The sequence below is a fragment of the Entelurus aequoreus genome, linkage group LG01, assembly GCF_033978785.1.
Source record: "Entelurus aequoreus isolate RoL-2023_Sb linkage group LG01, RoL_Eaeq_v1.1, whole genome shotgun sequence".
In the NCBI taxonomy this organism is placed as follows: domain Eukaryota; kingdom Metazoa; phylum Chordata; class Actinopteri; order Syngnathiformes; family Syngnathidae; genus Entelurus; species Entelurus aequoreus.
The window spans coordinates 88,752,681-88,824,769 of record NC_084731.1 but is presented as its reverse complement, the minus strand read 5'-3'; the positions used below and the strand labels follow the sequence as shown (position 1 = coordinate 88,824,769).

At 39.9% G+C, this 72,089-nt stretch overlaps 1 protein-coding gene and 1 long non-coding RNA gene across 2 annotated transcripts; both read right to left on the bottom strand.

Moving 5' to 3' along the window:
* Positions 1-16,811: 16,811 nt before the first annotated feature.
* Positions 16,812-19,719, bottom strand: sox1b (SRY-box transcription factor 1b). Its single transcript, XM_062038339.1, has one exon. The coding sequence runs from the start codon at positions 19,280-19,282 to the stop codon at positions 18,296-18,298; it is 987 nt and encodes a 328-aa protein (XP_061894323.1). The 5' UTR covers positions 19,283-19,719; the 3' UTR covers positions 16,812-18,295.
* A 9,657-nt stretch (positions 19,720-29,376) lies between these two features.
* On the bottom strand, positions 29,377-62,061 carry LOC133643583 (uncharacterized). Its single transcript, XR_009824711.1, has 2 exons — positions 61,584-62,061; positions 29,377-29,476 (listed from the first exon to the last, which is right to left on the bottom strand). It is a non-coding gene; the product is annotated as an uncharacterized LOC133643583 (long non-coding RNA).
* Positions 62,062-72,089: the final 10,028 nt, after the last annotated feature.

Here is a 72,089-nt window from a genome sequence, read left to right as displayed (position 1 = left end):
CTTCTCAGACGACAAGAGAACTTTCCGATGTCAGCTGTGATTCTACTTAGCGAAAAGCTTCGTCCATTTGTCGAAGGAGAGACAACGAGAATGCGTGCTCCCGTGGATGTGATAAAAAAGGTGCCGTGTGCTTTGTCGAGGAAAACGGCGAATGCTTTTGGACTGGCAAAGCAGACTGTATCAGTTATTGTCGCGGACTCAACGTCTAGGTTCAGAATATATAAAGTCACCAAAAACAAAAGGACAATGAAGGTGAAGGCAAAAGAGTGAGGAGTGTCCTGACCAGATATCTAGATCCCTAGTTTGATTGATGTAAAATGTTCTTTATCACATTGTTCACGTGTCTAATAAAGATTTGATTAATTTATGATGGCTCAGGTGTGATTCACTACAATAGGGCCCCACAGCACACTGGATTCCAGTTAATTGAAATACCACGACACTGGATATTGTTCAGATAAGTTACATTCAAGAACTTTAACACAAAGCAACACTGGAGGTGACTATGACGTGCGCATTTTCCTTGCATGCGTACTAGGTCGCGTTGCGTTGGTGGACAGAGGGGGCCGGGGGTCTTAAAAGGTGGCATTGTTGTGTGTGGACACGGATAAGGTTAGGTGTGATTTACCCTGAATAACCTTAGTGTAAACGGGGCCTAAGTCAAGTTTACCATACGTGTAACACAGGCAAAAGAAATAGACCATAAACAAATGTCCACTGCAGATGATGCTGGTTCTTAGGAAGATATTGTACCGATGCTAAATACTTTAGTACCTCAACTTCCAAGCCCACATGGGTCCACAACCGAGCTCATAAGTCAAAACACTTGCATCTCAAACCTGCACCACCCATTGAAATGGATTAAAATGAATTTGATTTAAAACACCACAATTTTAACACGTAACTGTCATGATCTGATACCCAATTCCTCCTGACTTCTTAAGCTCTCCAGTCCTTTCACTCGGCGCCAGTAAATTCCTGATGGTTCACCCTTCCAGTCGTGTCCATCTCCTCTGCCTTGGCTCCACTCACGCTTCTCGTTCATTTCTGTGCTTCCTTAGTTATTTTTCCTCAATCCTTTCTGAGTGCGTTTTTTGTTATTATCCTTATCTTTTCTCCTGCTAAAGCCGATTGTGACAGTTACATGGCTTCACAAAGAAAAACTGACATTTAGATACAACATTTTGAAAAATAATACAATATAATGTTCTGCAAACAATTACCGTCGTTGATCAAATGATGTAATATTAGAGTTGTCCCGATCCCGATCGTCAGAGCATTAATTGACTAACAAGCTAACGATCTTACCGGGTACAGATCACATCTCCAGATGTCCGGCATGACACCACTTTAAATACTCCCACAATATTCATGTAAATGACGTGTTATGGACAAAATGTTCCCATATTCTCCAAGTATTAACCACTTTTTTCTCTTCCTGTAGATGTCGATCACATTGGTTTCCGTTTTGAAAAAAAAACACGAGTGATGACGTCACAAATTAATCTGTCCATGACAAATTTTATTGCCGATTTTTGTCAACAGTGTGGACAAACGCCCAAGGTGAGTCATCCTCTCGCATTTATCTTGTAGAGCGAACTACCAAGGGTGCTCCAAAAAACTGATTAACATCCGAATTGCGATTGTTATTTATCCGATTCTAAATCAAGTCACAATTTTCGAAAAAATCGATTTAAAAAAACAAAAGTTTTTGGGCCATCTTAATGTTTTTTTTTTTGCAGTGCGTAAAAGCAGGTTTTGTAACCTGTAACCGGTTTTGAAAAGGTTTTTTTTAATAATTATTAGAGATGTCGCCGATAAATGCTTTAAAATGTAATATCGGAAATTATTGGTATCGGTTTCAAAAAATAAAATTAATGACTTTTTAAAAACGCCGCTGTAAGGAGCGGTACATATCCGGTAAAACACGGACGTAGGGCATACTTGCCAACCCTCCCGATTTTCCTGGAAGACTCCCGAATTTCAGTGCCCCTCCCGAAAATCTCCCGGGGCAACCATTCTCCCGAATTTCTCCCGATTTCCACCCGGACAACAATATTGGGGGCGTGCCTTAAAGGCACTGCCTTTAGCGTCCTCTACAACCTGTCGTCACGTCCGCTTTTCCTCCATACAAACAGCGTGCCGGCCCAGTCACATAACATATGCGGCTTTTACACACATGCAAGGCATACTTGATCAACAGCCATACAGGTCACACTGAGGGTGGCCGTATAAACAACTTTAACACTGTTACAAATATGCGCCACACTGTGAACCCACACCAAACAAGAATGACAAACACATATCGGGAGAACATCCGCACCGTAACACAACATAAACACAACAGAACAAATACCCAGAACCCCTTGCAGCACTAACCCCCCCCCCATCTCCCAAATTTGGAGGTCTCAAGGTTGGCAAGTATGCTCTAGTATACTCTGGACTGAAGTTGTGTGCCTTCATTGTTTTTGTAGCTGTTGTTTTGAGGCATGTTTAAAAAAAAATCTAAATTATGCAATTTGTGAAAGTCAAAGTATAGTATTTCCCATAGTTGTAATGGGTATCAGGATTATCTCAGGGAGAGCATGTCCCAAATTCCAAGCTGTTTTGAGGCATGTTAAAAAAAAATTATGCACTTTGTGACTTCAATAATAAATATGGCAGTGCCATGTTGGCACTTTTTTCCATAACTGGAGTTAAAGTTATTATCTTATTTTGGAAAACCTTGTTTTTGATTGATTGATTGAAACTTGTATTAGTAGATTGCACAGTACAGTACATATTCCGTACAATTGACCAATAAATGGTAACACCCGAATAAGTTTTTCAACTTGTTTTCATGGTAAAGTTACATTGTTTAATGCATCCAGCGGGGCATCACAACAAAATTAGGCATAATAATGTGTTAATTCCACGACTATATATATCGGTATCGGTTGATATCGGAATCGATAATTAAGAGTTGGACAATATCGGAATATCGGATATCGGCAAAAAAGCCATTATCGGACATCTCTAATAATTATTATATCAAATAATACATTGAGATAATTGGTTTGAATCGAGAATAGTGTTGAATCGATTCTGAATCAAATCGTCATCCCAAGAATTGGAATCGGGTCCAATCGTGAGGTGCCCAAAGATTCCCACCTCCACGTACTACTGCTGGCTGCCTCTCCGTTGTGTAACAATAGGAATTGTTATTGTTGTTTATGTTGCGCACGGATGTCTTTGAGGGGTCAGAGTTGGCAGCAAGCTGTGTCTGTGTACCAAGGAAAACACAAATTGAAACACGTCAAAACACAGCATTGTGGCAGCTTCTCAATATTTTCATGGATAAATGTGCGTCCTTTGGCCTGCACAGTAGCACATGTTTTTCATGGTTTGCTTCTCTGATTTACTGGGTGTCCACTTCTTCTCAGCAGTCTCCTTTGCACTCGCATACTCTGTTGCGGTGGTTGGAGGGCAGGGTGTGAAGAACGTTGCGTCAGACCAGTTCTTCCTCCCAGGGAATCTAAGTTACTGGTCAATCCCAAATTCTTTCGATGACATATATGCTGAGTAAGAAGGACCATCAAGACAGAATAGGAATATTTTCAAGTTTTACTAAAGCTTTAGGAGACATCTTAACCAATACTCTAGATGATCTGACATTCAAACGGAAAAGCCAACTTCTTGCACAAACCCCCCCCCCCCCCACCCCCTCTCCCCTTCGCAACACTGAAAAGGAAGATTTGGGGGTTTGGTTTCACATTCCTGATGGTTTAAGACACTAAACAGACAATCTGAAGACAAAGAGAGACTGGTAGAATATACAAAGCAAAAGTACTAGCCACTCTAAACATGGCTATGTAAAAAGAAAGAACTCTTAAACATATATGCATCCTCCACAAGAACAAAATAAAACTCAATTTAAAAGGGTCATATGATGATTGTTTTCTACATTGAAAACACTTCCTTGTGGTCTACATAACATGTAATGGTTCTTTGGTCAAAATGTTGCAAAAATTATGTTTTACGGACCATCTTCAAGCCGTTTTCTGACCGTCTCTTCAGGATGCGCCGTTTTATAGGCAGTCTTATTTACGTACCTCTACTTTGACTGCGTCGTCTTCTTTTTTTTTCTTTTTTATAAAATGGTTCTATTATCGTTTTTTTAATTGAAAACATGTGTTTATTGATTTTCAGACATACAGTAGGGAAGGAATTCAAATGGCCCCATTCCTGGGTGGATTCCGCATGAGAAGAAGTGGGGGTTGGGGTTGTAATCATTTTGAAATGAAGTCTGCTGAAAAGTATGGAAAGCGCCACTATACATAGCAACCGACTCCTTGGTCAAAGTTGGAATTGCCCCGAAACACATTTTAAGATATTCAACACTCAAAGTTTTCCACCCCCCAATTTTTGTCACGTTTCATGTGTCAGGTATAACCGTGACAAATGGGGCCATATGAATCACCTTCCTACTTTATACAACTTACATGAATTGTCCAACAAACATCAAATACTGTTTTTTTTGTTTTTTTCAAGTAAAATAAAAAAATAAAAAATCCACAACAACAAAAATAATAATAAATAAAGTAAAAAACCACAGAAATATGTCAACATAAAACCACAGACATGCTGCACTCCTGAATGGCCACCCACAAGCACACAAAAGTTGACTGCGTCTTCTACACCGCTTCCATAGCGAGTCTACAGACAGATTAAATTCAAACTATACGCTACTTTGTATTAGAAATGGCAAAAGCGGAGGATGCACCCCCACATACGAGACAGTCTGCCCCCAAGACAAAAGGATAGCGAAAAAGAAGGAGCTTATTGACTACAGCGTGGGACTACAATGGTGGACTCGTGCAAAGCACTTTGGGTAAATCTCTACTAGGTTTGTACGGTATACCAGTATTAGTATAGTACCGCGATACTAATGAATAATTTTCGGTACTATACCGCCTCTGAAAAGTACCGGTCCCCAAACGCCATTGGTGGATCTACACCTAACATCCACTGTAATGATACCAAGTACAGGAGCGATGCTACTATGATTGCATCAATATTTTGTGGCATCACAACATATTCTTCCGTTTTTTTTAAACTTATATTATGTTTATAAACTCAGGAAATATGTCCCTGGACACATGAGGACTTTGAATATGACCAATGTATGATCCTGTAACTACTTGGTATCGGATTGGCACCTAAATTTGTGGTATCATCCAAAACTAATGTAAAGTATCCAAACAACAGAAGAATAAGTGATGATTACATTTTAACAGAATGTAGATAGAACATGTTAAAAGACAAAGTACTATACGATATTAACAGTAAATGAACAAATATATTAATTATTCATTTTCTACCTCTTGTCCTTAATAATTTTGACAAAATAATAGAATGATAAATGACACAATATGTTACTGCATATGTCGGCAGACTAATTAGGAGTCTTTGTTTGCTTACCTACTAATAAAAGACACATTGTCTCGTATGTTCACTATTTTATTTAAGGAAAAACTTGCAATAAGAAACATATGTTTAATGTACCCTTAAATTTTTTGTTAAAATAAAGCCAATAATGCAATTTTTTGTGGTCCCCTTTATTTAGAAAAGTATCAAAAAGTATCGAAATAATTTTAGTACTAGTACCAAAATATTGATATCGGGACAACACTAATCTCTACTAGAGATGTCCGATAATATCGGACTGCCGATATTATCGGACGATAAATGCTTTAGAATGTAATATCGGAAATTATCGGTATCGGTTTCAAAAAGTAAAATGTATGACTTTTTAAAACGCAGCTGTACGGAGTGGTACACGGACGTAGGGAGAAGTACAGAGCAGTTGCGTCTCCCAGCCATACTTGCCAACCCTCCCGATTTTCCCGGTAGACTCACGAATTTCAGTGCCCCTCCCGAAAATCTCCCGGGGCAATCATTCACCCGAATTTCTCCCGATTTCCACCCAGACAACAATATTGGGGGCGTGCCTTAAAGGCACTGCCTTTGCATGTCGGCCCAATCACATAATATCTACGGCTTTTCACACACACAAGTGGATGCAAGGCATACTTGATCAACAGCCATACAGGGCACACTGAGGGTGGCCGTATAAACAACTTTAACACTGTTACAAATATGCGCCACACTGTGAACCCACACCAAACAAGAATGACAAACACATTTCGAGAGAACATCCACACCGTAACACAACCTAAACACAACAGAACAAATACCCAGAACCCATTGCAGCACTAACTCTTCCGGGACCCAGGGTGGACCGCTCGCCTGTGCATCGGTTGGGGACATCTCTGCGCTGCTGACCTGTCTCCGCTCGAGATCGTCTCCTGCTGGCCCCACTATGGACTGGACTCTCACTATTATGTTAGATCCACTATGGACTGGACTTTCACACTATTATGCTAGACCCACTCGATGTCCATTGCATCCGGTCTCCCCAAGAGAGGGGGGGGGGGGGGGGGGGGTGTCACCCACATCTGCGGTCCTCTCCAAGGTTTCTCATAGTCATTCACATTGACATCCCACTGGGTTGTGAGTTTTTCCTTGCCCTTTTGTGTCGTCGTGGCTTGTGCAGCCCTTTGAGACACTTGTGATTTAGGGCTATATAAATAAACATTGATTGATTGATTGATTGATTGATACCAATAGGTAAGAATTAGAGATGTCCGATAATATAAATTATCGGTATCGTTTTTTTAATTATCGGTATCGGTTTAATTATTATTATTATTATTATTATTATTTTTATTTAAATCAACATAAAAAACACTAGATACACTTACAATTAGTGCACCAACCCAAAAAACCTCCCTCCCCCATTTACACTCATTCACACAAAAGGGTTGTTTCTTTCCGTTATTAATAATCTGGTTCCTACATTATATATCAATATATATCAATACAGTCTGCAAGGGATACAGTCCGTAAGCACACATGATTGTGCGTGCTGCTGGTCCACTAATAGTACTAACCTTTAACAGTTAATTTTACTCATTTTCATTCATTACTAGTTTCTATGTTACTGTTTTTATATTGTTTTACTTTCTTTTTTATTCAAGAAAATGTTTTTAATTTATTTATCTTATTTTATTTTATTTATTTTTTAAAAAAAAGGACCTTATCTTCACCATACCTGGTTGTCCAAATTAGGCATAATAATGTGTTAATTCCACGACTGTATACATCGGTTTCGGTTGATATCGGTATCGGTAATTAAGAGTTGGACAATATCAGAATATCGGATATCGGCAAAAAAGCCATTATCGGACATCCCTAGTAAGAATATTTGCTTAATAGGGCACCTTTAATGCTTGCAATTTAAAGGCCTACTGAAATGAATTTTTTTTATTTAAACGGGGATAGCAGATCCATTCTATGTGTCATACTTGATCCATCCATCCATTTTCTACCGCTTATTCCCTTCAGGGTCGCGGGGGGCGCTGGAGCCTATCTCAGCTACAATCGGGCGGAAGGCGGGGTAGACCCTGGTCAAGTCGAGTGTTGCCAATCGACCTATCCCCAGGTGCATGTCTTTGGAGGTGGGAGGAAGCTGGAGTACCCGGAGGGAACCCACGCAGTCACGGGGAGAACATGCAAACTCCACACAGAAAGATCCCGAGTCCGGGATTGAACTCACGACTACTCAGGACCTTCGTATTGTGAGGCAGACGCACTAACCCTTCTGCCACCGCTCACAATATCATTTCACGATATTGCCATATTTTTGCTGAAAGGATTTAGTAGAGAACGACGATAAAGTTCGCAACTTTTGGTCGCTGATAAAAAAAGCCTTGCCGCTACCGGAAGTAGCGTGACGTCACAAGCTGGAGGGCTGCTCACATTTCCCTATTGTTTACAATGCAGCGAGAGAGATTCGGACCGAGAAAGCGACGATTACTCCGTTAATTTGAGCGAGGATGAAAGATTTGTGGATGAGGAACGTGAGAGTGAAGGACTACAGTGCAGTGCAGGACGTATCTTTTTTCGCTCTGACCGTAACTTAGGTACAAGGGTTCATTGGATTCCACACTTTCTCCTTTTTCTATTGTGGATCACGGATTTGTATTCAAACCACCTCGGATACTATATCCTCTTGAAAATGAGAGTCGAGAACGCGAAATGGACATTCACAGTGACTTTTATCTCCACGACAATACATCGGCGAAACACTTTAGCTACGGAGCTAACGTGATAGCATCGGGCTCAAATGCAGATAGAAACAAAATAAATAAACCCCTGACTGGAAGGATAGACAGAAAATCAACAATATTATTAAACCCTGGACATGTAAATACACGGTTAATGCTTCCCAGCTTGGCGAAGCTTAAAAATGCTGTTGCTAACGACGCCATTGAAGCTAACTTAGCAACGGGACCTCACAGAGCTATGATAAAAACATTAGCGCTCCACTTACGCCAGCCAGCCCTCATCTGCTCATCAACACGCGTGCTCACCTGCGTCCAGCGATCGATGGAAGGACGAAGGACTTCACCCGATCATCCGTGCGGTCGGCGGCTAGCGTCGGGTAGCGTCGGCTAGCGCGTCTGCTATCCAAGTCAAAATCCTCATGGTTGTGTTGCTGCAGCCAGCTGCTAATACACCGATCCCACCTACAACTTTCTTCTTTGCAGTCTTCATTGTTCATTAAACACACAGATGTCCAGAATACTGTGGAATTTTGCGATGAAAACAGAGCTTTTTTGTATTGGATTCAATGGGTCCCAATACTTCCGTTTAGCTAGTGACCTCACGCGCATACGTCATCATACATAGACGTTTTCAAGCGGAAGTTTAGCGGGAAATTTAAAATTGCACTTTATAAGTTAACCCGGCCGTATTGGCATGTGTTGCAATGTTAAGATTTCATCATTGATATATAAACTATCAGACTGCGTGGTCGGTAGTAGTGGGTTTCAGTAGGCCTTTAAAGCTTAAAAACAAGCAGAGAGGCAGCTCGTATCTCAAAATACTTGTAAATTAAGGTACCACAGTATTGGCTTGTACTTTAGCAAGGTTTTTTTTTTGTTTTTTTGCTGTTTTAATTTGTATCGTTTATTTCCACACCCCATGTATTTGTAATTACTTAGTCATTTATCACATTGTTGGCCCAACGGTCCTAGTCACTGGGGAGCGGGGCTCCCCATGTAAGCAGATGGTGCGTGATGATTACAGGCCCCCAGGGAGATCTCGGGGGTACTCCCTAATTGATTGTCATGAAAGGCTCTAATTGAATTGAACGACTTGGGGAAAACCACACGCTGTGTGCTCCATTTGATGCTCAGTGACCGGGGCTAAATCCCCGCCAAGGCAGTAGCAACAGGGGAACGGTTTGTTTATCCTGACAGGTCGGTGCGGTGTTACATCCGCAGTGCACAGAACCATGAGGGACTCCGTTTAGTACCCAGACAGAGAGGCGGAAGAACTGCTGAAGTGTGATGTGGAGGAGAAAGTGAGCCATCAGGGTGATGGTGGGAGTCAGCACCGCTAGTTCTCCTTTCGGAAGGTGGAGGGGGTAGCTCTCGGATTAGGAGGCTGGAAGATGGTGAAAACGTGTCAACGTGTAATTGCACGATAAGGCCCCCTTTCGTGAAGAATTTGTCTGCCCCGCTGCTATTTTCAATGGCGTCCCAGCTAATCTCCCCGCGCCACATTCAGTCTTGTGCAATCACACACACACACCCCCCCTTCCCCGTAATCTCCCATGACAGAAGCGGGTCCAACGACGGAGGTGCATGCTTTTATAGGACGAGAGGGAGGGAAAATATGCGCAGGCGTGATAAACTGACGCCGATTAGCCATGTTTAGGACACTGCAGGAAACATGCAGGGTTGAATAGGTGGGCGTAGGAGGGGGTGGCGTGTGAAATACCAGAGGAGCGGCGGCCGTGTGTTTCTCACAATATAGATGACGTCATCACGATCTGATGACGTCACTGAGAACTTCTCATCTTCTTCCCGCCATTTTTGGGAACGCAGAAGAACTTTTAGTTTTGTTGCTTTCACGTCCATCTGAGAACCAGCGTCCTCCGCAGCAGACTGTGAAAATGACTTTAATCAACATTTACTGTAACATTATAACAAATGGGATAGATAGGTCGATAGATAGCTCAGTGGCCTTGTGGTTAGAGCAGTGGTTCTTAACCTGGGTTCGATCGAACCCTAGGGGTTCGGTGAGTTGGGCTCAGGGGTTCCGTGGAGGTCAAGACACCCGACTCATCGTGTAAATAAAAATTTCTCCGTATTGGCGTATTACGGATACGGCAACAGCAGAAGTCAGACTGATTTGCAGGTGTGTAATTTGTTGTGAGTTTATGCACTGTGTTGGTTTTGTTCATGCACGGTTCATTTTGTGCACCAGTAATAAAACATGGTAACACTTTAGTATGGGGAACATATTCACCATTAATTAGTTGCTTATTAACATGCAAATTAGTAACATATTGGCTCTTAACTAGTCATTATTAAGTACTTATTAATGCCTTATTCGGCATGGCCTTATCATAACCCTAACCCTCTAACCCTAACCCTAACCAAATAACTCAATCAATCAATCAATCAATCAATGTTTATTTATATAGCCCTAAATCACAAGTGTCTCAAATGGCTGTACAAGCCACAACGACATCCTCGGTACAGAGCCCACATACGGGCAAGGAAAACTCACCCCAGTGGGACGTCAATGTGAATGACTATGAGAAACCTTGGAGAGGACCGCATATGTGGGTAACCCCCCCCCCCCCCCCCCCACCCCTCTAGGGGAGACCGAAAGCAATGGATGTCGAGTGGGTCTGACATAATATTGTGAAAGTCCAACACATCAGCGAAAGTCCAGTCCATGGTGGGGCCAGCAGGAACCATCCCGAGCGGAGACGGGTCAGCAGCGTAGAGATGTCCCCATCCGATGAACAGGCTAGCGGTCCACGCCGGAGCAGAGTAGAAAAGAAAAGAAAAGAAACGGCTGATCAACTGGTCTAAACAGGGAGTCTATTTAAAGGCTAGAGTATACAAATGAGTTTTAAGATGAGACTTAAATGCTTCTACTGAGGTAGCATCTCTAACTTTTACCGGGAGGGCATTCCATAGTATTGGAGCCCGAATAGAAAACGCTCTATAGCCCGCAGACTTTTTTTGGGCTCTGGGAATCACTAATAAGCCGGAGTTCTTTGAACGCAGATTTCTTGCCGGGACATATGGTACAATACAATCGGCAAGATAGGCAGGAGCTTGACCGTGTAGTATTTTATACGTAAGTAGTAAAACCTTAAAGTCGCATCTTAGGTGCACAGGAAGCCAGTGCAAGTGAGCCAGTATAGGCGTAATATGATCAAACTTTCTTGTTTTTGTCAAAAGTCTAGCAGCCGCATTTTGTACCATCTGTAATCTTTTAATGCTAGACATAGGGAGGCCCGAAAATAAAACGTTACAGTAATCGAGACGAGATGTAACGAACGCATGGATAATGATCTCAGCATCGTTTGTGGACAAAATGGAACGAATTTTAGTGATATTACGGAGATGAAAGAAGGCCGTTTTAGTAACACTCTTAATGTGTGACTCAAACGAGAGAGTTGGGTCGAAGATAATACCTAGATTCTTTACCGAGTTGCCTTGTTTAATTGTTTGGTTGTCAAATGTTAAGGTGGTATTATTAAATAGATGTCGGTGTTGAGCAGGACCGATAATCAGCATTTCCGTTTTCTTAGCGTTGAGTTGCAAAAAGTTAGCGGACATCCATTGTTTAATTTCATTAAGACACGCCTCCAGCTGACTACAATCCGGCGTGTTGGTCAGCTTTAGGGGCATGTAGAGTTGAGTGTCATCAGCATAACCGTGAAAGCTAACACCGTATTTGCGTATGATGTCACCTAGCGGCAGCATGTAAATACTAAAGAGTGCAGGGCCAAGAACCGAACCCTGGGGAACTCCGCACGTTACCTTAACATAGTCCGAGGTCACATTGTTATGGGAGTAGCACTGCATCCTGTCAGTAAGATAGGAGTTAAACCAAGACAAGGCTAAGTCTGACATCCCAATACGCGTTTTGATACGCTCTAATAAAATATTATGATCAACAGTATCGAAAGCGGCGCTAAGATCAAGAAGCAGCAACATAGATGACGCATCAGAATCCATCGTTAGCAATAGATCATTAGTCATTTTTGCGAGGGCTGTCTCCGTAGAGTGATTTGCCCTGAAACCGGATTGAAAAGGTTCACAGAGATTGTTAGACGCTAAGTGTTCATTTAGCTGCTGTGCGACCATTTTTTCGAGGATTTTCGAGATAAACGGAAGGTGGGACACCGGCCGGTAGTTCACCATGAGGTCAGGATCGAGGTTAGGTCTTTTGAGTAGAGGATGAATAACCGCTTTTTTTAATGCTAGGGGAACAGTACCAGAGGAAAGTGATAAGTTTATAATATTTAACACTGATGGACCTAATAAAACAAAAAGCTCCTTGATAAGTTTCCCAGGAATTGGGTCAAGTAAACATGTTGTTTGTTTTTTCCCATTTACACATTTTAACAATTCCTCCAATGTTATTTCATCAAAGAGGGGGAAACTATTTTGGAGGGCAGTGTCCGTCGTATATACAGTCGTATTTGTGTTAATAGAACCCAGTTGTAGCTGAGATGCATTGTCTTTAATCTCTTTTCTAATGACTTCAATTTTCTTATTAAAGAAATTCATAAAGTCATCTGCTGAGTGGATGGAGCTACTGGGAGGAGTCCCTTGTTGGGTTAGCGATGCTACTGTACTAAACAAAAATTTAGGATCATTTTTGTTGAGGTGGATGAGATTTGAGTAATATTTAGCTTTAGCTGAGGTAAGCATGCGTTTATAAGTTATTAAACTATCACTCCATGCTTGATGGAAAACCTCAAGTTTAGTCGCACGCCATTTGCGTTCCAGCTTTCTACATGATAATTTCTGGGCTTTAGTTTCTTCTGTAAACCATGGGGTACGCCTTTTAGGGGCCCTTTTTAGCTTTAGCGGTGCTACACTATCAATGGTGTCGCGCAGGGCGTCGTTAAAGTTGTTAGTGAGGTTATCAATAGAGCCCACATAATTTGGGAATGGTGCCATTACCGAAGGCAGTAGGTCAGTAAGAGTCGTCGTTGTGGCAGCATTAATGTTGCGGCTGCTATAGTAGTTATTATTATTATTATTAGTTTGTTGACAATGAGTCAGAACTTCGAATTTTATAAGGTAATGATCGGACATTACTTTAGTGTACGGGAGTATCGTAACTTTGGAGGTGGTGATACCCCTGACGAGCACTAGATCTATCGTATTACCGTTGCGATGCGTGGGTTCATTTATTATTTGTGTAAGACCACAGCTATCAATTATAGTCTGGAGCGCCACGCATGGAGGGTCCGATGGGGTATTCATATGGATATTAAAGTCCCCCATTATGATTATATTGTCGGCGTGCGTCACTAGATCAGCAACGAACTCTGAAAATTCATTGATAAAGTCCGAATAGGGCCCTGGGGGGCGGTAGATGACAGCCAGGTGTAGAGGCAGCGGTGTGACAAACCTCACAGTAAGCACCTCAAACGAGTTATATTTATTATTTAGGTCCGAGGTAAGGCTAAAGTTTTTGTTGTATATTAGTGCAACACCCCCACCCCTTTTAATGGGACGGGCAATGTGCGTTCCCGTATAGCCAGGAGGAGACGCCTCACCCAGCGCAAAAAATTTGTCTGGTTTGAGCCAGGTCTCGGCTAGACCAACGACATCAAGATTGTTGTCTCTAATGACTTCATTAACTAATAACGTTTTGGAAGACATAAAGCCCATATTATAGGTAGTGGGCTGTTTTGAGGAGTTTTTGTTGAAAGTATCCGTAGTAGCAATATTAATAATGTTACGTTTATTATGCGTAGTGCACTTTAAATAATTTCGACCATATCTAGGAATTGATATGACAGGAATTTTTTAGATTGTTTGCCACCTCAGTAAAATGCATGTCCACCTCTGACGCAGAAAAAACATTATGTGAGTTGTGTATTATTCTAAGAGAATTGCTATGTGTGCAGGGATTATCCAGCCTGGCGCTGGCTAGTTCTATTTTAACAGACTCCTTATTAGCGCTTCTTTGTGGATTAGCATTTAGCTTTTTCGTTAGCCCCGCTAACAACAACGCCTTTAGCTTTGTTGTTAGCCCCGCCCGACACCCCCGCTTCTGCTTCCGAGCGCACCGCTTACGTCTCTTTCGTTGACGGTCTCCGCTGGTAGTGAACGCCGCTGCTTCAAAGGCCACTGCTGGATGTAGCTCGCGAAGAATTCCCAAGCTAGCGAGTAGGTCCACCGTACACGCATCTTTCAGCCCAAAATGGCCCGATCTCTCCACATCCAGAATCGTAAGTCGGTCGTAAGTGATCACGGAGTGAACACGCTGTGAGCCAGCCATGAAATTGACTGAATTGAGGGGTATTTTTGCCAAATCGGTCTACACTTCCAGGAGCGCTCGCAAGAAGCTGCCGCCGTGAAGCGCCGCCATCTTGGAAAAAAAAGACTCTAAATTAAGTCTTTGTTACTTAGAATATGTTCCCCATACTAAAGTGTTACCAAAAACATATAACTTTGTCTTGAATTTGAAAAGATAAAACATTTTATTTTTCACTAAAGAAGGGCTCGGTGAATGCGCATATGAAACTGGTGGGGTTCGGTACTTCCAACAAGGTTAAGAACCACTGGGTTCGAGTGTCCGCCCTAAGATTGGTAGGTCGTGAGTTCAAACCCCGGCCGAGCCATACCAAAGACCTATAAAAATGGGACCCATTACCTCCCTGCTTGGCACTCAGCATCAAGGGTTGGAATTGGGGGTTAAATCACCAAAATGATTCCTGAGCGTGGCCACCGCTGCTGCTCACTGCTCCCCTCACCTCCCAGGGGGCGAAACATGGGGATGGGTCAAATGCAGAGAGTCATTTCACCACACCTAGTGTGTGTGTGACTATCAGTGGTACTTTAACTTTAACTTTTACATTTAACAGCAATTGCCTGTTATTTCAAAGTAAAATACTGTAATCATAGTCATCTGTGAGATCACAACAAATTACTGTCAACACAAACGTATTTGTCTCTGAAGCGATCCCGTAGGCTACATTGCACTCTCTTGGACAGTGAGTAAGTGGTGGTGTGCTGTTAAACCAAGAGGGTAATTGTGACTATAAAAACTAGGGCTGTCAAATCAATAAGATTAATCACATTTCGGAATAATCATGATTAATCACTCACTTTCATAATTCAAATTTGCTCAAGAAAAGACGCCGATATTTGTACACAAATGCAATTTTATTATCAGAATGTCATTTAGGGACTTTTTTGAAACGCTTTACCTGAATGCACGTCATTTCTTTGCACAAAATTTGGGAACAGTTTTAATGTAAAAGTCCTTTCAGGCTGTATTTGGGAGTGAAATTTGCCAGCGAGCACACTCTCCTCTCATTTTTGTACTGACGTACGCATTGATCTGACCACTGACCGTATAGTGGTTAATGTAAAATAAATGCATGATTAATCCGTGTGTACATGATTAATTCACTATTTGTTGTGATTAATCACCAGTTAACTTGTTAATCTTGACAGCCCTAATAAAACACATCTGTCTTGTTCATTTTATTGTAATAAACAATAAATTACAATTGTGAGGTTACGGAATTTAGTAATAACATTATTGTAAATGACCGTATAAAATCACAGCTCTGCAGTTAGAAATCACTGCTCACTCCCCTACCCTAGATGAACTGTACAGTGCCAGGTGCCTCAAAAAGGCCCAAAACATCATAAGGGACCCATTTCACCCTGGACATAAACTTTTTTGAACTGCTGCCCCTTTGGGCAGGAGATACAGGACGATAAAATGTCGGACAAACAGGTTCAAGAACACTATACCCGGGAGCAATAGTGTCGCTGAATACAAGGCATAAAAAAGAATGAGAATGTTTTTTTAATGTATTTATTTGTATCTATTTATCTTAGTACCAATGTTCTTATGTGTTTTTTATGTGTCATTATGCATTTGCACTAAATGAGTTTGCTTGCAATTTTGTTGTACAATGTACAATGACAATAAAGATCTATTCTATTCTTCTATTTTGAAAAATTTATGGAAATGTTACTGTGCCAGTAATGCAATTATTAGCCAGTAATTTGCTGTAAAGTTTTTTACAGTGTTCTTTTTTTTTTTGTCAGAGTCATGCCAAACATAAATGTTTACTTAGAGGACTCTGCATGGTTCTCATGTTATGGATTAATTATGTAGCCTTTTGTAGATGTATCCATATATATATATATTTTTTTTTTACCTCAGTATCCTTTACTGATGACTAAAACATTTTGGTACCAACAAAATGTATTCAATAATCTCATATTTTTTTAAAAGCCTAACCAGGGACAAGGGTTGCAAATTAGCCTATGGCTATAAGTCTTATGTACTTTGACATTAGTTGCTATAAGTAGCAATGTATAATTGTACTGTCCCTATCAAATAAATACATGAATGAATGACTTATCTGAAGCAATGTAAAAAGAAGTGTGATCAGCCATCCTGCATTAAGTATAAATATGCGAAATAATCACATTTGCCAGCAGCCACCTTAAACAAATAAAAAATAAATGACCTTACCTTAATATTTTGACATTAGTTTCCAAGTCTCAATTTTGTATGCATGTAATTCCCCAAAATGGTCCATGGGTCAGTTTCTTGTTGGTGGGGGTTTAATACATGTTATAGCAAAACAACTCCCCCCTTCTCCCTTCTATAGTAGAACTAATCCCCATTTTCCTCAAGACAAAACCCTCCTCCTCACCTTGGCCTCATCCTCCTCTGCTCATTCATCCTACAAACCCACACCGCCTCCCCATCCTGGGACTACAAGTTAAAAGAATGTCTCAATTGAACACAAGGACCCCATAGTGGAAGTGCAGGCTCTAAGTGGACCCAATTGAGGAGGTCTAGCAGATACCGTTGTCGTTGTTGCCGGATTTGATTTACTGAGGCCATGGCCCTGGTGGGTGGTAAATAAACATGGTTTTGCAGTTTTTAACATCCATCCGTCCATTTTTCTACCGCTTGTCCCTTTCGCATGTGAATTGAAAAATGAAAGAGGCCCATAGAGCCAGTGACACTGCAATTATTCAAGCTTTGGAGAAAAATATATAATTTAGCAAAAAGAAAAAATAGGCGTGGGTTACAGCAAAACTTTATGGGAATGCAGTTTAACCTTCAACATGTTATTCTGCATAACACAGAAAAAAAATATTACAATGGGATTTCAAACACCAAATAATGAATTAGATAAAGTAGTCCTGTTTGTATATTGAATCAACAATAAAGGAAAATAATATTGGCAAATATGTGATCAATGATTTTCTTTTTTTTTCGTCTCACAATTATGATCATGGAATCCTTGCACAGATATTAAAAACAATCTTAAAATAGAGTGCACTCATTAAAAAAACAAAACAATTCATATTCAAACTGCACTGTAAATTTTTTTTTTTACCAGGATTTCAAAGCATTTACCAGTATTATTTCACAGTGAAATACTGGAATCAAAATGTACTGTAACCTTACAACAAATGACTGTAAACATTACAATATATTTTCCACAGCATTTAACTTCACAGGAAATGACTGTAAATATAATGCAGTTATTAGCCAGTATTTTACTGTGAATTTACCAGGAAAATGTTTACAGCATAGACATGAGAAATAATGAGCTGAAGCATACAACAAGGATGAAAGAAGCAAATTGATACATGTTTTGTTTGCTGTCATTTTTCAGATCACTTTAAATTAAATGGCAAAAATAAATAATAAGGGGGGGAAAAAAACTAATAATGCATTTGTACAATTGCATAAAGCGTTTCCAGTGGCAATATTTATTCACAATTTACAAGACTTACAACAAAAACAAAACAAAAACAAAAATGAAAAAAAATCACACCGACCGACTGTTTTTACGATTAAAACTGGGAATCAGTTGAAATTGTCTGCCTGCAGTAAAGTAGTTTTAAAAACACATTTTCCACGCCTTCAATTCCACACAAACTTGCAGGATTATCATTTAAATGGTGTGAAAACTTGGAGCGAGTTGAAAGAAATCCGCGTGAGAAGGAGGGGGAAAAAAAAAGTTTGTTCAGGTGATTGCATTTTTACGGCTCTAAAAGCCTTCATTTACATGAGCGCAGCAGCGGCCCAAAAGTATTTGGTTGCGGTTTAGTGCCTTTATTTTTTTATTTTTTTTTGCTGATGATGATTTTTATATGTGCGTCAGAGGAACCGTCCCGTTCACCGCCGTGCTGCTGCCCTGGTAGTGCTGCGGGTGCAAGACGTGCAGGCGGCCGTGCACGGAGGAGTCTCCCGCCACCTCGCCCGTGGGCAAGTACATGCTGATCATGTCCCGGAGGTCCCCCGAGGGGCAGGTGGGGCGCCCCGCGGACACCGGGGGGCTGGCGCTCGGCTCGGACTTCACCAGCGGGCCCAGGGTACCTCCGTGCGCCCCCGACACGGGGGACACGCCGGCGCCCTGGTGCTGGTGCGTGTAGCCGGTGATGCCCCCGTAGCCCGGCGGTGAGGCGCTCATGTAGCTCTGGGAGTTCGAGATGGGGCTGTAACACAAGGCGCTCATGTCGTACCTGTGCGGGTTGTGGTGGTGCGGGTGAGTCCCGGTGCCCGGGTGCTGCTGCGTGTACGCCGCCTCCTGCATCATGGCGTGGGCCGCGGCCGCCGCAGCCGCCACCTGGCCCGGGTAGGCGCTGCTCGGCCAGCCGTTGACGTGCGCGGCGTAGCCCAGGTGCCCGCCTCCGCCGCCGCCGCCGCCGGGACTCTCCAGCCGCTGCCCGCCGCCCATCCCCACACCCGCCGCATGGCCCAGGAGTCCGCCGGCCAGCGAGTACTTGTCCTTCTTCAGCAGGGTCTTGGTCTTCCTCCGCGGGCGGTACTTGTAGTCCGGGTGCTCCTTCATGTGCATGGCCCGGAGCCGCTTGGCCTCGTCGATGAAGGGTCGCTTCTCCGCCTCGGTCATCACCTTCCACTCCGCCCCCAGCCGCTTGCTGATCTCCGAGTTGTGCATCTTCGGGTTCTCCTGGGCCATCTTCCGCCGCTGGCCCCGGGACCACACCATGAAGGCGTTCATGGGTCTCTTGATTCGCTCCTGGGGGACTTTGCCGCTCCCCCCCGGGTTGGACGCGTTGGTCTGCGGCCCCACCGGGGAGTGCAGGTCGGTCTCCATCATGATGCTGTACATTCACCTTATTGTCTCGGAAGAGCCGCTTAGACCCACACAATCATTGAATAGTGCCGGGAAAATAATGACAACTTCTTCCTCACTTCCCCCTTTTTGTCCTTTTCGCTGTCATCCGCCGAGAAGAATAGACCCCCTTTTTTTTTTTTTTTTTGGTTTGGAGCCCACTTTGCTGCGAGCTGTGCGGGTCAAAGTTAGTGGAGCGTGCCCGGGGCCGCGCACACTGACAGCGGCTAAATGAGCCCGGGCGGCCAATGGAGAGGCTCGAGCGTGGACGTGATTTGCATGCGCGGGCTCGAGCTTCTGGTGACGTCACAGCACGGGACTTGTGATTGGCTGCGGCTAAACCAGGGGTGTCCAAACTTTTTCCACTGAGGGCCGCACACGGAAAAATTAAAGCATGTGGGGGCCATTTTGATATGTTTCATTTTCAAACCATAACAAAATATATGGATTTTTTAATTTATTTTACCTTTAGGGGTCCCGGGGACCATAAAGGTTCTCAGTCATTAAAATGTTAAAAATAAGTCAGATTTTTTTTTTTAAATTATTTAACACTTACAGTAAATCTCTACATCAACTTCAAGTTGATATAAAGTAATACAAATTAAAAAAAATGTTTTATGGCTTTCTGTCAAAAACAACTTTTTTTTTTTATAGTAATACTGAAATATGCAGTATTTAGTAATTAGAGCCCTAAAAGATCAATAATGCAGGACACCATTGATTTTAATTATTTCATATTTTTGAGTAATCACAGTGAAAAGATATATAAAAAATCACTAAATATATTTGGGATCCAAAAGGTGCCCCGCTCATAAAGTGATACATTTTCATTAGGTTTTTCTTTTACTTTCAACACTTAAGTTACGAGATCAACTTCAGATATATCTGTCGATTTTATGCTGGAACTATTATTTTGTTTGTTTTATGCGCTTTTGTCAAAGAAAACTTTGATGTTTTTATATGGCTACTACACAATATATGCAATATTTACCACATAAAACATTTTAAAGTGAAATATTTGAAGTAATTGGAGCCCTGAAAATACTTCATTATAACATGGATTTTTTGTCATTGTTTTTTTTTTTTGAGCAATAACAAAATAAGAAAAATGAAGAAAGACAACAACAACAAAAAAAACAGCCTGCATGGCAGCTTTTGTGTCAACATTGCAACTTTTTCTCGTTAGATTTCACCTCATTCAAGTTTTTTTAATGTTCTTTTTATTTTTACAATAGCATTTCCAGAATGTGTGGCGGGCCGGTAAACAATTAGCTGCGGGCCGCAAATGGCCCCCGGGCCGCACTTTGGACACCCCTGGGCTAAACCTTCGGTTGTCAAACTAAATGTTGACACAATTTCAATGCATTTTGTACCCAATAAATAATTCAGCTCATACTGCTTTTAATAATTTCAAATAAAATACAAATTTAAAGGCCTACTGAAACCCACTACTACCGACCACGCAGTCTGATAGTTTAAATATCAATGATAAAATCTTAACATTGCAACACATGCCAATACGGCCGGGTTAGATTACTAAAGTGCAATTTTAAATTTCCCGCGAAATATCCTGCTGAAAACGTCTCGGTATGATGACGTCTGCGCGTGACGTCACGGATTGTAGCAGACATTTTGGGACAGCATTGTGGCCAGCTATTAAGTCGTCTGTTTTCATCGTAAAATTCCACAGTATTCTGGACATCTGTGTTGGTGAATCTTTTGCAATTTGTTCAATGAACAATGGAGGCAGCAAAGAAGAAAGCTGTAGGTGGGAAGCGGTGTATTAGCGGCCGGCTGCAGCAACACAAACACGTAGCCGGTGTTTCATTGTTTACATTCCCGAAAGATGACAGTTAAGCTTTACCATTGGCTTGTGGAGAACTGGGACAACAGAGACTCTTACCAGGAGGACTTTGAGTTGGATACGCAGACGCGGTACTGTGAGTACGCAGCTGCGGCTTCCAAACATTTGATCGCTTGCCCGTACGTGCGTGCCGCTATGTGCATGTCACGTACGTAACTTTGGGGACTTTGGGGAAATATATGTGCTGTATGAACTTTGCGGAGGTGAACGGTACTTTGGGCTGTGGGATTGAGTGTGTTGTGCGGGTGTTTGAGTTGTATTGGTGGGTTATATGGACGGGAGGGGGGAGGTGTTTGTTATGCGGGATTAATTTGTGGCATATTAAATATAAGCCTGGTTGTGTTGTGGCTAATAGAGTATATATATGTCTTGTGTTTATTTACTGTATTAGTCATTCCCAGCTGAATATCAGGTCCCACCCGCCTCTCACAGCATCTTCCCTATCTGAATTGCTTCCACTGCCCTCTAGTCCTTCACTCTCACTTTCCTCATCCACAAATCTTTCATCCTCGCTCAAATTAATGGGGAAATCGTCGCTTTCTCGGTCCGAATCGCTCTCGCTGCTGGTGGCCATGATTGTAAACAATGTGCAGATGTGAGGAGCTCCACAACCTGTGACGTCACGCACATATCGTCTGCTACTTCCGATACAGGCAAGGCTTTTTTATCAGCGACCAAAAGTTGCGAACTTTATCGTCGATGTTCTCTACTAAATCCTTTCAGAAAAAATATGGCAATATCGCGAAATGATCAAGTATGACACATAGAATGGACCTGCTATCCCCGTTTAAATTAGAAAATCACATTTCAGCAGGCCTTTAACACTGATTGTATTCAGGGCCTTTTTTAACATTTTTAATTGTGTAAACAGGCTAAACCCATTCACAAAAAATAGCCTCTATCACAGGCCTGGGCAATTATTTTGACTCGGGGGCCACATTTAGAGAAAAAAATGTGTCTGGGGGCCGGTATATCTATTTTTAGGAACACTAATACAAAACCTCACAATAATGTCTGATTGAATGCTAAAAACGTTATGACAGCCCGCCTTAAAAAACGTAAAGGAATTTTACATTTATCTATGAACGATAAAACACAGAATATTGACAAAATATGAATGTCACACCCCCTTTCGATCGACATATTTTGCAATCAAGTGAAACGCAACAAACAGTGAAATATGAACGCGAAGGATATAAAACAAACACACCAACTATCTGATATATCTGATATATCGGGGGCCACATTTGGAGAGAAAAAATGTGTCTGGGGGCCGGTATATCTATTTTTAGGAACACTAATACAAAACCTCACAATAATGTCTGATTGAATGCTAAAAACGTTATGACAGCCCGCCTTAAAAAACGTAATGGAATTTTACATTTATCTATGAACGATAAAACACAGAATATTGACACAATATGAATGTCACACCCCCTTTCGATCGACATATTTTGCAATCAAGTGAAACGCAACAAACAGTGAAATATGAACGCGAAGGGTACACAATAAAGCCACCAACTATCTGATACATCTGGTATTTGCTGAATTTCCCCCAGGGATCAATAAAATACTTTCTATACTATTCTATATATCACTAGACTTTAGAACTTTGTTGTGAAAATCTCCTTCCGCGTCTGTGGAAACGCTTCCCGCCCACACTGCTTGGTGCCTCGTCTGAGCTGCTGTGACGTAGATGACCATAGTAACTAATTAGATTACCATAGTAACTAATTAGATTACCATAGTAACTGGTATATCATCCATAAGCGCATATTCCAACCATTGAAATACTTTGTATAGTTGAAGACTTACGGTCATTAGAAAACATGACTGCACATCATAATGGCAGCTACACTTTCCATCTTAAAGATCTAAAAAAATTATTTGGGAATGTCCGGCGGGCCAGATTGAAAAACTCAACGGGCCGCATGTGGCCCCGGGCCTTAATTTGCCCAGGTCTGCTCTATCATATTAAATCAACATGTTTGTTGTTTGTTTATCCATCCATTTTCTACCGCCTGTCCCTTTTGGGGTCGCGGGTGATGCTGGAGCCTATAGCTCAGTATTTTTTGAATACAAAAGTTAAAAAGTTAAATTACCAATCATAGGCGGCGATCCCGTGGGTGCTTCGGGGCCCGAGCACCCACGGAGAATACCGAGCACCCACGTGGGATTGATGGCAACTTTCAATCTTTATAATAATTTTTGAAAAATCAATCTTGTTATCAATTTTGTGGCCTGTTTTACATGATATAAAAGTCACAAATCACATAGTCTGTAATTACTAAAGTCTAACCAAGATGTTAACGTGCCCGATTCGGAACAAATGACGCCATCACCTTCACTTTGAACACACTGCACACGGGCGAATGAAGGGCATACTTACTCAACAGCCATACATGTCACATTAAGGGTGGCAGTATGAACAATGCCAACACTGTCATAAACATGTGCCATATAGTGAAACCACACTAAACAACAACGACAAACACATTTTGGAAGAATATTTGCACCGCAACACAACATAAACACTACAGAACAAATTCCCAGAATTCCCTGCAGCACCAACTCTTCCGGGACGCTACAATATAAACAAACGGCATTGGTGGATCTACACCTAACATCCACTGTAATGATACCAAGTACACTAGCGTATCTAGTCGATACTACTATGATTACGTCGATATCTTTTAACATTACTAAATCTTCTTTCATTTTTTTTAAATTCATATTATGTTTATAAACTCAGGAAATACGTCCCTGGAAATATGACCAATGTATGATCCTGTAACTACTTGGTATCGGATTGATACCCAAATTTGTGGTATCATCCAAAACTAATGCAAAGTATCAAACAACAGAAGAATAAGTGATTATTACATTTTAACAGAAGTGTAGATAGAACATGTTAAAAGAGAAAGTAAGCAGATATTAACAGTAAATGAACAAGTAGATTAATAATTCATTTTCTACCACTTGTCCTTAATAATTTTGACAAAATAATAGAATGGAAAATGACACAATATGTTACTGCATATGTCAGCAGACTAATTATGACACTTTGTTTGTTTACTTACTACTAAAAGACAAGTTGTCTTTGTATGTTCACTATTTTATTTAAGGACAAACTTGCAATAAGAAACATATGTTTCATGTACCCTTAGATTTTTTGGTTTAAATAAAGCCAATAATAAAAAATTTTGTGGCCCCCTTTATTTAGAAAAGTACCGAAATCTTGCTATAAAAATTGGACCCATTACCTCACTGCTTGGCACTCAGCATCAAGGGTTGGAATTGGGGGTTAAATCACCAAAATTATTCCCGAGCGCGGCCACCGCTGCTGCTCACTGCTCCCCTCACCTCCCAGGGGGTGGAACAAGGGGATGGGTCAAATGCAGAGAGTAATTTCACCACACCTAGTGTGTGTGTGTGACTGTCAGTGGTACTCTAACTTTAGATACGTAATGTACAGTGAAGTAAAACATAAATAAATGTTACCGGATTACATTCTGACATTAAAATTGCATTTTTGTCAAAATATCGGGGTCTTTTTCAAGTTAATGTACGTGCTAGGGAGTGATTAATCCTGATTAATCCAAATTCAAAAACCTTACTAATGTGATTAAAATAGCACTTTTTTAAAATTGTAAATCCCAAATGCAATATTACCTATAATACTGTAATACTTACAGATGTTAAAAAAAAAGAGCTTTCCCAAACACTAAATTAATTAGGTGACTTTTATGAAGGTTTTTTAAAAAAAAAGGTTCCTGACAAGTTGTAGCTAAACCAGTGGTTTCCAAAGTGCGGCCCGGGGGCCATTTGCGGCCCGTAGCTAATGTCTTACCAGCCACATGCATTCTGAAAAAATACTATTGCAAAAAAGTGCAATAAAAGAGCAATTATGTGTTTTCTTTCAAAAGTATTGGTTGTGAAAGTGAAAAACATCAATATAGTCCCCACAGCTTTTGACTTTCTATAGTCTGAGACCCTCAGTGGAAAAAGTTTGGACACCCCTCATCTAAAAACACACAATTATAGGCTATAGAGATGTGTACATTTTTAAACAATGTGCAAAAAATTGGCTTTTGCCTTTGGATTTTTTAAAATTCCATTTTAATTTTAATTTTAATGTGGTTTATTTTGCATTGCTGCCATTGCTCTACGACGTTGCTGCTCCTGGAACCTTCATCGCCCCGAGAGTGCGTGCGCCCAATGGTTCAGTTCAATTGATACATAATTCATGTGTTTTAAACACACCAAGTTGTGTGTTTTGCATATCTTTGTTTTTCGGCCACCAACAGGTCCCCCATTCAGCGCCACAGGTGCATTTATGCTGCTCTGTTGCTAGGAAACGCTTGACTGACGCGGAGCACGTGCCATTCAAAGCGCCCTTTTGTTTGCTACCAGAGAGCGCCAGAGAGAACGGCATTTAACCCGCACATGCGCGTGCTAATGGGATCTTTTAATAGGTTTTAATAAGTGTATTTTTAAAGAACGCCGCAAGGCCTGTTACATGACTCACACTCCTTCACGTAATCAAAACCTATTTCCCCAAGTCTCTTATGACAGACCACGTATATGATATTTCATATTTTGCTTCCTAATTAGTGACAGTTGATCAACAGTCCTCGCTCTTTCTGTCATGCTGGATTTCTTAATTTCCATATGCATGCGCCCTCGCACATGCTGGTTATTGGCCTCCTGAGTGCTGATATTGGATACTCACTGAGTTGTTCCCTTTTTTTTTTTTGGGGTCTAACTGAATTAGACAAAGGTTATTTTAATCAATGAGCTGAGATTCTGGCTCCTTGTGGGTGTCCTGCAGACTTTTTCTGCCTAATGCCATTTCTGCATGTCTCATAATAGGCGCCGATCTACATTTCTGCCAGTAGGTGCTCGCTGTGTGTGTATTAGTGTTGTCCCGATACCAATATTTTGGTATCAAAAATATTTCGGTACTTTTCGGTACTTTTCCAAATAAAGCGTACCACAAAAAACGTCATTATTGGCTTTATTTTAACAAAAATCTTACGGTACATTAAACATGTTTCTTATTGCAATTTTGTCCTTATAGTGAACATACAAGACAACTTGTCTTTTATTAGTAAGTACACAAACAAAGGCTCCTAATTAGTCTGCTGACGTATGCAGTAACATATTGTGTCATTTTCCATTTTGTTATTTTGTCAACATTATGAGGGACAAGTGGTAGAAAATGAATTATTAATCTACTTGATCATTTACTGTTAATATCTGCTTACTTTCTTTTTTAACATGTTCTATCTACACTTCTGTTAAAATGTAATAATCACTTATTCTTCTGTTGTTTGGATACTTTACATTAGTTTTGGATAATACCACAAATTTGGGTATCAATCCGATACCAAGTAGTTACAGGATCATACATTGGTCATATTTCCAGGGACGTATTTCCTGAGTATATAAACATAATATACATTTTAAAAAAACGAATCAGCTGCTACTGACGGTCCCTGACACAAGGCTGAAGCTTAGAGGTGACAGAGCTTTCGCCGCTGCTGCTCCCAAGCTCTGGAACGGCCTACCTCTGAGTGTTAGACAAGCCTCCTCTCTTCCTGTTTTTAAATCTCTCTTAAAAACATACTTTTATTCCATGGCTTTTAACACTGAGTGATATCCATCCTGCAATGGCGCCCCATAATACACCTGCTGTTAACCTGTTTTTATGTTTTTATGTTTTATTTATTTTATTCATTTATTTTTTATCGTGTTCTGTTTGTGTTGTGTTGTGTTTGCTCGGTTCTCGTATTATCTTTTAACCTGCCCATTGTACAGCACTTTGGCTACCCCTGTGGTAAATTTGAAATGTGCTTTATAAATAAAGTTGATTTGATTTGATTTGATTTGATTTACTGTTAATATCTGCTTACTTTCTCTTTTAACATGTTCTATCTACACTTCTGTTAAAATGTAATAATCACTTATTCTTCTGTTGTTTGGATACTTTACATTAGTTTTGGACGATACCACAAATTTGGGTATTAATGCGATACCAAGTAGTTACAGGATCATACATTGGTCATGTTAAAAGTCCTCATGGGTCCAGGGACATATTTCCTGAGTTTATAAACATAATATAAATTTAAAAAAAACAAAAGAAGATTTTGTGAAGTTAAAAAATATCGATATAATCATAGTAGCATTAGATCAGTGGTTCTTAACCTTGTTGGTGGTACCGAACCCCACCAGTTTCATATGCGCATTCACCGATTGATTGATTTATTGATTGAGACTTTTATTAGTAGGTTGCACAGTGAAGTACACATTCCGTACAATTGACCACTAAATGGTAACACCCGAATAAGTTTTTCAACTTGTTTAAGTCGGGGTCCCTTCTTTAGTGAAAAATAAAATGTTTTTTTTTCAAATTCAAGACATAGTTATATGTTTTTGGTAACACTTTAGTATGGGGAACATATTCTAAGTAACAAATACTTAATTTAGAGTTTTTTGGACACTAGGGGAACATATTCTAAGTAACCAAGACTTAATTTTGAGTTATTTGCTAGGGTTAGAGGGTTAGGGCCAGGGTTAGAGGGTTAGGGTTATAATAAGGCCATGCCGAATAAGGCATGAATAAGTACTTAATAATGATTAGTTAAGAGCCAATATGTTACTAATTTGCATGTTAATAAGCAACTAATTAATGGTGAATATGTTCCCCATACTAAAGTGTTACCATGTTTTTTTACTGGTGCACAAAATGAACCGTGCATGACCATCACCTTGTTCAAAGAACAAAACCAACACAGTGCATACCGTATTTCCTTGAATAGCCGCAGGGGCGCTAATTAATTTAAAACCTCTTCTCACTCCTGCGCTTACCAAAAGCATGCGGGATGGGCAAGCGTGCGCTAATTATTTTAAAACATCTTCTCACTCCGGCGCTTACCTTATCATGAAAAGCACATTTAATAAAAAAAACGATATTATGGTCTTACCTTTACTTATAAATGATGTTCATGTGCAGCTGCTTCTGATCAAAGGCAGTCTTCCTTATCTTTCTTCAGTTTTAAAAGTCTCTGGAGATATTCCTTTAATTATTACCTCCTGCTTCGATTGAAAGTCCAGTTTAGAAAACGGTTTTATTTTAGATATGTAATCCTCCATGGTAAAAGTGCAAGCAAACGATCGCTGCTCATGCTTGCTGCTTGTTGTCTTCTTCTGCAGCACCGGTCTTCTGCAGTACTGCTAGTCGCAAGAAGGATCACTAGCGCCCTCTACCACCAGGAGGCGGGAGTCATTTAATGACTCATATTTGACCCGGCGGAAGTGCCAAGCATGCGCTAATTATTTTGCGAAATGAATTTGACCCGGCTGTGATTCTAGGCAGGCAGATACTATATTCCCCGCGGCAATTCAAGGAAATACGGTAAATTCACAAAAAATTACACACCTGAAAATCAGTGTGACTTCTGCTGTTGCCGTATCCGTAATACGCCGATAGGGAGAAGTTTTTATTTACACGATGAGTCGGGTGTGTCTTGACCTCCGCCGAACCCCTGAGCCAGACTCACCGAACCTCTAGGGTTCGATCGAACCCAGGTTAAGAACCACTGTATTAGATAGATACGCTATTGTACATGGTGGTATCATTACAGTGGATCTCAGGTGTAGATCCACCAATGGCGTTTGCTTATATTGTAGCGTCCCGGAAGAGTTGGTGCTGCAGGGAATTCTGGGAATTTGTTCTGTAGTATTTATGTTGTGTTGCGGTGCAAATATTCTTCCAAAATGTGTTTGTCGTTGTTGTTTAGTGTGGCTTCACTATATGGCACATGTTTATGACAGTGTTGGCATTGTTCATACTGCCACCCTTAGGGCTGTTGAGTAAGTATGGCCTTCATTTGTTAGTGGGCAGTGTGTTCAAAGTCAAGATGAATGTGTCATTAGTTTATTATCGGGCACAATAAAGCCTTGGTTAGATATTGTTAATTGTAGACTAATTGATTCGTGACTCTTTTATTATGTGAAACGGACCAAACACGCCACTAAATTCTCACCAGGATTGTTTTTTTCCAAAATTATGTATAAGAATGACAGTTGCCGTCAATCCCACGTGGGTGCTCGGCCCCGAAGCACCAACAGGATCGGCACCTATGTGTCTCATTATCTAAAACAGACATTATCAAACCAAATAAGAAGTAGTAAATCCATGGAGAGTTGAATGAGAATGCACAAGTTTGTTGTTTATATATTTTAATAGTTGAAGTACACGTGCAAGACAGGAAGTTATAGGTGTGCTGGATTCAGATGGGGGGGAGTCTTGCTCGGTTTACTTTCTGTAATGACAAAAAAACAACATTTTCTGTGAATTAACGACAAAAACGCATATGTAGCTGGATGGTCCTGCATATGGCCACGTTCACAGTACAGGGTCGAATGTTCAATTCGGATTTTATTTTTGTCAAATATGATAAAAAAATTTAAAAAAAAATTAAAAAAAAATTCTAATGTGAATGCAATCGGACCATGACGTCGCACGCACTGCCTTGTTTACGGACGTGAACATGGCTTCCACTCTAGTCGGTCACAGTGCTGGCGCATTTGTGGCAATTTCGAGGATTTTGTGCAATCAAAGTCAACATTTTCTGAATCAAATTTTTGCGTGTAGAAGATTAAGAAGGAAGAGGATAAGTATTTCGCAGTTTTATGGGATAATTTGCTTCGATGTCGGCTTGAAGAGCGTGTCTGTCGGCGAGCGGTCGGAGACAGAAGTGGTAAAACCTTCACGTGAGTTCCTAAAACATTTTAGTTTCACCTCTTTTCTGCACCTGTTTAATTTTTAACCGTCGAGTTTGGCGAATAATTATGACTCTTATGGCTTTCTGATAACGTTCTGGTCGGATGAATGCGACCTGAGGACGCATCGCATATACTGTATTTTTCGGACTGTAAGTCGGCAGTTTTTTTCATAGTTTGGCCGGGGGTGCGACTTATACTCAGGAGCGACTTATGTGTGAAATTATTAACACATTACCGTAAAATATTAAATAATATTATTTAGCTCATAGTAAGAGACTAGACGTATAATATTTTATGGGATTTAGCGATTAGGAGTGACAGATTGTTTGGTAAACGTATAGCATGTTCTATATGTTATACACTACCGTTCAAAAGTTTGGGGTCACATTGAAATGTCCTTATTTTTGAAGGAAAAGCACTTTACTTTTCAATGAAGATAACTTTAAACTAGTCTTAACTTTAAAGAAATACACTCTATACATTGCTAATGTGCTAAATGACTATTCTAGCTGCAAATGTCTGGTTTTTGGTGCAATATCTACATAGGTGTATAGAGGCCCATTTCCAGCAACTATCACTCCAGTGTTCTAATGGTACAATGTGTTTGCTCATTGGCTCAGAAGGCTAATTGATGATTAGAAAACCCTTGTGCAATCATGTTCACACATCTGAAAACAATTTAGCTCGTTACAGAAGCTACAAAACTGACCTTCCTTTGAGCAGATTGAGTTTCTGGAGCATCACATTTGTGGGGTCAATTAAACGCTCAAAATGGCCAGAAAAAGAGAACTTTCATCTGAAACTCGACAGTCTATTCTTGTTCTTAGAAATGAAGGCTATTCCACAAAATTGTTTGGGTGACCCCAAACTTTTGAACGGTAGTGTAGTTATTTGAATGACTCTTACCATAATATGTTACGTTAACATACCAGGCACGTTCTCAGTTGGTTATTTATGCGTCATATAACGTACACTTATTCAGCCTGTTGTTCACTATTTTTTATTTATTTTAAATTGCCTTTAAAATGCCTATTCTTGGTGTTGGGTTTTATCAAATAAATTTCCCCCAAAAATGCGACTTATACTCCGTGCGACTTATATATGTTTTTTTCCTTCTTTATTTTGCATTTTCGGCCGGTGCGACTTATACTCCGGAGCGACTTATAGTCCGAAAAATACGGTATATCCGATTCATTTCCACATACAAAATATGAAAAATTCATAATTGCACTGTTCACACTGACATGAAAAAATACAATACAGGTCGCATATGAGCCCAAAAATGAATTGATCTGTAATGTGAACAAGGCCTATGTGTCACCCCCACACACACACACACACTAGGATGCATTTATAGCACATGTGTTCAGAGTTCCAAACTTGATTTATCAGATGTTATTTAATCCCACGCTTCAAAGGCATTTCTCCTGTGCATTATGGCACAGCGAGTTGTTGTTGTTTTTTTTACTCTCTTGTCATAGCAAGCTGTCAACTCCACTGGAGCTCAGAGGCACTGACAGAGCAAACATGCACATATACGCCTAAAAAAGTCTTGCCGTTTCAATGCCGGCAGAGTGCAAACGAACCATTTACTGTCATTTTATGATGCAATTTCAATGAAAAGGTTTCTAGAATTAGAGGTTCTTGCATGTGTGGTCGCTGATACCTGACATGGGATGGATTCTTGTTGGTCTCAGTGTATAAGTTTGGTAACACTTAAGTATGGGGAACATATTCTAAGTAAAAAAGACTTAATTTAGAGTTATTTGGACACTAGGGGAACATATAAGGGTGAGGGTTAGGGTTACTAATAAGCAATAATTCTGAGGTGATTGAGGGAAGACTCTTAGTTAATGGCTTACTGGTTGTATAATAAGGCCATGCAGAAGAAGGCATTAATAAGTACTTAATAATGACTAATTAAGAGCCAATATGTTACTAATTTGCATGTTAATACGCAACTAATTAATGGTAAATATGTTCCCCATACTAAAGTGTTGCCAAAAGTTTATATGGCCTGTACATCAAATTTGATTTTTTTGCCCTCAAGTGACACAAATCAGACTTTTTTTTTTTGCCAGTCTAAATGCTCCAAAGTCCTTCAAACCTGATCTTTTCCCATTAAATTCAGGCCACATCAGGAGGTAGTCCGAATCCGAATGATCTTTTCAAATGTGTGCACAAACAATATGGGGTATATTATAAATATATATGAATATATATTTTTATTCATAAGAAATAGAGGTAACACTTTAGTATGGGGAACATATTCTAAGTAAAAAAGACTTAATTTAGAGTTATTTGGACAGTAGGGGAACATATAAGGGTTAGAGTTAGGGTTAGGGTTACTAATAAGCAATAATTCTGAGGTGATTGAGGGAAGACTCTTAGTTAATGGCTTACTGGTTGTATAATAAGGCCATGCAGAAGAAGGCATTAATAAGTACTTAATAATGACTAGTTAAGAGCCAATATGTTACTAATTTGCATGTTAATACGCAACTAATTAATGGTAAATATGTTCCCCATACTAAAGTGTTACCAAAAGTTTATATGGCCTGCACATCAAATTTGATTTTTTGGCCCTCAAGTGACACAAATCAGACTTTTTTTTTGCCAGTCTAAATGCTCCAAAGTCCTTCAAACCTGATCTTTTCCCATTAAATTCAGGCCACATCAGGAGGTAGTCCGAATCCGAATGTAATATGTAATATATTTAATATATGAATATATATTTTTATTCATAATAAATAGCGGTAACACTTTAGTATGGGGAACATATTCTAAGTAACAAAGACTTAATTTAGAGTTATTTGGACAGTAGGGGAACATATAAGGGTTAGGGTTAGGGTTACTAATAAGCAATAATTCTGTGGTTATTGAGGGAAGACTCTTAGTTAATGGCTTACTGGTTGTATAATAAGGCCATGCTGAATAAGGCATTAATAAGTACTTAATAATGACTAATTAAGCGGCAATATGTTACTAATTTGCGTGTTAATAAGCAACTAATTAATGGTGAATATGTTCCCCATACTAAAGTGTTACCAAAAGTTTATATGGCCTGCACATCAAATTTGATTTTTTTGCCCTCAAGTGACACAAATCAAACTTTTTTTTTGCCAGTCTAAATGCTCCAAAGTCCTTCAAATCTGATTTTTTCCCATTAAATTCAGGCCACATCAGGAGGTAGTCCGAATCCAAATGTAATATGTAATATATTTAATATATGAATATATATTTTTATTCATAATAAATAGCGGTAACACTTTAGTATGGGGAACATATTCTAAGTAAAAAAGACTTAATTTAGAGTTATTTGGACAGTAGGGGAACATATAAGGGTGAGGGTTAGGGTTACTAATAAGCAATAATTCTGAGGTTATTGAGGGAAGACTCTTAGTTAATGGCTTACTGGTTGTATAATAAGGCCATGCAGAAGAAAGCATTAATAAGTACTTAATAATGACTAATTAAGCGGCAATATGTTACTAATTTGCATGTTAATAAGCAACTAATTAATGGTGAATATGTTCCCCATACTAAAGTGGTACCAAAAGTTTATATGCCTTGCACATCAAATTAAATTTTTTTGCCCTCAAGTGACACAAATCAGACTTTTTTTTTTGCCAGTCTAAATGCTCCAAAGTCCTTCAAATCTGATCTTTTCCCATTAAATTCAGGCCACATCAGGAGGTAGTCCGAATCCTGAATGTAATATATTTAATATATGAATATATATTTTTATTCATAATAAATAGCGGTAACACTTTAGTATGGGGAACATATTCTAAGTAAAAAAAGACTTAATTTAGAGTTATTTGGACAGTAGGGGAACATATAAGGGTTAGAGTTAGGGTTACTAATAAGCAATAATTCTGAGGTTATTGAGGGAAGACTCTTAGTTAATGGCTTACTGGTTGTATAATAAGGCCATGCAGAAGAAAGCATTAATAAGTACTTAATAATGACTAATTAAGCGGCAATATTTTACTAATTTGCATGCTAATAAGAAACTAATTAATGGTGAATATGTTCCCCATACTAAAGTGGTACCAAAAGTTTATATGCCTTGCACATCAAATTAAATTTTTTTGCCCTCAAGTGACACAAATCAGACTTTTTTTTTTGCCAGTCTAAATGCTCCAAAGTCCTTCAAATCTGATCTTTTCCCATTAAATTCAGGCCACATCAGGAGGTAGTCCGAATCCTGAATGTAATATATTTAATATATGAATATATATTTTTATTCATAATAAATAGCGGTAACACTTTAGTATGGGGAACATATTCTAAGTAAAAAAAGACTTAATTTAGAGTTATTTGGACAGTAGGGGAACATATAAGGGTTAGAGTTAGGGTTACTAATAAGCAATAATTCTGAGGTTATTGAGGGAAGTCTCTTAGTTAATGGCTTACTGGTTGTATAATAAGGCCATGCAGAAGAAAGCATTAATAAGTACTTAATAATGACTAATTAAGCGGCAATATGTTACTAATTTGCATGCTAATAAGAAACTAATTAATGGTGAATATGTTCCCCATACTAAAGTGTTACCAAAATAGCAATTGTTGAAAAACCGGAAATGACACAGTGGCGTATTTGCTTACATGTTACGTGCATTGCGTAAGTTGTTTACTATACATTTTTTTATTTGCAAAAAAAAAAAAAAAAAAAAAAAAAGTCAGATGCATATAATTCTTTCAAAACCGCACATTCTTCAAGCAATGCTCCTGTCTTTCAAAATGTTTTATGGGAAATGACATAAAGGTCGGATAAAAGCTGGAAAGGTTTTAACAGCGGGGGCTCTATTGATTGTCCCTTTTGGAACACTATTTCGATGTCATGTGATGTGACATCATCCGCAGTCTCTACAATTTTCCACGTCAGATGGAATGCCTAAATTGCATGGACTCAACAAAATGTAACTTGTCAATCATTTTAGGACTCACACTGTTCTTATGAATCAATGATTTGTGGCAGCGCTGGTGATTGTGTGCAGAGATGACAAACTTTTTTTGAGTTCAGTAATGACTACTCCGACTTTAAGGGGAACTGCACTTTTTTGGAGTTTTGCCTATCGTTCACAATCATTATGAAAAAAAGACAAGATGTATATATTTTTTTAACATATTCTAAATTTTAAATAAATGCGATCAAAAGCTTACAATGGAGTCTATAGAAGTTGCTCTATTCTGGCAATAAAAACCCTTCAAAACATCCAAACACCTCCATTAAGGATTTATTTACATGATCTAAATACAAACCCCAATACCAGTGAAGTTGGCACGTTGTGTAAATCGTAAATAAAAACATATCAAATGATTTGCAAATCCTTTTCAACCTATATTCAATTGAATAGACTGCGAAGACAAGCTACTTAACGTTCGAACTGGAAAACTTTGTTATTTTTTGCAAATATTAGCTCATTTGGAATTTGATGCCTGCAACAAGTGGCAAAAAAGACTGAGAAAGTTGAGGAATGCTCATCAAACACTTATTTGGAACATCCCACAGGTGAACAGGCTAATTGGGAACAGGTGGGTGCCATGATTGGGTATAAAAGCAGCTTCCATGAAATGCCCAGTCATTCACAAACAAGGATGGGGCGAGGGTCACCAATTTGTGAAAAAATGCGTGAGCAAATTGTCCAACAGCTTAAGAACAGCATTTCTCAAACAGCTATTGCAAGGAATTCAGGGATTTCACCCTCTACGGTCCGTAATATCATCAAAAGGTTCAGAGAATCTGGAGAAATCACTGCACGTAAGCGATGATGTTACGGACCTTCGATCCCTCAGGCGGTACTGCATCAAAAAGCGACATCAGTGTGTAAAGGATATCACCACATTGGCTCAGGAACACTTCAGAAAACCACTGTCAGTAACTACAGTTGGTTGCTACATGTGTAAGTGCAAGTTAAAACTCTACTATGCAAAACGAAAGCCATTTATCAACAACACCCAGAAACGCTGCCGGCTTCGCTGGGCCCGAGCTCATCTAAGATGGACTGATGCAAAGTGTAAAAGTCTTCTGTGGTCTGACAAGTCCACATTTCAAAAAGTTTTTGGAAACTGTGGACGTCGTGTCCTCCGGACCAAAGAAGAAAAGAACCATCCAGATTGTTATAGGCGCAAAGTTCAAAAGCCAGCATCTGTGATGGTATGGGGGTGTTTTAGTTCCCAAAACATGGGTAACTTACACATCTGTGGAGGCACCATTAATGCTGAAAGGTACATACAGGTTTTGAAGCAACATGCTGTATATTGCCATCCAAGCAACATTATCATGGACGCCCCTGCTTATTTCAGCAAGACAATGCCAAGCCACGTGTTACAACAGCGTGGCTTCATAGTAAAAGAGTGCGGGTACTAGACTGGCCTGCCTGTGGTCCAGACCTGTCTCCCATTGAAAATGTGTGGCGCAATACGAAGCCTAAAATACCACAACGGAGAATGTACTGTACACACTGTGAACCCACACCAAACAAGAATGACAAACACATTTCGGGAGAACACCCGCACCGTAACACAACATAAACACAACAGAACAAATACTCAGAACCCCTTGAAGCACTAACTCTTCCAGCACTAACCTCAACCCCGCCCCCCTCAACCTCCTCATACTCTCTCAGGGAGAGCATAACCCAAATTCCAAGCTGCTGTTTTGAGGCATGTTAAAACAAATAATGCACTTTGTGACTTCAATAATAAATATGGCAGTGCCATGTTGGCATTTTTTTCCATAACTTCAATCAATCAATCAATCAATCAATCAATCAATCAATCAATCAATCAATGTTTATTTATATAGCCCTAAATCACAAGTGTCTCAAAGGGCTGTACAAGCCACAACGACATCCTCGGTACAGAGCCCACATACGGGCAAGGAAAACTCACCCCAGTGGGACGTCAATGTGAATGACTATGAGAAACCTTGGAGAGGACCGCATATGTGGGTAATCCCCCCCCTCTAGGGGCGATTGAAAGCAATGGATGTCGAGTGGGTCTGACATAATATTGTGAAAGTCCAACACATCAGCGAAAGTCCAGTCCATAGTGGAGCCAGTAGGAACCATCCCGAGTGGAGACGGGTCAGCAGCGTAGAGATGTCCCCATCCGATGAACAGGCTAGCGGTCCACCCCGGGTTGGGAGCAGAGTAGAAAAGAAAAGAAAAGAAAAGAAACGGCAGATCAACTGGTCTAAAAAGGGAGTCTATTTAAAGGCTAGAGTATACAAATGAGTTTTAGGGACTGGCAGGCCTTGGAGGGAACTCTAAGCCAGGACATGGAGACTTTAGTGGCTTACCTCCATAACTGGAGATTGAAGCTCAGCGAATCCAAGACAGTGACACAAGCTTTCCACCTATACAATTGGGAAGCGGATCGTGAGATCAGGTTCGAGGTGCGGAAGCTGGATGGGGCTTCCCTTACCCTATGCCGGCCTCGTCCTACACCTGAAGACCCTCGTCCTGACCCTAAATACCTTGGGGTCACCCTGGACAGGTCGCTCACTTTCCGTAAACACCTCTTGGCAACACGCAAGAAACTCAACACCCGCGTCTCACTGCTGAGACGGTTGGTCGGGTCCGGTTGGGGTGCCGGGGCAAGAACTCTGCGAACAGCAGCACTTGCCCTGGTCTACTCAACTGCTGAGTACTGCGCACCTGTCTGGGCGCGCAGTGCTCACTCTAAACAACTTGATGTCCCGATCAACGAAGCCTTGCGTGTTATCACTGGATGCCTGTGCCCCACCCCTGTGGAGCTACTGCCCATCTTAGCAGGCATCCAACCCGCTGAGCTTCGTCGCCAAGGTGCTGTAGCAACTCTGGCGGGCCGGGCAAACATGGATGAGAACCACCTGCTCCATGAAAGGCTCACACTCTCCTCAGAGCCAACGCCCCGCCTCCCCTCCAGAGACCCACTGGTACCAGCCGCCCTGAAGCTCCTGCAGCAATGCAGTGACAACAACATCAGGGCGGCTCACTGGGCGAATCACAAATGGAGCACGGACCTGGAGCATACCATCTCCTCCAGACTCCGTGACTTCATACCTGACACCGGCTCAATACCAGGCCTCTCACTACCACGAGTGGCCTGGGTGAGGCTTAACCGCCTCCGAACTGGTGTCGGTCGCTTTCGCTCAAACATGTTCCAGTGGGGCTTAGCACCTAACGCGACGTGTGAGTGTGGCGCGGAGGAGCAGACTGCCGACCACGTGATCCTGCGTTGCCCGATTTATCGTGCTCCTAATGGTTTGCGTGGCCTGGCGGACCTGGATGACTGCTCGGTGACCTGGCTCACTTCTGTGTGTCCTGACATATGAACGGGAGGGCCCCCCGGGCCTGGGGTGGTAAAAGGCATAGACCCTCGGCCTCAGGTCCGGGTGCCGGAAAACAGCTGCCCATACGATGAAGATGAGTTTTAAGATGAGACTTAAATGCTTCTACTGAGGTAGCATCTCTAACTTTTACCGGGAGGGCATTCCATAATATTGGAGCCCGAATAGAAAACGCTCTATAGCCCGCAGACTTTTTTTGGGCTCTGGGAATCACTAATAAGCCGGAGTTCTTTGAACGCAGATTTCTTGTCGGGACATATGGTACAATACAATCAGCTAGATAGGCAGGAGCTTGACCGTGTAGTATTTTATACGTAAGTAGTAAAACCTTAAAGTCGCATCTTAGGTGCACAGGAAGCCAGTGCAAGTGAGCCAGTATAGGCGTAATATGATCAAACTTTCTTGTTTTTGTCAAAAGTCTAGCAGCCGCATTTTGTACCATCTGTAATCTTTTAATGCTAGACATAGGGAGGCCCGAAAATAAAACGTTACAGTAATCGAGACGAGATGTAACGAACGCATGGATAATGATCTCAGCATCGCTTGTGGACAAAATGGAACAAATTTTAGCGATATTACGGAGATGAAAGAAGGCCGTTTTAGTAACACTCTTAATGTGTGACTCAAACGAGAGAGTTGGGTGGAAGATAATACCCAGATTCTTTACCGAGTCTCCTTGTTTAATTGTTTGGTTGTCAAATGTTAAGGTGGTATTATTAAATAGATGTTGGTGTCTAGCAGAACCGATAATCAGCATTTCCGTTTTCTTAGCGTTGAGTTGCAAAAAGTTAGCGGACATCCATTGTTTAATTTCATTAAGACACGCCTCCAGCTGACTACAATCCGGCGTGTTGGTCAGCTTTAGGGGCATGTAGAGTTGAGTGTCATCAGCATAACAGTGAAAGCTAACACCGTACTTGCGTATGATGTCACCCAGCGGCAGCATGTAAATACTAAAGAGTGCAGGGCCAAGAACCGAACCCTGGGGAACTCCGCACGTTACCTTAACATAGTCCGAGGTCACATTGTTATGGGAGACGCACTGCATCCTGTCAGTAAGATAAGAGTTAAACCAAGACAAGGCTGAGTCTGTCATCCCAATACGCGTTTTGATACGCTCTTGAGTTGATTTATTTTGGAAATGTATCCAGCGGGGCATCACAACAAAATTAAGCATAATAATGTGTTAATTCCACGACTGTATATATCGGTATCGGTTGATATCGGAATCGGTAATTAAGAGTTGGACAATATCGGAATATCGGATATCGGCAAAAAAGCCATTATCGGACATCTCTAGTTGTAATGGGTATCAGGATTAACTCAGGGAGAGCATGTCCCAAAGTCCAAGCTGTTTTGAGGCATTTTTTTAAAAAAAAAAGCACTTTGTGACTTCAATAATAAATATGGCAGTGCCATGTTGGCACTTTTTTCCATAACTGGAGTTGAAGTTGTTCTCTTATTTTGGAAAACCTTGTTTTTGATTGATTGATTGAAACTTTTATTAGTAGATTGCACAGTGAAGTACATATTCCGTACAATTGACCACTAAGTGGTAACACCCGAATACGTTTTTTCAACTTGTTTTCATGGTAAAGTTACATTGTTTAATGCATCCAGCGGGACATCACAACAAAATTAGGCATAATAATGTGTTAATTCCACGACTGTATACATCGGTATCGGTTGATATCGGAATGGGTAATTAAGAGTTGGACAATATCGGAATATCGGCAAAAAAGCCATTATCGGACATCCATTTTCTACCGCTTATTCCCTTCGGGGTCGCGGGGGGCGCTGGAGCCTATCTCAGCTACAATCGGGCGGAAGGCGGGGTACACCCTGGACAAGTCGCCACCTCATTTTCGGACATCTTTAGTTTATATACGAGTTAGAATGCATTAAAAAAAAAAATACATCCGTCGTCATGTCTTTCATAATGATTGTGAACGATGAGCAAAAAAAAAAAAGAAAAAAAAAAGTGCAGTTCCTCTTTAAACACACTTTGTTTAATCACCACCATGATCACGGTTGTTCAATCTAAGTGGACATGTCAGCTTGAAGTAGCCACGTGCGCTCAACACATTTAATCATCATACCTTGTGCTCTGATTGACGCCTAATGAATCGCCGGGTCTTGCTTTTGCTAATGGAATCTTGTCAGACCGCCGATTGATGCTCCAATTAAAAGTACTTTTCCTGCTTGTGTAAGTGAGGAAACACCTTGTGGATTTAGTCGTATTGTTTCCGGGACTGTCGGAGCTTGTGCGGGGAAAAATGTGACATTTCGGTCCTTTTTGGGATTGCGCTCATTTCAATTTGCAGCAAAAGTTGCGATGTTTTGAGGTAGGCCTGCACGATTTTGAGACAAAGCCTAATTGCGATTTTTTTTCCCTCCAAAATTACGATTTTTTTATATTTCATACATAAAAATGCATACAACTGTGAAAATAACAAGGAAGACATGTTACTTTTAGACTGTCAATCAACATATTTTTGTTTCTAGGTGCCACACATAGGAACAATATGCAATAATTTACTTTTAAAAATATTTGGTTTCATGCAGACAGAGTCAGGGGCCGTACTTATCAAGCTTCTTAGAGAGCCATTTTACACTTAAGTCCTGAGAATTTGCGAAATTTAGTCCTGCTCTCAAACTTAAGAATAAAAGCTTTTTATCAACGTTCTTAAGTCTAAGAATCACTCCTACTCTCCACGATATTTAAGAGACCTTCAGAGGTGTCTTAAGTGGTTAGGAGTTGCCAGCAGGGGATGGCACTGAGGCGAGAGAGACGTGCGCGAACGTTCAGGGAACGGAACAATGTTGTTGTTTTTTTTATGACGAGCAGCTGATCAAACGGTGTCGTTTAGACAGAGCGGATATTATTTTTGTCACAGATTTAATACTTTTCGATTCCTTGTTGATTTCTGCATGTGTCTGCAGTGGGCTAGTATATATAGAGCCACCCACACCAGTTTCAAATTAGTTGCCTAATGAATGAATTGGAAAGAAAATGTTATGAGAGTAGCGTATGTGTGTGGCCGTGAGGTGAGTGACGTCAGTGAGTGTGTGGGCGAGAGAAGAGAGGGAGCGGTAGCGTGAGTGCCGGCGGGGACTAGTTTGTTTTGTATTATTTTGTAGTTTATTGTCAAAATATACACTCCCATTGTACACTTAAATATTTCCAAGATATTTTTTTATTCTTAGACAACGGATTCCTTTCCGTGATTGGTCATTTCTATGGACACAGAAATGACGTCACCTAAAATTCCGTTTACGGCACATAGTAATGTCGTAATTCAGCTCTGAGTGTGACACTTAAGATTCAGTCCTACACTTCGCTGAAAGTGTGAGTAAGACGCTTGATAACTAACTTTTAAGTGAAGCTTTCAGCGAAGAATTTATTTACTCTTAAGTCAACTCTTAGCAGACTTCTTAGGAGTAATTCTAAGAAGCTTGATAAGTACGGCCCCAGAGCTTCTGTTTACATCTTAAACTGAAGAAATAATCAATACAACTATACTCGTCCTTTGAGGCATTTTTATTAAGAGCTACATAAATAAACTCTGATTGATTGATATACAGTGATTATGATGTAATGTAATTAGAGATGTTCGATAATGGCTTTTTCGCAGATATCCGATATTCCGATATTGTCCAACTCTTAATTACCGATTCCGATATCAACAGATACCGATATGTACAGTCGTGGAATTAACACATTATTATGCCTAATTTTGTTGTGATGCCCCGCTGGATGCATTAAACAATGTAACTTTACCATGAATTGATTAACGTGGACCCCGACTTAAACAAGTTGAAAAACTTATTCGGGTGTTACCATTTAGTGGTCAATTGTACGGAATATGTACTGTGGTACCAGGGATGTATATTGTAGCGTCCCGGAAGAGTTAGTGCTGCAAGGGGTTCTGGGTATTTGTTCTGTTGTGTTTATGTTGTGTTACGGTGCGGATGTTCTCCCGAAATGTGTTTGTCATTCTTGTTTGGTGTGGGTTCACAGTGTGGCGCATATTTGCAACAGTGTTAAAGTTGTTTATACGTCCGCCCTCAGTGTGACCTGTATGGCTGTTGACCAAGTATGCATTGCATTCACTTGTGTGAGTGAAAAGCCATAGATATTGTGTGAATGGGCCGGCACGCAAAGGTTTATTGGCGTTCTGTCCTTCTCCCTACGTCCGTGTACGCAGCGGCATTTTAAAAAGTCATGAATTTTACTTTTTGAAACCGATACCGATAATTTTGAAACCGATTCCGATAATTTCCGATATCACATTTTAAAGCATTTATCGGCCGATAATATCGGCCAAATGTAATCATAACATATACTATTAATGCAAGTAACCATTTAAAAGGAAATACACTTTTATTTGTCATTACTGTAGAATTGTTTACCCTTGTAATGCAATTGGAATGTTAAGAATCCTATCACAAATAAATGAACAAAAAAATAAAATGAACTCATTTCTGTAAGCAAAAATGTAACTTGAATAAATATTGAACATTTTAAAGGATAACCGCACTTTTGGGGGGGCATTTTGCTCATTGTTGTCAATACTTATGAGAGACAAGACGACCGAGGGTTTTATTTTTTTTTGCATTCTAATTTGTAATAATCGGCTCGTTGGAGGTGGCTAGTAATGCAGCTAATGGGATCTTTACATTCTGCCTCTAAATGACTTTAAAATTGCATCCAAAAACCGCCGTTCCGTAACCTGTATTATAACCAAGCTGTAGCAACATTGTTATCGTAAGAGCTATAAAACTAACACTTTGTATACCAGCTGTACACTGACTACTCTTGACACATACAAACTATTATGCTAATGTTAACATGCAAACTTTTTCCTGCAAATTTTGCACTTTTTTAGCTCATTTTGTAGGTGTACACCTATGTCATATAACCTAATCAGAGTCATACAACTGGGTAATTTATACTTGTAACTGCTAGCTAACTTTTCTCGAAATGTTTCACTTATTAAGCTAATTTTGCATGTTTACACCTCAGAGTCATAACATGGTACTTGATGCATGCTAACTGTTAGCATGCTAACTTTGTATTGCACTTTTTAGATACTTTTGCAGGTGTACATCTTAGCCATACAACTTGGTACTTGACACAAACTGTTAGCATGCTAAAGTTAACATGCTATTTATTTATTTTTTTTTTTACAAATGTTGCACTTTTATTTAGCTAATTTTGCAGGTGTGCACCTCAGAGTCATACAACCTGGTACTTGACATGTGCTAACTGTTAGCATGTTAACTTTTTTTTAGCTAATTTTGAATGTGTACACCTCAGAGTCATATAACTTGGTACTTTATACTTGTAACTGCTAGCATGCTAATGTTAACATGCTAACTTATTTTTGTAAAATGTTTCATTCATTTAGCAAATTTTGCAGGTGTACATGTCAGCCATAAAACTTGGTAATTGACACATACAAACTGTTAGCATGCTAAAGTTAACATGCTAACTTTTTTCACAAATGGCACACTTTTTTAAAATTAATTTAGCAGGTGTACAACTCTGAGTCATATAACCTGGTACTCGACACATGCTAACTGTTGGCATGTTAACTTTTTTAGCTAATTTTGAAGGTGTACACCTAAGAGTCATATAACTCGATAATTTATACTTGTAACTGCTGGCATGCTAATGTTAACATGCTAACTTATTTTTCGAAATGTTTCATTCATTTAGCAAATGTTGCAAGTGTACATCTCAGCCATATAACTTGGTACTTGACACATACAAACTGTTAGCATGCTAAAGTTAACATGATAACTTTTTTCACAAATGTTGCACTTTTTTAAAACTAATTTTGCAGGTGTACAACTCGGAGTCATATAACCTGGTACTCGACACATGCTAACTGTTGGCATGTTAACTTTTTTAGCTAATTTTGAAGGTGTACACCTAAGAGTCATATAACTCGATAATTTATACTTGTAACTGCTGGCATGCTAATGTTAACATGCTAACTTATTTTTCGAAATGTTTCATTCATTTAGCAAATTTTGCAGGTGTACATCTCAGTCATATAACTTGGTATTTGTCACATACAAACTGTTAGCATGCTAAAGTTAACATGCTAACTTTTTTCACAAATGTTGCACTTTTTTTAAACTAATTTTGCAGGTGTACACCTCAGAATCATATAACTTGGTACTTGACACGTGCTAACTGTTAGCATGTTAACTTTTTTTTTTTTAGCTAATTTTGAAGGTGTACACCTCAGAGTCATACAACTCGGTACTTTATACTTGTAACTGCTAGCATGCTAATGTTAACGTGCTAACTTATTTTCGAAACGTTTCACTTATTTAGGTAATTTTGCAAGTGCACATCTCAGTCATATAACTTGGTACTTGACCCATACAAACTGTTAGCATGCTAAAGTTAACATGCTAACTTTTTTTTTTTTACAAATGTCGCACTTTTTTTTTTAAAACTAATTTTGCAGATGTACACCTCAGAGTCATATAACTTGGTACTTGATGCATGCTAACTGTTAGCGTGCTAACTTTTGTTGCACTTTTTAGATAATTTTGCAGGTGTACATCTCAGTCATATAACTTGGTACTTGACACATAAAAACTTTTAGCATGTTAAAGTTAACATGCTTTTTTTTAACATGCTAACTTCTTTCGCAAATTTTGGACAATTTTTTTTAGCAAATTTTCAGGTGTACACCTCAGTCATATAAGCTGGTACTTGACATGTGCTTTACTGTGAGTATATTACCTTATTTTGGCTAATTTTGAAGGTGTACACCTTAGAGTCATATAACTTGGTACTTTATAGATGCCAACTGCTGGCATGCTGATGTTAACATGCTATTTGTTTTTCAAATTTTTTCTCTTCAAAACCATATAACTTTGTATTTGATGCATGCTAAAGTCACCATTTCATTTCGGCTTTGGCATGTCAGCATTTTTACCCAATTTTTCCCAAATTCACAAAATGGACAAAATTGCGAGGCCACACATAATTCGCGAAAATGGTGGAATTTGCGTGAATTGAGGCGATCGCAACATGCGTTTTTCTTACACCTTAATTTAATTAGTGCATATGGGTAAAAGAGGAGTGGGTAATTGAGGAAACATGCACATTTAAATGCAGACCATCCAAAAAATGTGTTTGGAAATAAAGCAAAGGGATTAAGGTCATTGATGTATCAATATTAACAAAAAAAAAAAAAGTTAATTTTTTTTTTTTTTTAATGGGCGTCAGGTAAACACAGATAATATTAGCTAATTTCAAGGGGCAAAATGAAGACATAACCTTGATGGAATGAGGTAAGTGGAGCAGGAGGAGAACCTGAACATGAGTAGTGAATAGAGGGAGGGGGTGATGATGCAGGGTGGGTGTAGTAAGTAACCCCAGCGAAAACAGATTAGTCGACCATGAAGAGGATTACCAACAATGATAGTCCCTCCGAGGGACCCGCGAGTTGGTCGGAGCCAATGCAAACACACACACACACACACACACACACACCTACACACACACACACCCGTACATACATACAAATGCTGTGTTTAACCCACCGCTGCTTTATAGTTGCTTTTTGGAGGTCACTTTACAAACCATTACATTTACACATGCAGTGTTATCTTTACAGGGAACTTCTTGTTTTATTATTATTAATAACTTGAACTAATAACCCAGAATATTATTTAGGGGTGTAATGGTATGCTGCAATCATGGTTCGGTTCATTTTCGATACATTATGGGAACAAAATGCGAAACATGAAAAGTTTTGATGATTTTTTAAAATGAAACAGCTAATTTTTTAATAAATGCAAATATAGATGTGGCATAGAGAAAAATTGATGGATGTTTAAGACACTTTGTGCAGTAAAAGAGTTGTACGTATACCGGTATTAGTACAGTACCTCGATACTAATTAGTCATATTCGGTACTATACCGCCTCTGAAAAGTTTGTTTATTTTGATTTTTTGGTATCACAACATCTTCTTTCTTTTTAAAAAAAAAAAAAGTATATTATGTTTATAAACTCAGGAAATATGTCCCAGGACACATGAGGACTATCAATATGACCAATGTATGATCCTGTAACGACCCAAATTTGTGGTATCATCCAAAACTAATGTAAAGTATCAAACAACAGAAGAATAAGTGATTATTACATTTTAACAGAAGTGTAGATAGAACATGTTAAAAGAGAAAGTAAGCAGATATTAACAGTAAATGAAGAAGTAGATTAATAATTCATTTTCTACCACTTGTCCTTAATAATGTTGACAAAATAATAGAATGATAAATGACACAATATGTTACTGCATATGTCAGCAGACTAAATTAGGAGTCTTTGTTTGCTTACCTACTAATAAAAGACAAGTTGTCTTGTATGTTCACTATTTTATTTAAGGACAAACTTGCGATAAGAAACATATGTTTAGTGTACACTAAGATTTTTTTTGTTAATATAAAGCAATTTTTTGTGGTCCCCTTTATTTAGAAAAGTACCGAAAAGTGCCAAAAAGTATCGAAATAATTTTGGGACCGATACCAGTACCAAAATATTGGTATCGGGACAACACTAGTTCATATACTGTATTAAAAGCTATACCGTATACAGTAAGCCTTGTTTTATAGGTGACAAAGCCAATTAATGTATAATATATATTAATTAGGGCTGTCAAACAAAAACAACAAGTTGACTCATGTGATTAATCAAAAAAAATATTCAAATATTTATGTATAAACGCAAATTTATCACAATTGTTTTTGACCGCACATTACTTTAACCGTGGATAGTCAATGGTCAAATCAGTGCATATACGTCAGTGCAAAAATAATTGAGGAGACTGACTGGTGTGCTTGCTCATTCAACAATAAACAGGACATTAGATAAAACTGTCTCAAAGTTTTGTGCAAATAAGTGTGAGTAAGTACAAACCCCAAAACCAGTGAAGTTGGCACATTGTGTAAATCGTAAATAATAACAGAATACAATGATTTGTAAATCCTTTTCAACCTATATTCAATTGAATAGACTGCAAAGACAAGATATTTAGCGTTCGAACTGGAAAACGTAATTTTTTTTAGCTCATTTGGAATTTAAAGCCTGCAACATGTTTCAAAAAAGCTGGCACAAGTGGCAAAAAAGACTGAGAAAGTTGAGGAATGCTCATCAAACACTTATTTGGAACATCCCACAGGTTTTGCGACCTGTAGGTTATCATGGACGCCCCTGCTTATTTCAGCAAGACAATGCCAAGCCACGTGTTACAACAGCGTGGCTTCATAGTAAAAGAGTGCGGGTACTAGACTGGCCTGCCTGTAGTCCAGACCTGTCTCCCCATTGAAAATGTGTGGCGCATTATGAAGCCTAAACGGAGACCCCCCGACTGTTGAACAACTTAAGCTGTACATCAAGCAAGAATGGGAAATAATTCCACCTGAAAAGCTACAAAAATGTGTCTCCTCAGTTCCCAAACCTTTACTGAGTGTTGTTAAAAGGAAAGGCCATGTAACACAGTGGTAAAAATGCCCCTGTGCCAACTTTTTTGCAATGTGTTGCTGCCATTAAATTCTAAGTGAATGATTATTTGTAGGGATGTCCGATAATGGCTTTTTGCCGATATCCGATATTCCGATATTGTCCAACTCTTTAATTACCGATACCGATATCAACCGATACCGATATCAACAGATATATGCAGTCGTGGAATTAACACATTATTATGCCTAATCTGGACAACCAGGTATGGTGAAGATAAGGTACTTTTTAAAAAAATTAGTAAAATAAGATAAATAAATTTAAAAAAGTTTCTTGAATAAAAAAGAAAGTACAACAATATAAAAACAGTTACATAGAAACTAGTAATGAATGAAAATGAGTAAAATTAACTGTTAAAGGTTAGTACTATTAGTGGAGCAGCAGCACGCACAATCATGTGTGCTTACGGACTGTATCCCTTGCAGACTGTATTGATATATATTGATATATAATGTAGGAACCAGAATATTAATAACAGAAAGAAACAACCCTTTTGTGTGAATGAGTGTGAATGGGGGAGGGAGGTTTTTTGGGTTGGTGCACTAATTGTAAGTGTATCTTGTGTTTTTTATGTTGATTTAATAAAAAAAACAACCAAAAAATGTTACTGATAATAAAAAAAACGATACAGATAATTTCCGATATTACATTTTAACGCATATATCGGCAGGCCGATATTATCGGAAATCTGTAATTATTTGCACAAAAAAAAATTACGTTTCTCAGTTCGAACATTAAATATCTTGTATTTGCAGTCTATTCAATTGAATATAAGTTGAAAAAGATTTGTAAATGTTTGTATTTACGAATTACACAACGTGCCAACTTCACTGATTTTGGGTTTTGTAAAAGATGAAAAAAAAACGTTCCTACATCACATTCCAACAATAAAATTGTATTTGTGTCCAATTATTGGGGTCTTTAGTTCAACTAAAATACGCAAGCGAGTAGTAACCCGTGATTAATCATGATTAATCCAATTTCAAGTGTGATTTGTCTGAACAATTCAATCATTTAACAGCACTAATAATAATACAACTTATTATTAACTACAAAAGCACTCAGAGAACGCTTGCATACCTCCGCCAAGTCCTATTTCCCAATCGCAAAAAAATCCTTTAAAAAAATCCTGGATCCTAATCACCTGCTCCTTATCCCATTTGTGACATTTTTTGAAAGTTTAATCAAAATCCCCACATGCATTTTTGAGTTATGTTGCTAACTAACTAATACAAACCTCAGCAAAATACATAACAAACTTTCTAGCGGACATAATGGACCTATTTTATTTTAGATTATGCTGGTGGCTAATTAAAACAAGGTGGTTAACAGTTATTATTTGTTCCTAAAGTGCGAAAAACAGTTTTAGTTTCTTTTTTTGTTCAGATAATTAGTTCCAGTTTGTACAATATCAAAAGGAATCAGAAATACTTTTAACATTTTGTGGAAAGGGTTTGATCAAGTGAAATGACTCCAATAGAAAACAATGATAGGTATGAAAAATACTAACCTATTTATTAACTGGAATTGACTTCAATTATATTGAAGTGGAGTGGTAATTTGTTTTTACGACAAAAATTAACTTAAGTGAATGACTCTGACACAGGAATTTGAAAAGATGCGGACACATTTGTTACTGAATACTTTCTCATACACTTCGGCCTTGGAGACTTTGTATCTAACACGCAACCCATGATTATAAGATACTTGTTTATCATATAAACAAATGTGGTGTTTTAGACTGCAATATTGTTATTCGTGACTTATTCGACACGGCTAGCTTGTGTGCTATTGTGCGCTTAGCTTTGGTGTAGCTGCTAGCTCCTAGTAGACTACAGCCTACCATGTTTACCTTTTTGTAAATGACTTCACTAAAATAGAAGAAAATACCAACCTTGTGTACTTATTAGGGGGGCATTTACAGTAGGGATGGGATTCATATGGCTCCATTCCTGGATGGGGGTTAATCATTTTGCAATGCAGTCTGCTGAAAATGATGGAAAGCGCCACTTTACGTAGCAACTTTCTTTTCTTTTCCCTTAATGATTGTCACACACACACACTAGGTGTGGTGAGATTATCCTCTGCATTTGACCCACCACCCTCACCCCCTGGGAGGTGAGGGGAGCAGTGAGCAGCAGCGGTGGCCGCGCCCGGGAATCATTTTGGTGACACTGTGGTCAAAGTTGGAATTGCCACAAAACACATTTTAAGATATTCAGCACTCTACTGCCGTCTGGCAGCTGAAGTGGATCGCGCATCCCCACAATTCGTCACGATTCATGTGTCAGGTAAAACGTCACAAATGAGGCCGTATGAATCCCCTTCCTACTGTAGATGTTAACTGGCTTTGCAGAAGTAAACACGCTGCAGGACTGCAAGTATCGGAGCTCATATCAGACATTTTTTTAAAATGCAAGCTAATTGTTTGTTTGTTTTTGTTGCTGATATCTGACCGATATCGGATATCAATATCTAAATCAGTACACCCCTAAAAGAATCCCACGTGTTGGTGACTCAGTCTCTGCGCTTTTTGTATTGAGTTCGACTGCAAAATAAGGGGTCAAAGGAAGTTGCGAGTGACAGCACGTTTGAATTCAAGACAGAACTCGTAGAAAAGTACGAAAGTGGCGTCCCTATTTACCAAAAGATGGTAAATAGGGATGTCCGATAATATCGGCAGTCCGATAAATGCTTTAAAATGTAATATCGGAAATGACCGTACTTGGTCAACAGCCATACAGGTCACACTGAGGGTGGCGTATAAACAACTTTAACACACTGTTACAAATATGCGCCACACTGTGAACCCACACCAAACAAGAATGACAAACACATTTCGGGAGAACATCCGCACCGTAACACAACATAAACACAACGGAACAAATACCCAGAACCCCTTGCAGCACTAACTCTTCCGGGACGCTGCAATATATTTTGGAACAGATTGCTGTTACACTGTATTGGCTTTCTGTGACTGGCCACCAGTGCCTCCATGGAAATGCCCCCCTCTACCTCAAAGAACTACTCAACCCCCAAATCCTCCACACGACACCTCCACTCCGGACAGGCTAACCTCCTCCAACCTCCGAGGAAAAAGCTACGAACAATGGGAGACCGGGCTTTCTGCTCCGCCGCTCCCAGTCTGTGGAACGCTCTCCCTGACCACCTGAGGGCACCACAGACTGTGGATGCTTTTAAATAGACTCCCTTTTTAGACCAGTTGATCTGCCGTTTCTTTTCTTTTCTTTTCTTTTCTACTCTGCTCCGGGGTGGACCGCTAGCCTGTCCATCGGATGGGGACATCTCTACGCTGCTGACCCGTCTCCGCTCGGGATGGTTCCCGCTGGCCCCACCATGGACTGGACTTTCGCTGATGTGTTGGACTTTCACAATATTATGTCAGACCCACTCGACATCCATTGCTTTCGGTCTCCCCTAGAGGGGGGGGTTACCCACATATGCGGTCCTCTCCAAGGTTTCTCATAGTCATTCACATTGACGTCCCACTGGGGTGAGTTTTCCTTGCCCGTATGTGGGCTCTGTACCGAGGATGTCGTTGTGGCTTGTACAGCCCTTTGAGACACTTGTGATTTAGGGCTATATAAATAAACATTGATTGATTGATTGATTGAGACTTTTATTAGTAGGTTGCACAGTGAAGTACATATTCCGTACAATTGACCACTAAATGGTAACACCCGAATAAGTTTTTCAACTTGTTTAAGTCGGGGTCCACTTAAATTGATTCATGATACAGATATATACTATCATATATACTATCATCATAATACAGTCATCACACAAGATAATCACATTGAATTATTTACATTATTTACAATCAGGAGTGTGGAGGGGGGGTGGGGTGGGGGGGGTGGGGATATGGACATCAAGTAGTGGACATAGAGAGAGAGAGAGAGAGAGAGAGAGAGAGAGAGAGAGAGAGAGAGAGAGAGAGAGAGATCAGAAGGCATAAGAAAAAGAATCTGCATTTGATTGTTTACATTTGATTATTAGCAATCCGGGGAGGGTGTTAGTTTAGGGTTGTAGCTGCCTGGAGGTGAACTTTTATAGCGGTTTTGAAGGAGGATAGAGATGCCCTTTCTTTTATACCTGTTGGGAGCGCATTCCACATTGATGTGGCATAGAAAGAGAATGAGTTAAGACCTTTGTTAGTTCGGAATCTGGGTTTAACGTGGTTAGTGGAGCACCCCCTGGTGTTGTGGTTATGGCGGTCATTTACGTTAAGGAAGTAGTTTGACATGTACTTCGGTATCAGGGAGGTGTAGCGGATTTTATAGACTAGGCTCAGTGCAAGTTGTTTAACTCTGTCCTCCACCTTGAGCCAGCCCACTTTAGAGAAGTGGGTAGGAGTGAGGTGTGATCTGGGGTGGAGGTCTAGAAGTAACCTGACTAGCTTGTTCTGAGATGTTTGGAGTTTAGATTTGAGGGTTTTGGAGGTGCTAGGGTACCAGGAGGTGCATGCGTAATCGAAAAAGGGTTGAACGAGAGTTCCCGCCAGAATCCTCAAGGTGCTTTTGTTGACCAGAGAGGAAATTCTGTAGAGAAATCTCGTTCGTTGGTTAACCTTTTTGATTACCTTGGTTGCCATTTTATCACAGGAAAGGTTATGATTGATTGATTGATTGATTAAAAAAGGCTTAAAAACCCTTCTTTATTTTATTTTTTATTTTTTTAGATACATGCATACTAGTTTTAGCTATTTGGCTGTTCTAGTTTTTATTTTTATTTATTTATTCATTTATTTATTTGTATTATTATTATTATTATTATTTATTTTGTATTATTTATTTATTTTATTTTTTTTAAATCTTTTTTTTCTTTTCTAATACACTGTAGCACTTTGAGGTTGTTTACTAAATGTAAAGTGCATTTTAAAAATAAAATATATTATTATTATTATTATTATTATTATTATTATTATTCTTTAGAGGCGTTAACAGGGGCTGCGAACATTTGTTGCATCTAATCGTGTCTCTTTTCTTTTTAAACACGGAAATCTCACAAAATCGTGTGGATTGCAAGGTTTGTGTGCACAAATAATTAGCAGATAAACTGCTGCTTATACTGTCCCTGACATTTCCCCGGGATTAACAACACACACTCCCACTCCACACCTCACAGAGAAGAGGAGGACGGGGTCTCTCCCTCCCTCCCTCGGTCGCAAATTAGGCTTTTTTGTTGCGGCTGCCGCTGCTGTGGAGAAGAATGAGGACTTCCTGCAGAGGACCTTTAAGTGCAGGTCTGAGGAGTCTCTCTCTCTCTCTCCCCCCTCTTCAGAGCGCTCTCGCTCATCCTAAATGGGGTCAAGCTCCCAGTCAGGACCTGCTGCTTTCAATGATCCCAAAGAACGACACCCCTCCACCTGGCCTTTCCTCCCTCCCATCAGTAACCTTTTTTCTCTTCCCTCTCCCCGCATCACTCAGCCTATCCCGCTTCCTTCAGTCTTGTGTCTGATTTTCCGCAGCTTTGTGTGATTGCATCCGAGTTGCACATCGGCAAAAGTGCCAGTGGAGTCCTGATCGAACAATAGCGCTCTTCCCCACATGGTCAATTAAAAAGAGTCAACGGAAAAGTCGACAACCCGTATATGTCAATAAACTCATCGAGTCTCGCTCCACCGTGTTCTTTGTATTGCTAAAAATGTTGATGTTCATGAAGTTTGGTTCTTTTATGAATTTACTATGGGTCAACTGAAAATGTGACCAAATCTGCTGGGTCAAAAGTATACATACAGCAATGTTAATATTTGGTTACATGTCCCTTGGCAAGTTTCACTGCAATAAGTGTCACGAGGGGGGTTTGCGGCTCACTGCGGGGTCGTTCTCCCGGGAATGCAGAACGGATAACTCCGGACGACAGCGTGAGGTAGGAGATGATTTTAATCTCCTCAAGAAATCTTGGCAGGGCATGAGGTAAACAAACATAAACTATGGCGTGGAACAAACACGAGAATGTGGCATGAAACAAACAGCATACACTATGGCGTGGAACAAACACGAAACTGGCATGAAACAAACAGCATAAACTATGGCGTGGAACAAACACGAAACTGTGGCATGAAACAAATGGCATAAACTATGGCGTGCAACAAACACGAAACTGTGGCATGAAACAAACAGCATAAACTATGGCGTGGAACAAACACGAGACTGTGGCATGAAACAAACAGCATAAACTATGGCGTGGAACAAACACGAAACTGTGGCATGAAACAAACAGCATAAACTATGGCGTGGAACAAACACGAGACTGTGGCATGAAACAAACAGCATAAACTATGGCGTGGAACAAACACGAAACTGTGGCATGAAACAAACAGCATAAACTATGGCGTGGAACAAACACGAAACTGTGGCATGAAACAAACGGCATAAACTATGGCGTGGAACAAACACGAAACTGTGGCATGAAACAAACAGCATAAACTATGGCGTGGAACAAACACGAAACTGTGGCATGAAACAAACAGCATAAACTATGGCGTGGAACAAACACGAAACTGTGGCATGAAACAAACAGCATAAACTATGGCGTGGAACAAACACGAAACTGTGGCATGAAACAAACGGCATAAACTATGGCGTGGAACAAACACGAAACTGTGGCATGAAACAAACGGCATAAACTATGGCGTGGAACAAACACGAAACTGTGGCATGAAACAAACGGCATAAACTATGGCGTGGAACAAACACGAAACTGTGGCATGAAACAAACGGCATAAACTATGGCGTGGAACAAACACGAAACTGTGGCATGAAACAAACGGCATAAACTATGGCGTGGAACAAACACGAAACTGTGGCATGAAAGAAACGGCATAAACTATGGCGTGCAACAAACACGAAACTGTGGCATGAAACAAACAGCATAAACTATGGCGTGGAACAAACACGAGACTGTGGCATGAAACAAACAGCATAAACTATGGCGTGGAACAAACACGGAACTGTGGCATGAAACAAACAGCATAAACTGGCGTGGAACAAACACGAAACTGTGGCATGAAACAAAGCATAAACTATGGCGTGGAACAAACACGAAACTGTGGCATGAAACAAACAGCATAAACTATGGCGCGGAAAAAACACGAAACTGTGGCATGAAACAAACAGCATAAACTATGGCGTGGAACAAACACGAAACTGTGGCATGAAATAAACACGACTTACGTGGACACGGCATGAATCAAACAATGACGCCAGGCCGACTGACTGGCAAAGGCAGGCTTAAATGATGCCTCTGATTAGTGCTCGCGAAGCAGGTGAGCGGGCGAACACTAATCAGAGCCAGGTGGAAATAATAAGTAACCATGGTAACCAAACCAAACTCAGAGATGTCACAAACAGGAACTAAGAGAGTCCAAAGCTAACAGAAAATAACAAAAACATGATGCGGACCACGGATCATGACAATAAGGCGCTTTTGGTAGCCATCCACAAGCTTCTGGATGAATTTTGGACCACTCCTCTTGACAAAATTGGTGCAGTTCAGCTAAATGTGTTGGTTTTCTGACATGGACTTGTTTCTTCAGCATTGTCCACACGTTTAAGTCAGGGCTTTGGGAAGGCCATTCTAAAACCTTCATTCTAGCCTGATTTAGCCATTCCTTACCACTTTTGATGTGTGTTTGGGTCATTGTCCCGTTGGAACACCCAACTGCGCCCAAGACCCAACCTCCGGGCTGATGATTTTAGGTTGTCCTGAAGAATTTGGAGGTAATCATCCTTTTTTTCATTGTCCCATTTAAAGCACCAGTTCCATTGGCAGCAAAACAGGCCCAGATCATAATACTACCACCACCATGATTAAAGGTAGGATTGGTGTTCCCTGGATTAAAGACCTCACTTTTTCTCCTCCAAACATATTGCTGGGTATTGTGGCCAAACAGCTCAATTTTTGTTTCATCTGACACCACATGGACAAAGATAAAACCTTCTGGAGGAAAGTTCTGTGGTCAGATGAAAAAAAAAAAAAAAAAAAATTTATAATTGGTTCTTGAACAGGGTTTGTAAATCGAAAAGTTAGTATATTGAAGCAAATTTCTCCATCAAAAACAATGTAAACATGAACAATGAGTTCCAGCCCTGACAAAAGTCCATGTTTTAGTGAAGGTTTGTACATAATATACAGTAAAGTGTTATATAGTATTGTATAGCAAAATAAACATCACAAAGAATTTGTTAAAAACGACAACAACAAGAAGCTGGACTGTTTCGTATGGCCAACACACGCATGTTCACTCAAAAGTCCCTTTGGTGCCCTCACAAACAATCAAAAATCACAAAAACTTTAACAACCATATTGTTTCAATTACAAACATTTTAAAAAGTAAAATGCACTTTTACTTTTGTAAAGGTTTCAAATAATAATTTAAAAGAGGAAAACTATACTGGGCAGGAAGGCAAAAGGGCTTAAAGAAACTGGAATGGAAAAGAAGAATCCCGAGCATGAATCCAAAGTTCTTTGTCCATGTGGAGTAATCAGCCAGTCTCAACAAACAAACAACCAATGTCCCGACAAAGAATGGTGGCTCACACTCAACGTAAATAGTCTTAATCACCAACAGAAAACAGGTGAGAGGAAAAGTGCTTCAAGTTTGTGTAAAGCAGTTATAAAAAAAAAACACAAGCACAACAGGAAGTGCCACCAAAATAGGAGCACAGGACAGGAACAAGCACTAAACACAGAAGAACACTAACAAAAGCCAGAGAGATTTGTTTCACTATATAAACTTTTTAATTTACAAACTGTCAAGACGTGGACTATGGGGGGTTTGTTTTCCCGAGTTGCAAGGAAAGTTGGATCGGACATGGCGTGAAGGTATGTACATGATTTATTTTAACACTAACAAAAGGAACAAACAAAAGGCGGGCACAAGGCGTAGAACAAATTTGGCTATGAACAAAAACGTACACTTGACGTAGACTAATGACATGAAACAAAAGAACTGTTAAACGTAACATGAATAAACAAAACTTACTCGGTCAAGCATGGAAAGATCATGGAACTATGGCATGGAACGCGTAATCATGGGAGTAACAGGGGTAATGTCGCCAGGCCGACTGCTTGGCAACTGCAAGCTTAAATAATGGTGACATGATTAGTGACAACAGGTGCGTGACTCAAAATGTGAAACAGGTGAAACTAATGGTTGCTATGGTGACAAAACAATGGAGTGAAAACAGGAACCAAAAAGAGTCCAAAAACCAAACTGGACATAACTTAAACAAAACATGATCACAGACATGACACACACCCTGCTCAAGAACCAATTAAGTTCCTAAATCGAGGTTCCACTGTATTTAAATGTATTAAAAACAACAACAACAAGAAGCTGGACTGTTCTGTATGACCAACACATGCGTATTCACTCAAAAAGTCCCTTTGGTGCCCTCACAAACGATCAAAAATAAAAAAAAACCTTAAACAACCGTATTGTTACGATCATAAACATTTAAAAAAGTAAAAACCCACTTTTAATTTTGTAAAGGTTTCAAATAATCATTTAAAAGAGGAAAATCCACTTACATTCAAAGGTCCTCTTGGCAGCTGCTTTCTTCCCAAAGGAAAGAAAGGAGAAAAGGGAGGGGGCGAGGGTGAAGGGCCGTGTGTGCGTGCTCTTGGAAGAATGAGAGGTAGCCCTCTCCTCCTCTGTGAAATAAGTTTGCTTTGGCTTCTTTTTCCAGAAAACGTTGTTCTCATCACAATTAAAAAACGTGCTGTGGTACAGCAAGCAAGCACAAAATGGCGGCCAGCGGGATACAAAATGAATGAAGGAAGTGTTCGTACACCGAGGCATACATGGACTGTATGTGGCCCAATCTAAAAAATTGTAAACTGAAAAGTTTGCAAATAGAAGAGTTCCTAAATTCAGGTTCCTCTGTAGGGTGTACCGGTACCCTCTAAGGTGCGCGCCTGTGCAATTGCGCACTGCTCAAGCGTCCTCTGCGCACGGCAAATCTATGCCACGCACAAAATCAAATAAAAAAAATAAGCGCATAACAATTTGGGACAGAGAAAACAGTTTTCGTCATCATTGTTCAAATATTGTAACGTCTGTCGAGACGCTTCGAGGACATGAATTCCATCCATCACTTTACTGAGCAAAACTCTTTATTGTCGGCCATAAACACATCACCAAAACATTAGTAAAAAAAATGATATCTAGCAAAAACTGTAATTTTCTGCAGTACAAACCAGACCAAAAGCAACTTTGTTATATCAACAGCGGCCGCTCGCTCTTTCTCACTTGCGCCAACACATGCACATATGGCACTTAGCCAGTGATGCGTTTACAGCCACATAAAAAGTCAGACAACTCCAACACCACGCATAAAGTGTCATTCCAGGTCGTTGCACTATGATTTACCAATCAAATGTGTGCTTATTCTAGTGTCATTTATTGGGAATCTTAATTTATAAATATTAATCATGAAATGCTGTTAGTATATTAAATAAATACTAATACAAATATATTTTTTACAAACAGGAAGTTGCAGGAATGTACACATGATCCCCTGCTTACATCTCATTGTGCAACATGTGAATGTTTTAATGGGAACTAAATGCAATGTCTGAAAGGGGTACAAACTATTTCCAAAGCAGGACCTCCACCCAGACAAACAATACAAGTACACAGTTCACGAAAACAATATTTGTTGTTATTGTCATTGTAAGTGGGCCTAAACACTTATATTAGAAAATAACCTCATGGAAATGACTGCTGTCATTTGATTATAATAATAAGAGAATGTTGTCTGTCTATCTGTGTTGGCCCTGCGATGAGGTGGGGACTTGTCCAGGGTGTACCCCGCCTTCCGCCCGAATGCAGCTGAGATAGGCTCCAGCGACCCCGAAAGGTACAAGCGGTAGAAAATGGATGGATGGATGGAGATGTAACTTGTTATTTAGCCAGGTTTGGGACAGGTGTGCTGCTGGTGTAGCCACAGTGTGTACGTCTGATGGGCTCCACTGAATGCTCAGGGAGTTTTTGCGTTTGCTCACACACATGAACAATTAGAGGGAACATTGCTCACGAGTCGTCATTAATACCACCGTTCGGTTAATCTTTGATACGGTGAGGCACAGGTGTCAAACTCAAGGCCTGGGGGCCACATCATTTTACGTGGCCCACGAAAGCCTGTGTCAATAAGGCATCTTTCTTGATAAACCTACGGTTGAACTTAAATTCACGGACACCTCAATTTGCAAACTTTTAGATGTACAAGATTTTTGATCGAGCCAAATATGCCTCCGCGTTCAAACCAAGGGGTTCTGGGTATTTTTTCTGTTGTGTTTATGTTGTGTTACGGTGCTGATGTTCTCCCGAAATGTGTTTGTCATTCTTGTTTGGTGTGGGTTCCCAGTGTGACAGTGTTAAAGTTGTTTATACGGCCACTCTCAGTGTGACCTGTATGGCTGTTGATCAAGTATGCTTTGCATTCACTCATGTGTGTGCAAAACTCGCATATATTATGTGAATGGACCGGCACGCTGCTTGTATGGAGGAAAGGCGGACGTGACGACAGGTTGTAGAGGACGCTAAAGGCAGTACCTTTAAGGCACGCCCCCAATATTGTTGTCCGGGTGGAAATCGGGAGAAATTCGGGAGAATGGTTTCCCCGGGAGATTTTCGGGAGGGGTACTGAAATTCGGGAGTCTCCCGGGAAAATCGGGAGGGTTGGCAAGTATGGCGTATGTGCCTTTTTTTTTTTATCCTTTGGACAGGTTTTGTCCTTTTTGCTAACTCGAGTCCCAAAAAGACAATAGACCAGCACGGAAAGAAGAAGGGAATTGCTATGGAGTAAAAAAAAAAGAAAAAAAGAAAAGTATTTGTACATTAATGGCGCTCACAAGTATGGAATTCAAGTTTTAATTGTGATGAGACCGGACTTTTCTGGAAAAATATGCCAAAGCAGACTTATTTCACAGCGTAAGAGAAGAGTTCAGCTGTGCCTCTTTCAAAGCCGACACACACAGACGCACACACGGCCCCTCCCCCCGATCCCTTCTTTCTTTCAATCTGTCTGTCTGCTCCTTTCTCGTCAGCTTTTTGCCAATGCTAATGTAAGAGGTTTTTACTTTTACAAATGTTTATTATCGTAGCAATATGAATTTTGCCTATCGTTCACACTCATTATGAGAGACAGGATTTTACATCAAGTGGCACTGGGGAGGCTCGTAATCTCAATTTTTGCTCGCAACATAAAGCATGACAATTAGCCGAGTGACAGCTCGTATCCCCAAAAATTGGTAAGCTGGGGCAGTCCTATCCCAAGGACATTTCGCCGTTTTTATGCTTGAAAATGCCTAATTTCAATCAATCAATCAATCAATGTTTATTTATATAGCCCTAAATCACAAGTGTCTCAAAGGGCTGTACAAGCCACAACGACATCCTCGGTACAGAGCCCACATAATTTGAGACCACAAATGGTAGAATATGCTTTAAAAAAGTAAAATATCAAAAAGAAATCTGCAAAGTGGTAAAGTCACAATAATGGTGGTAAGGGACGACTGTATTGTGAATGTAAACGGGACATGCGACTCTGTGAGATAAAAGTCTAAAACATCATTAGTAGGGATGTCCGATAATATCGGACTGCCGATATTCTGGGCCGATAAATGCTTTAAAATGTAATATCGGAAATTATCGGTATCGGTTTCAAAAAGTAACATTTATGACTTTTTAAAACGCCGCCGTGTACACGGAAGTAGAGAGAAGGACAGAGCGCCAATAAACCTTTGCGTGCCGGCCCAGTCACATAATATATGCGGCTTTTACACACACACAAGTGAATGCAAGGCATACTTGGTCAACAGCCATACAGGTCACACTGAGGGTGACCGTGTAAACAACTTCAACACTGTTACAAATATGCGCCACACTGTGAACCCACACCAAACAAGAATGACAAACACATTTCGGGAGAACATCCGCACCGTAACACAACATAAACACGACAGAACAAATACCCGGAACCCCTTGCAGCACTAACTCTTCCGGGACGCTACAATATACACCACCACCCCCCCCCCCACATCAACCCCGCCCACCTCAACCTTCTCATGCTTTCTCAGGGAGAGCATGCCCCAAATTCCAAGCTGCTGTTTTGAGGCATGTTAAAAAAAATAATGCACTTTGTGACTTCAATAATAAATATGGCAGTTTTTCCCATAACTTGAGTTGATTTATTTTGGTAAAACCTTGTTACATTGTTTAATGCATCCAGCGGGGCATCACAAGAAAATTAGGCATAATAATGTGTTAATTCCACGACTGTATACGGTATATCGGTATCGGTTGATATCGGAATTGGTAACTAAGAGTTGGACAATATCGGAATATCGGGACATCTCTAATCATTTAAAAACAGTACAATAAAGACATGCAAACTCCTTTAACCGTTCTATTGAGGTCTCTAGTCAAGGTCAGGAGTTAATGTGCATGCAATGGCTAATTTTGCTCAGGCGGTGACCCAGAATTAGCGTCATGACTACAGTACGGCCTGCTGAAAGGTATGAACCACACCTACTCAAACATTTACTCTACATTTGAGGCCCTTTTTTTGGTCCCGGTGTGGGTTCTTCGCAAACAACAACCGTGCAAACAGTCCAAATTTGAATACAGCCGATCGTCAACTCAGCCGTGTCTGACACGCACGCACGCACGCAGACGCACGCCCGGCTGAGAAAGGCCTGTCAGGACTGGAGTAGTGACATACCTTCCCTCCTCTCACCAGGCCTCAGGCGTCAGTTTGCAGGACAAGCAGAAAAAGGACTCAACAAAGTCGCCTCGCATCTTTTGGTTCAGGTGGCGTCCACCGTCATCGAGGGTGTTCTCGGCGCTTCCCTCTCCTCTCGCTCCACCGAGCTCCTCCCGGGCCGGAGCGCCACTGTCGGTGGTCAGCGGCGCTCTCAGCCCTCCTCCGTGCCCATACTGGCTTTTATTTAATTTCTCTGTATAATGGATGTGAATGAAGCCAAGGGAGGGGCAGGCCTCTCAGCCAAAGAGTAACAATAAGTGCCATTATTTTTGATTGGCTTCCCCACTTTTTGAAAATGACTTTCAAAGTGTGATTTCCCATTGTCGGGGCACAATAATGGCGAACAATGCGGCCGTGGGGGCGAGGCGGGGTAGGTTTAGTCTTATACACGCAAGCTTATATTGAAGGGGGCTTTGGCAGCGGCGGCCGGTGTGCACTGGGTAACCCTGCAGGGCCGCGACTGGGCCCGGGGTTAGTCTCATAATGGGAGGCCTTTAGCTGCCATTGTGGCGGCTGTGTCAACAGAGAGGCCGCTGGGAGTTTCCTGGCATGGCGGGGGTGGGGAAGAATCCTTTTAGGCCAGGGGTGTCAAACTCATTTTAGATCGGTGGGCCACATGGAGAAAAATCTACTCCCAAGTGGGCCGGACTGGTAAAATCACGGCACGATAACTTAAAAATAAAGACAACTTCAGATTGTTTTCCTTGTTTAAAAATAGAACAAGCACATTCTGAAAATGTACAAATCATAATGTTGTTGGTTTTTTTTTCACACTTACATGTTGCGGTTAACGGTATTCTATCTTTATTTGTCATTATTTATACTTTCTGAATGAATTATATGGTAATGTTCATCAGTCAACTCATTGGGGTTCATTTTCAATCTATCAAGTAGAGATGGCTTTTTTGCCGATATCTGATATTCCGAATTACCGATTCCGATATCAACCGATACCGATATATACAGTCGTGGAATTGACACATTATTATGCTTAATTTTGTTGTGATGCCCCGCTGGATGCATTAAACAATGTAACAAGGTTTTCCAAAATAAATCAACTCAAGTTATGGAAAAAAATGCCAACATGGCACTGCCGTATTTATTATTGAAGTCACAAAGTGCATTATTTTTTTTAACATGCCTCAAAACAGCAGCTTGGAATTTGGGACATGCTCTCCCTGAGAGAGCATGAGGAGGTTGAGGTGGGCGGGGTTGGGGGGGGGGGCGTGGTTGAGGTGGGGGGGAAGGGTAGCGGGGGTGTATAATGTAGCGTCCCGGAAGAGTTAGTGCTGCAAGGGGTTCTGGGTATTTGTTCTGTTATGTTCATGTTGTGTTACGGTGCGGATGTTCTCCCGAAATGTGTTTGTCATTCTTGTTTGGTGTGGGTTCACAGTGTGGCGCATATTTGTAACAGTCTTAAAGTTGTTTATACGGTCACCCTCAGTGTGACCTGTATGTGTGTTGATCAAGAGTGCTTGCATTCACTTGTGTGTGTGTCAAAAGCCTTTTATATTATGTACGTGGACCGGCACGCAAATGCAGTGCGAAGTTGGTAGAGTGGCCGTGCCAGCAATCGGAGGGTTGCTGGTTACTGGGGTTCAATCCCCACCTTCTACCATCCTAGTCACGTCCGTTGTGTCCTTGGGCAAGACACTTCACCCTTGCTCCTGATGGGTGCTGGTAGCGCCTTGCATGGCAGCTCCCTCCATCAGTGTGTGAATGTGTGTGTGAACGGGTGAATGTGGAAATACTGTCAAAGCGCTTTGAGTACCTTGAAGGTAGAAAAGTGCTATACAAGTATAACCCATTTATCATTTAATTTAAGGATTATTGGCGCTCTGTATTACACCCTCCGTCCGTGTACACAGCGGCGTTTTTAAAAGTCATAAATTTTACTCTTTGAAAAAAAAAAGTCTGCGGGCTATAGAGCGTTTTCTATTCGGGCTCCAGTACTCTGGAATGCCCTCCCGGTAACAGTTAGAGATGCTACCTCAGTAGAAGCATTTAAGTCCCATCTTAAAACTCATTTGTATAATCTAGCCTTTAAATAGACCCCCCCTTTTTTAGACCAGTTGATCTGCCGTTTCTTTTCTTCTCTCCTCTTCTCCCCTGTCCCTTGCGAGGGGGAGTTGCATAGGTCCGGTGGCCATGGATGAAGTGCTGGCTGTCCAGAGCCGGGACCCCGGGTGGACCACTAGCCTGTGCATCGGTTGGGGACATCTCTGCGCTGCTGACCCGTCTCCGCTCGGGATGGTTTCCTGTTGGCCCCGCTGTGGACTGGACTCCCGCTGATGTGTTGGATCCACTGTGGACTGGACTTTCACAATGTTATGTCAGACCCACTCGACATCCATTGCTTTCGGTCTCCCCTAGAGGGGGGGGTTACCCACATATGCGGTCCTCTCCAAGGTTTCTCATAGTCATTCACCGACGTCCCACTGGGGTGAGTTTTTCCTTGCCCGTATGTGGGCTCTGTACCGAGGATGTCGTTGTGGCTTGTACAGCCCTTTGAGACACTTGTGATTTAGGGCTATATAAATAAACATTGATTGATTGATTGATTGAAACCGATACCGATAATTTCCGATATTATATTTTAAAGCATTTATCGGCCGATAATATCGGCAGGCCGATATTATCGGACATCCCTAGTATATATATATTTATTTATTTATATATGTACCTTATTGCTTTTTTTTATCCTGCACTACCATGAGCTTATGTAACGAAATTTCGTTCTTATCTGTGCTGTAAAGTTCAAATTTGAATGACAATAAAAAGGAAGTCTACGTCTAAGTCTAAAAAAAATATATATATATATATATATATATATATATATATAAATTTTGTGGAATAGCCTTCATTTCTAAGAACAAGAATAGACTGTCGAGTTTCAGATGAAAGTTCTCTTTTTCTGGCCATTTTGAGCATTTAATTGACCCCACAAATGTGATGCTCCAGAAACTCAATCTGCTCAAAGGAAGGTCAGTTTTGTAGCTTCTGTAATGAGCTAAACTGTTTTCAGATGTGTGAACATGATTGCACAAGGGTTTTCTAATCATCAATTAGCCTTCTGAGCCAATGAGCAAACACATTGTACCATTAGAACACTGGAGTGATAGTTGCTGGAAATGGGCCTCTATACACCTATGTAGATATTGCACCAAAAACCAGACATTTGCAGCAAGAATAGTCATTTACCACATTAGCAATGTATAGAGTGTATTTCTTTAAAGTTAAGACTAGTTTAAAGTTATCTTCATTGAAAAGTACAGTGCTTTTCCTTCAAAAATAAAGACATTTCAATGTGACCCCAAACTTTTGAACGGTAGTGTATATATATATATATATATATACTGTATATATAAATATATATACACTACCGTTCAGTTTAGCTCGTTACAGAAGCTACAAAACTGACCTTCCTTTGAGCAGATTGAGTTTCTGGAGCATCACATTTGTGGGGGTCAATTAAACGCTCAAAATGGCCAGAAAAAGAGAACTTTCATCTGAAACTCGACAGTCTATTCTTGTTCTTAGAAATGAAGGCTATTCCACAACATTGTTTGGGTGACCCCAAACTTTTGAACGGTAGTGTATATATAGTGATATGAGTTTAATTGGTTTCTGTGATGGAGCTCTTTACTCAAAAGTACTTGTATCTCAAATCAATTAAAGACAAAATATTATGCTAAACCAACTTTTCTTACCTATTGGTACCTCTTTTTGTGTATTTGGGATCTGCATAAATCCGGAAAATTTGAAATCAAGCCATGGAGACAAGATTATAGCGGATATATTTAGAAAACAGTCTGTCCTTCCTTCATACTTTCTTTCCTTTTGCCCCATTAGCGATGTTTTTTCCTAACTGTCACGTTAGCTGATATCTCCATATATGCTAGAGATTTATCCAAGGTGCTTTTGCGCGAGTTCGCCATTATAGTCCGCGCTGTAGTCAATATGCTCCTTTTTCGCTATCCTCTTGTTGTGGGGCAGACTGGCTCGTACATGCACATGCATCCTCCACTGTTGCTATTTCTAATACAAAGTAGTGTATAGTTTAAAATTGAATCTGTCAGTCCACTCTAAACGCTAAAAACTACAACATGATTGACAGGGAGAAGACACAGTCGAAGTGGAGGCACGTAAATAAGACCGCCCACAAAACAGCGCATCATGAAAGGACAGTCAGAAAGCAGCTTGAAGACGGTCCGTAAAACAAAAACCCCACCATTACGTGTTATGTAGACCACAAAGAAGTGTTGTAAATGTTGAAAAAAACCCATCATATTTTTTGGGCCTCCCAAAATCACCACCAACATGTAACATGCTTTTAAAACAATTTAATTTTGCTTATTAGTTGGTCTGGAACTCCAAGATGCAAAGACAGCAGCTAAAAATTAGCTTAACTACAAAAAACCAAGATTGTGCAGCTGGGAAGTGCACAGGAAACACAGAAAACGATCCAGCATAAAAAGCATCCTGATTGGCGATCAGAGACAGGTGTGCCCTAATTGCCAATCAGGGACAGGTGAGGGAGCCAGCGCTCAGACAAGAAAAGTGGTGGAGGCAAACAGGAAGTGGAAAGCAAAAATAAGAGTGCTAGACAGGCAATGAATACAGAAACTTAGGAAACTAATAATAACTAAACTATTATGACATTACTCGTACATATTGTGTATTGCAGGGGTCACCAACGCGGTGCCCGCGGGCACCAGGTAGCCCGTAAGGACCAGATGAGTAGCCCGCTGGCCTGTTCTAAAAATAGCTCAAATAGCAGCACATACCAGTGAGCTGCCTATATTTTTAAAATTGTATTTATTTACTAGCAAGCTGGTCTCGCTTTACCTGACATTTTTAATTCTAAGAGAGACAAAACTCAAATAGAATTTGAAAATCCAAGAAAATATTTTAAAGACTTGGTTTTCACTTATTTAAATAAATTCATTAATTTTTTTTACTTTGCTTCTTATAACTTTCTGAAAGACAATTTTAGAGAAAAAATACAACCTTAAAAATGATTTTAGGATTTTTAAACACATATACCTTTTTACCTTTTAAATTCCTTCCTCTTCTTTCCTGACAATTCAAATCAATGTTCAAGTAATTTATTTTTTTTATTGTAAAGAATAATAAATACATTTTAATTTAATTCTTCATTTTAGCTTCTGTTTTTTCGACGAAGAATATTTGTGAAATATTTCTTCAAACTTATTATGATTAAAATTCAAAAAAAATATTCTGGAAAATCTAGAAAATCTGTAGAATCAAATTTAAATCTTATTTCAAAGTCTTTTAAATTTCTGTTTAAAATTTTGTTCTGGAAAATCTAGAAGAAATGATGATTTGTCTTGGTTAGAAATATAGCTTGGTCCAATTTGTTATATATTCTAACAAAGTGTAGATTGGATTTTAACCTATTTAAAACATGTCATCAAAATTCTAAAATTAATCTTAATCAGGAAAAATGACTAATGATGTTCCATAAATCCTTTTTTTAATTTTTTCAAAAAGATTCAAATTAGTTAGTTTTTCTCTTCTTTTTTTCGGTAGAATTTTGAATTTTAAAGAGTCGAAATTGAAGATAAACTATGTTTCAAAATTTAATTGTCATTTGTTTCGTGTTTTTCTCCTCTTTTAAACCGTTCAATTAAGTGTAAATATCATTCATTATTAATCATAACATAGAGTTAAAGGTAAATTGAGCAAATTGGCAATTTCTGGCAATTTATTTAAGTGTGTATCAAACTGGTAGCCCTTCGCATTAATCAGTACCCAAGAAGTAGCTCTTGGTTTCAAAAAGGTTGGTGACCCCTGGTGTATTGTATCAAAGACAACACAATACAATATACTACAAACATGTGGAGCAGTTTTATTAAAACACTTCCTTGATAATACATGTTGGATATGCTTTTTCTATGCATTTTATGTAAATGTTGCTCCACTATTACTTTTATAACCCACTTTTTGAGTCTGTCTGCAAAATGACTGTTAGTGAAGGTGTTCCCAGATTGCAAATGAAACCACACCCCACCCTCTCCAAAAGTATTATAATTCATCTTTTGAAAATATACACTTTTTAAAATATATCTTGAAGACGAATGTAACTGCATTTTTTTCCCCCCCAGATATGTTCGAAAATAAACATAAACATTATATAGATTCACCCGGTCACTACATTAGGTACACCCGCAAACTCATCCATCGATTCAGTTGCACGTCGGTGTTATTATGCTCCTGCTGCGATTACATTAAAATAATACTTTATTGTGCCTATTTGTGTGTTTCTTCACGCTCAGCTGGCCTTGTACAGGACCCTCCTGCCCACCCCCCCCCCCCCCGCCCACACCCCCTGGCTGATTGCTTTACTTAAAAGGAATGTTTGCAACTTGCTAACAGTCCCGTTTTTCAAACCCAAAAATATGTTACCGTGACATATATTTTTTAAAAGTGTGTAGTTTTTTTGTTGTTTTTTTTGCAATTTCTAATTATCGTATTTTTCGGAGTATAAGTCGCTCCGGAGTATAAGTCGCACCAGCCGAAAATGCATTAAAAAAAAGGAAAAAAACATATATAAGTCGCACTGGAGTGTTAGTCACATTTTTTGGGGAAATGTATTTGATAAAACCCAACACCAAGAATAGACATTTGAAAGGCAATTTAAAATAAATAAAGAATAGTGAACAACAGGCTGAATAAGTGTATGTTATATGAGGCATAAATAACCAACTGAGAACGTGCCTGGTATGTTAACGTAACATATTATGGTAAGAGTCATTCAAATAACTATAACATATAGAACATGCTATACGTTTACCAAACAATCTGTCACTCCTAATCGCTAAATCCCATGAAATCTTATACGTCTAGTCCAGGGGTCGGCAACCCAAAATGTTGAAAGAGCCATATTGGACCAAAAATACAAAAACAAATCTGTCTGGAGCCGCAAAAAATTAAAAGCCATATTACATGTGTCATGAGATATAAATGTAATTAAGATGACTTAAAGGAAACTAAATGAGCTCAAATATAGCTACAAATGAGGCATAATGATGCAATATGTACACATCGCTAGCCTAAATAGCATGTTAGCATCGATTAGCTTGCAGTTATGCAGTGACCAAATATGTCTGATTAGCACTCCACACAAGTCAATAACATCAACAAAACTCACCTTTGTGCATTCATGCACAACGTTAAAAGTGTGGTGGACAAAATGAGACAGAAAAAGTGGCATAAAACACGTCGTAGAAAGTCGGAGAAAGTTATACCAGTTATATCAATCAATACATGTAAACAAACTATACGGTGAGTTCAAGGACCGCCAAAATAAGTAGGACAAAACGGCGCTCGCCAAATACTCGAATCAGTGAAGCATGTTTAATATAAACAGTGGGATTTATAACAATTAGGGAGGTTTGTGTCATGTTTGTCCTCCTACAGAAACCATACTAAAACAAAAAAATAGATTTTTTTTCCCCCTCATCTTTTTCCATTCTTCATACATTTTTGAAAAATCTCCAGAGAGCCACTAGGGCGGCGCTAAAGAGCCGCATGCGGCTCTAGAGCCGCGGGTTGCCGACCCCCGGTCTAGTCTCTTACGTGAATGAGCTAAACAATATTATTTGATATTTTATGGTAATGTGTTAATAATTTCACACATAAGTCGCTCCTGAGTATAAGCTAAACTATGAAAAAAACTGCGACTTATAGTCCAAAAAATACGGTATACGAAATAGATAAATTGCTCATTAGCACAAGGAATTTGTTTGTATTTCACCCTGCCACTCCCCCTGTCTCCTCACACGTACGCGCAGGAAGCACGTGAACACAAACAAAAGCAGTCCTTGAGAAGCAGCTAACAATTTGCAGTCATGTTGTTGTTATGATAGAATGTACATTCAATGATAGCTAACCTTAGCTATACAAATCACTGTCATTGGCTGACAACACACAAAGCCACTGCGCATGCACATGTACATACGAGCGTAGTTATTTCATTATGCTAAAATGCAAAAAATTGTAATGCTTAAAATACAATGGAACATTAGCAAACATCTCATCATTCGGTTTTCAGATAAGTAGGTGCACCTCACTGTGACGTCACAATGTAGCCAGGATGCAAAACACCAGATGAATCCAAAACTGCGTGAAAGCTCGCCCCCAAACGCATGAACCTTGTTATCTGAGACATTGTCAAACACGACTATCCAACATTAGAACATTTATAAATCAGAAAAGACTAAATTCATCATAAGTCCACTTAAAGCAGGGGTGTCCAAACTTTTTCCACTGAGGGCCGCACACGGAAAAATTAATGCATGTGGGGGCCATTTTGATATTTTTCATTTTCAAACCATAACAAAATATATGGATTTTTTATTTATTTTACTTTTAGGGGTCCCGGAGACCATAAAGGGTCTCAGTCATTAAAATGTTAAAAATAAGTCAGATTATTATTATTTTTAAATTATTTAACGCTTACAGTAAATCTCTACATCAACTTCAAGTTGATATAAAGTGATACAAATTAAAAAAAAATGTTTTATGGCTTTTCTGTCAAAAACAACTTAGTTTTTTTTTTTAATAGTAAAACTGAAATATGCAGTATTTAGTAATTAGAGCCCTAAAAGATCAATAATGCAGGACACCATTGATTTTAATTTTTTCATATTTTTGAGTAATCACAGTGAAAAGATAAATAAAAAATCACTAAATATATTTGGGATCCAAAAGGTGCCCCGCTCATAAAGTGATACATTTTTATTAGGTTTTTCTTTTACTTTCAACACTTAAGTTACGAGATCAACTTCAGATATATCTGTCGATTTTATGCTGGAACAATTCTTTTGTTTGTTTTATGCGCTTTTGTCAAATAAAACTTTGATGTTTTTATATGGCTGCTACACAATATATGCAATATTTACCACATAAAACATTTTAAAGTGAAATATTTGAAGTAATTGGAGCCCTGAAAATAATTCATTATAACATGGATTTTTTTGTCATTATTTTTTTTTTTGAGCAATGGCAAAAAAAAGAAAAATAAAGAAAGACAAAAGAAAAAAAACAGCCTGCATGGCAGCTTTTGTGTCAACATTGCAACCTTTTCTCGTTAGATTTCACCTCATTCCACTTTTTTTAATGTTCTTTTTTATTTTTACAATAGTATTTCCAGAATGTGTGGCGGGCCGGTACACAATCAGCTGCGGGCCGCAAATGGCCCCCGGGCCGCACTTTGGACACCCCTGACTTAAAGCATTGTAATAATGTACAGTAAGTAACATTCGAGAACGGACTTCTACGGTCTTTCCTCTGAGCAGCTTCCCGATATTTTCATGGATACATGTCTGCCAAAAAAATCGGATCGGTATCGTAGGCCGAAAATGTCGACGAGGACATCTCTCACATGAATGTTAGCTATTTTACTTGCTGTGCTGGGCTGTGGTCTTTCCCAAGGGAGTCTTTGCTTGCCTAATGACCGCAGTGTGCGGGTACGTTTACTTCAATAAATCTGCAGCGAGGTGTTCACGTTCCCCACCCGCAGTGGTACATTTGCAGCTTCAATCCGTCAACCTATTCCACTCAAACATGAGATCATGTGGATTCAGTTTCTTCGAGCAAGCACACATTCACTCGAGTTTTTGTCGATACGGAAACCTTGAGAAAGCAGTGGAAGCTGAACAAATAGCCGCATACACAACACACACACACACACACAACACACACAACACACACACACACACACACACACACACACACACACACACACACACACACACACACACACACACACACACACACACGCCTACTCTTAATGTAAATATACATGTTTAGGTCACCAACCCCTAAACAAAGAGGCCCAGCACAAGTGGCTCTCATTACTTTAAGCAAGCATACGCAGCAGGGATGTGCGGTCAGGGTAGACGGGTAAGGTAAAGCCTCACTTGTCATGATGAAAAAAATAAATAAAACCATAAAATACATGTAAATATGTATCCAATAAACTGTTGTTATTGTATTTTCTGTATTATTAACATTTCTTTCTAACATGCACTTAAGTAAAAATCACTCAATCTGCACACAAACCAATCATGAGGCCTCATGATCAGCACAATTTCGCCCAAAATAATGTTTGCCGATACATTTTCACACCACGACTAGAGTTTTGTACGCTGTAGAATCTACAGTTTGTTCATCAAATCAAGCTTTATTGTCATTTAGCTGTTACGAGTCACGACTGAATGAGAAAGTGTTTCTCGAGGGACTGAGAGGACACAATCCCAGCAGGCACAAGGCATTAAAACAACGTTGAGAACTTGTTGGATTAGGTCATGACGTTGACCAACTCAAACACAACGTTGAAACAACATGCTTTTTGACAACGTTTGTTCAATGTTGAGTTCTGACGTTGATTTGACCATTGAAATGTGGTCATTTTCCAACCAATATTCTACAACAGTG

What these genes read in the sequence shown, in the direction of transcription:
- sox1b (XM_062038339.1), bottom strand. Translation starts at nt 19,282, where the DNA reads ATGTACAGCATCATGATGGAGACCGACCTGCACTCCCCGGTGGGGCCG.